The sequence below is a fragment of the Haliotis rubra genome, unplaced genomic scaffold (assembly GCF_003918875.1).
Source record: "Haliotis rubra isolate DU_JTF1 unplaced genomic scaffold, ASM391887v1 Scf489, whole genome shotgun sequence".
Lineage (NCBI taxonomy): Eukaryota > Metazoa > Mollusca > Gastropoda > Lepetellida > Haliotidae > Haliotis > Haliotis rubra.
Window position 1 is genome coordinate 573,895 of NW_025767178.1, and position 72,089 is coordinate 645,983.

The 72,089-nt window shown below is 43.6% G+C and overlaps 1 protein-coding gene across 1 annotated transcript; it reads left to right on the forward strand.

The window, feature by feature from the left end:
* The first annotated feature begins 7,415 nt into the window (after nucleotides 1-7,415).
* LOC124291279 lies at nucleotides 7,416-39,807 on the forward strand. Its single transcript, XM_046728251.1, has 11 exons — nucleotides 7,416-7,566; nucleotides 11,587-11,808; nucleotides 11,959-12,207; nucleotides 12,385-12,553; nucleotides 12,796-12,928; nucleotides 27,718-27,835; nucleotides 32,517-32,714; nucleotides 32,957-33,022; nucleotides 33,796-34,049; nucleotides 37,983-38,212; nucleotides 39,663-39,807. Exons 2-11 carry the CDS (start codon nucleotides 11,637-11,639, stop codon nucleotides 39,757-39,759), a joined length of 1,686 nt encoding a protein of 561 aa, XP_046584207.1. The 5' UTR covers nucleotides 7,416-7,566; nucleotides 11,587-11,636; the 3' UTR covers nucleotides 39,760-39,807.
* Nucleotides 39,808-72,089: the final 32,282 nt, after the last annotated feature.

Here is a 72,089-nt window from a genome sequence, read left to right on the forward strand (position 1 = left end):
ACAATGCAACTGTATACAAATGTTGTGACGCGGCGTTGCCATGACGTCACATTGGCGGCTTTATATTGACAGTACTAGTAGCACAATGAAAACAAGTATAATTCAGACACATTGCGTTACCTATTTAACGATGGACACAATTCTTTGATGAAAAAGTTTTCTTTAGCTTTACGCTGCATGGCGTCAGCAGTATTCATTTTATAGAAAGGGAATATTTTAAATTTTATTTCCTTTCCTGCTGCGCAATTGTCAATGTGAGCGCTTAAGGGGATGCACCTTGTTTTGGGGTCCTTAATCTGTTGTTTATGGACGCGCATTCTGTCCCTCAAGCACTCCGTTTGTCCAATGTATTCTTCATGACACCCTTGGCATATAATAACATAAATAATATGTTTTGCGGAGCAGTCCATGTTAGAGCGTACATGAAATAATTGTTTCCTGTTTTTGAACTTTATACATGAAGTTTCAAGTATATATTCACAAGTTCCACAATTTCCCCGTTTACATTTTGAGACACTGAATTCTGTAGGTTTAATACATGAGTCGAATGTGGCACGTGTCAATATGTGTTTTAAGTTACGGCTTTGGCGTTTACTCTTTATCATTGTTACATGAGCCATAATTCGATTCATTTTCATATCAGCATTTAAAATTGGAACATTTTGTCTTATGATATGAAAAAGTTCCGGATTCTTGGGGTTGTGCGTTGAAACATAGGCCAGATTGACAGTGTTATTTATTTGTTTATCACGAACTTTCAACAGTGTCCTTCTGTCTATGTTTATTGCTTTCTTTATTCCATCTTCCACAAGAAGAACTGGGTATCCACGGGACTGTAGATATGATTTTAGTTCTGCAAGTCGTATGTTCCTTGTCGGTATTTGTGACACAATCATGCAGATACGTCTTGCTAAGTTATAGGGAATGCTTCTCTTTATATGACTCGGGTGGCAAGATGAAAAATGAAGGTATTGTTTAGTATCTGTAGGTTTATAATATATATCTGTTTCTAGATTACGTCCACATAGTTTTACCATGATGTCCAAAAATGGAATTTCAGAATAATTTGAGTCCATGGTAAAATGTAAATGTTTGTTCAATTTATTTAGGATGTTATAAAACAGAGTTAATTTTTCATCTCCAAAGGGCCATAACATGAAGCAATCGTCAAGAAAACGTCGCCAATTTGTTCTAAAGTATTCAGCGACTTCAGGTCCTAACTGTTCTTTCACTTTGGTTTCCAGAGTTCGTTCCAAATACCCTAAAACTAACGTAGCATACGTGGGTGCCATTTTGGTTCCCATTGCTGTACCCTTCATTTGTCTATAATGTTCCCCATCAAAATTGAATGTATTATTATTCAATATGAATGTAACACTTTCTATGACGAATTCCTTGGAGAATCGTGTTGGGAGTAATGCTGGATATTCGTGTAACCAGAATGATATAGCTTCAATCCCTAAATTGTGTGGAATATTAGAGTATAAATTTTTTACATCAAACGTAACTAGTTTGGTTTTTTCTTGAGTTTGTTGAGGTAAATAGTTTAGGAAATCCATCGTATCTCTAGTATAACTGTGCACTTTGGTAATAAAAGGTTTAAGCACTATGTCAATAAAATTACTCAACCGATGTGTAGCACAACTAGGTCCTGCAATTATCGGCCTAAGTGTCAAATCATTAGGGTGTTCTGTTTCAATATAGCTATCAGTAGCATTTTCACATTTATCTTTAATATCCCGACACTTGTGCACTTTGGGTAATCCATAAAAGTTGCTTTCTTTGCAAACGAAATTTGTTAGGTAATCTAACTCCTTTTTAGTTGTTTCGTTTGAAAATGTAGTTAGAAAATCTGTAAGTTTTTTATGAACATTGGCATTGTTTATAACCTTGTAATTTTCCTGATCATTAATTATTTCCAAAGACATTTTCCTGTAATGTTTAACGTCCATAATGACAACAGCCCCACCTTTGTCGGCCTCTTTGATAATGATGTTTTATCATTAAGAATATCTTTAAGTGCAATCCGTTCTGAATTGGAAATGTTAGACTTATTTGAACATTTCTGTGGTAATAAAGGGACATTAGATATAGAATCAATGTATTTATCTAGATGTGAATTCCTACCTTTCTTTGGAATCCAATAACTTTTGTTTTTAACGAGTGATATATCCTCTCCTGTGTTAGAATCATCAAAATACTCAATATTCCTTAATTTCCGACAAAACTCATTGATATCACTTTGAAGTTCATTCACATTATTACTATTTGGAGTCGGTGTAAATTTAAGTCCTTTGTTCAAAATCCGCTTTTCAGTTTTGTTCAGTTTCCGTGATGACAAGTTGATTATTTTCACATCTACTTTTGGTTGCGTCGTGATGTTGCTATCCCTGTCTGTGTTGAGCTTCGGCCTGGTTCCAAAAAACGATCGTTATAAGATGTCTGTCCGTTTCAGAATTTAACATACATTCAGGTGATGTATTATTATGTCTTGAATTTGACTTTGATCTTGATGGGAGTCCGTTATGTTTGTTGTTTCTTCTGTTTGGTTTGGTTTGTTGTTGTCTCATGTTTTCTTGTCTTTGATTGGTTACACCTTTGTGGGGAATTATCTTGCCGTTAGCTGTTCTGCTCCCAATGAATGTAACATTTGTATTCAAATATGTTGTTGCCTGCTTATTTCCGAACTGTTTGTTAGCTGTTTGCTTCTTTCGTGCATCTCCTCTGTGTTTAAGCCATGGGCTTTCTTCGACTATGTTTTGATGGAAGTTCTCAGCATATTTGTTTAGCCAAGTTAAAGATTTCGCCCATCTATTATGCGACTTTTCCTCTTCGTTGCAGCATTGTGTTGACCATCTGTTTAGTAATACCTCTCGGGTTTGCCCCCGCGATATTCTTTCTATTTCTTCTTTCATTAGTGCATCAATACTCAAGTATTTATCCTCTTGAGATTGAGCACGCATTTTCAAAAGTTCAATTTCAATATCCATATCTTGTAATGCACGAAGTTCTCTCTTTCTGCGTTGGTCTAAAGGTTCACTTGGAATAAACGGGATCTTGAATTTTTCTGGTATTATTTTGTGGTCTTGATTCATCCATACTATTAATGTATCTGCATACCTGTTGTTTCAGATTGCTTGCCAAAACACTCTCTTGCGTTGCACCAGTCGTGTATTCCATGTTTGACTGAGGGAATTAAATATTTTGTCCGCTTCCTGTTCTATTTGAAACTCGGAGATATTGTCTGGCCTTGATGTCGCCAGTTCGTCTTTACTCCTCTGTATTCCCTTTACTGCCTGGTTTAATGCTTCCTTTATCAAGGACGCATCTGGCAAAGTTGATGATGAAGCTTTGGATTGGTCTTACGTTAGTTTTAGGGTATTTGGAACGTGGAAACCAAAGTGAAAGAACAGTTAGGACCTAGTCGAAACAGAATACTTATAGAACAAATTATAAACCTTTGGAGATGAAAAATTAAGATATCCTAAACAATACATTTACATTTTCATGGACTCAAATTTTCATCATTTTTGCATCATGGTAAAACTATGTGGACGAGTCAGATATAAACAATACCTTCATTTTTTTCATCTTGCCAAGTCATTAAAGAGAAGCCCTATAACTTAGCAAGACGTATCTGCATGATTGTGTCACAAATACCGACAAGGAACATACGACTTGCAGAACTAAAATCATATCTACAGTCCCGTGGATACCCAGTTCTTCTTGTGGAAGATGGAATAAAGAAAGCAATAAACATAGACAGAAGGACACTGTTGAAAGTTCGTGATAAACAAATAAATAACACTGTCAATCTGGCCTATGTTTCAACGCACAACCCCAAGAATCCGGAACTTTTTCATATCATAAGACAAAATGTTCCAATTTTAAATGCTGATATGAAAATGAATCGAATTATGGCTCATGTAACAATGATAAAGAGTAAACGCCAAAGCCGTAACTTAAAACACATATTGACACGTGCCACATTCGACTCATGTATTAAACCTACAGAATTCAGTGTCTCAAAATGTAAACGGGGAAATTGTGGAACTTGTGAATATATACTTGAAACTTCATGTATAAAGTTCAAAACAGGAAACAATTATTTCATGTACGCTCTAACATGGACTGCTCCGCAAAACATATTATTTATGTTATTATATGCCAAGGGTGTCATGAAGAATACATTGGACAAACGGAGTGCTTGAGGGACAGAATGCGCGTCCATAAACAACAGATTAAGGACCCCAAAACAAGGTGCATCCCCTTAAGCGCTCACATTGACAATTGCGCAGCAGGAAAGGAAATAAAATTTAAAATATTCCCTTTCTATAAAATGAATACTGCTGACGCCATGCAGCGTAAAGCTAAAGAAAACTTTTTCATCAAAGAATTGTGTCCATCGTTAAATAGGTAACGCAATGTGTCTGAATTATACTTGTTTTCATTGTGCTACTAGTACTGTCAATATAAAGCCGCCAATGTGACGTCATGGCAACGCCGCGTCACAACATTTGTATACAGTTGCATTGTGACGTCATGACAAATTGACGTCATAACATAATCCGTTTAACTGTAATCACTTCTCCCTGAAGATAAAAGTGAAACATGTTGGAGAAGATCCGTGTTGTGTAATTATTTCAGAAACTTCTTCTTATATATATGTACTACTGTACGCTCGGTATTCTCATCACTTTCTTTATATATATATATATATATATATTGTCATAAAAAAATTGCCTCAGATAGAAGAGAACTGGTTATATTTTAGATTGGCCAGAACCTATCACAGATATAGTCGAACTTCCTTAGAGTAGAACTCGTCTTAAATATAGTAGAACTGCCTTGTCATAGATGGACCTAACCTTGTCATAGCAAGAGTAGAACTTGTCATACACAGAACAGAATAGGTTATAGAAAGAGTCATAGTTAGACCTTGATAGAGATAGAGTAGAACTTGTCATACACAGAACAGAATAGGTTATAAAAAGAGTTTAACCGGTCATAGTTAGACCTTGATAGAGATAGAGTAGAACTTGTCATACACAGAACAGAATAGGTTATAGAAAGAGTTTAACCGGTCATAGTTAGACCTGGATAGAGATAGAGTAGAACTTGTCATACACAGAACGGAATAGGTTATAGAAAGAGTTTAACCGGTCATAGTTAGACCTGGATAGAGATAGAGAAGAACTTGGCATAGCTAGACTTTAACTGGCCATAGGTAAATTTGAACATGCCATGATATATCTTTGCAGAAAACGTTATCGTTTCCCCCTTCATTATCATCAACAAGTACTCAAACAAGAATTTTGAGTCAACTAAATTATGGTTATATAAATTATCTGGATAACTAAATTATGATACATGGTATTCATACAGTGTACCCTGGATAAGTTATATATTCTCGATCATGCCATAGTGGATTGTGAATCTCCTTGTTCCCCTACAGTGGGAGTTAATGTCAAATCAAGGGATTGAGTGATGAGCTTTATAGCTTAATCCTACAGATGGATATACCAAGACATGCACTGTCTTCCGAAACAAGAAAATAGTCTAACCTATTTCGTTTGATGGGGTTACCTTCCCTCTTTGTATGTTTATTTGTCTGCATTAGGTACTCGTTCAATTTCTCTCCAATATCTTTGTGAAAGACATTCTATAATCCCATGCCTCAACAACATCCAAATCTGTTCCCGATACATAATTGAAACTTTAATTCTAATGCCAGATCTTGGGAACATGGATACATCATTACAAGGACCATGGTTATTTCTGAATTGATAACTAATGACCCTCAATAATAACACCTAGAATTATAAAGCAGTCATAATAATTGAGAGATATGCCTTTGGTATTGAAAATAATTACTTATAATGAATATGACTCCTGCACTATGTGTGCTTCCATAAGAAAATGGCACCTGTATCTGCACTTTGCTTTTCAGGTATTTCATTATGTGGGTGTGATATAGCAGCATATACTAGAGATATGTTATCGTCCTAACTGAAATGACTCTTACTATTTAGAGCGCTCTATTCAAAGTGAAAATTAATATATGGAAACACATGGGACATTTCACAGTCGAAAATAGCTCCTGACCCATGTGGGTTACCGAGATTGTCACATGTTGAGACTGTTAATCCCTCACAGAACAAGACACACACATATAACGATTATCTATGGAAGGAATGGCGTGGGATGGGTAGCCCCAACCTGTCTGTGTGTGGAGATAGCAGGCGCAGGTGTATCAGGTGATCCCATTCACATCTTATCTGTGTCTGCCGCCAACGACGGCAGTATCAGAGGTCATTCAGGTGTCAACCTGTAAACTTCTGGAGAACGTCTTCAACCTTTAATCTCATTTGTTTCTAAACTGTTTCAGCTGGTATGTTATGGTCCTGTTATATATATAACAAACATCACATATATCTGATAACAGTTGCGATTTGTTAGAAACAGCTTAAGTCAAATACGCTCACTTTATTTAATTTAAATATAAACACCATAGGTTCAATTGACATGAAAACATTAACTATATATGTTAAGCCTACACGTTGATTGTATTAGAAGAACTGATATGGGTTGTCATAACGAGGCATTCCAAATATATACGACAGTTCTATAACACTCTGAAAGGATTATGTTGTGTAGATCTGAAACACATCGATAACTCAATACTTCAATACTTCAACGCAATCAATGGTGCTTGGCAAGAATGTCATTTAAGTCCGCCGACATTGTCAGAGTAGAATTGATAGTGATGCTACATACATCTGATCCGAGAGAGCTCTTTGCACCGATTTCCTGGAAATCATTTTATATCTCTTGGTTTCAACGACGGAATGATATACTTGCAAAGAAAATTGAATATTTTGAAGAAGGTTCTCATCCAATAGGGATGAAAAAGAATTTAGGATTGTGGTCATAGTGTGGATAGATGAACATGGATGTAATATTTGAAAGTTAATCATGGATTAAAGTTGACAACACAGTAAGACCAAGGGCCACAAAGCACTCTTTATTTTGAAACTCTACAAAGAACATACCATCGGATTGGCTGATTACAATATTAAACACAAATATATGATTTATTTTGTCAGATGAAACTCATTCAAGTATCTTTAAGAGAAACCTATCATGAAACGCTTTAACTGGTTATTGCTGACATTTCCTCAGTGATACCGTCGTATAATAGCTAACTCTAGTAACTGACTAAAGTAAGGTCAAATGTCATTTGAAATAAAGTCCAACGATTAGATACAATTGTCATTGTCTAATTTTCGAATGTAATTATCATAATGTTGACTATAAATAAATGAATTATCTATAATATGAAATGCATAATAGTTTCATGGGGTCTCGCAGAAGGTATATAATTGCTTTATGTATGTCAGTGGCGAAACTTCTCAACCCGATAATAAAGTAGCAAGTACATTAACTGGCTGATACTTATCTGTCATTATCTTATCAAAGACGTAAGTGCTCGCCGTGTGCCGAACTACTGGGGGCTGAACATATCCGAAAACCTCTTTCTAACGACTGCGTACTGTTATAGTAAAGGTAAGATGAGAAAACTCACACTACAATACATATTGCTTCATCTTCAAGGGGTGAGAAATTGAGTATGTTATGAATTGCTGAAGCTATTCTCAAAACGTGAACTTGCTGTTTCAGATATTAGAATTTTACTCATAAGTTGGTCATTTTCCATACTATTAGGTCAAACAAAACCTTCTTAGCGGACAGTGATCCAATTTTTTTTTCGTTTTGCATTCCTTAATTGTCATTCCTGACATACATCCGTCAGTGTGGATGTGTGACAGGCAGATACTCATTCTGCATCCACGTGGATGTGTGACAGACATATACTCATTCTCCATCAACGTGGACGTTTGACAGACAGATACTCACTCTCCATAAACATGGATGTGTGACAGACAGATACTCATTCTCCATCCACATGGATGTGATAGACAGATACTCATTCTCCATCCACGTGGATGTTTGACAGACATATACTCATTCTCCATCAACATGGATGTGTGACAGACAGATACTCATTCTCCATCCACGTGGATGCTTGACAAACATACATTCAATCTCCATCCACGTGGATGTGTGACAGACAGATACTCATTCTCCATCTACGTGGATGTGACAGACAGATGCTCATTCTCCATCTACGTGGATATGACAGACAGATACTCATTCTCCATCTACGTGGATGTTTGACAGACATATACTCAGTCTCCATCCACGTGGACGTTTGACAGACATATACTCACTCTCCATCCATGTGGATGCTTGACAGACATACATTCAATCTCCATCCACGTGGATGTATGACAGACAGATACTCATTCTCCATCTACGTGGATGTTTGACAGACAGATACTCAATCTCCATCCACGTGGACGTTTGACAGACAGATACACACTCTCCATCTAAGTGGATGCTTGACAGACATACATTCAATCTCCATCCACGTGGATGTGTGACAGACAGATACTCATTCTCCATCTACGTGGACGTTTGACAGACAGATACTCACTCTCCATCTAAATTGGATGCTTGACAGACATACATTCAATCTCCATCTCCACGTGGATGTATGACAGACAGATACTCATTCTCCATCTACGTGGATGTTTGACAGACAGATACTCAGTCTCCATCCACGTGGACGTTTCTCATTCTCCATCCACGTGGATGCTTGACAAACATACATTCAATCTCCATCCACGTGGATGTGTGACAGACAGATACTCATTCTCCATCTACGTGGATGTGACAGACAGATGCTCATTCTCCATCTACGTGGATGCTTGACAGACATACATTCAATCTCCATCCACGTGGATGTATGACAGACAGGTACTCATTCTCCATCTACGTAGATGTTTGACAGACATATACTCAGTCTCCATCCACGTGGACGTTTGACAGACATATACTCACTCTCCATCTACGTGGATGTGTGACAGACAGATACTCATTCTCCATCCACGTGGACGTTTGACAGACAGATACTCACTCTCCATCTAAGTGGATGCTTGACAGACATACATTCAATCTCCATCTACGTGGATGTATGACAGACAGATACTCATTCTCCATCTACGTGGATGTTTGACAGACAGATGCTCATTCTCCATCCACGTGGACGTTTAACAGACAGATACACACTCTCCATCTAAGTGGATGCTTGACAGACATACATTCAATCTCCATCTACGTGGATGTATGACAGACAGATACTCATTCTCCATCTACGTGGATGTTTGACAGACAGATGCTCATTCTCCATCCACGTGGACGTTTAACAGACAGATACACACTCTCCATCTAAGTGGATGCTTGACAGACATACATTCAATCTCCATCCACGTGGATGTGTGACAGACAGATACTCATTCTCCATCCACATGGATGTGACATACATTCAATCTCCATCAACGTGGATGTGTGACAGACAGATACTCATTCTCCATCTACGTGGATGTTTGACAGACAGATGCTCATTCTCCATTCACGTGGATGTGTCAGACACATATTCATTCTCCATCCACGTGGACGTTTGACAGACATATATTCATTTTCAATTCACGTGGATGTGACAGACAGATCTTCATTCTCAATTCACGTGGATGTTTGACAGACAGATGCTCATTCTCAATTCACGTGGATGTGACAGACAGATCAATTCACGTGGATGTGACAGACAGATACTAATTCTCCATCCACGTAGATGTGACAGACAGATATTCATTCTCCATCTACGTGGATGTTTGACAGACAGATGCTCATTCTCAATTCACGTGGATGTGTCAGACAGATATTCATTCTCCATCTACGTGGATGTTTCACAGACAGATACTCATTCTCCATCCACGTGCATGTTAACAGTTAGTTGTATGTTAACATTTTTGCATAGGTGAAGTTTTAGTGTTTCCTAATTTTGAAACAAACATACTGCTTATTGAAGCCTGTAATTTTCACAAATTAGATACAGATAAATGCCTCTAAAATTGATCTTGTGTATGTAGATCAATGTCCTGCGTTTGCCATGTTGGCCTGCAGATATACAATGATTTGAATAATTTGGTATAGCCTGCCAATCCTCCTGAAAAGCTACTCAAGCTGGAGAGCGTTGGCGAGTACTGGGTCTCTGCTTGGGATGCTGTTATTGGGACATGTGAAAGGACTGAGAGGGGCAATCATCTGTCCGTCTGCCTTTTCGTTGGAGATCAACGATCTCTTGCATTGTCTTCGTGCAGTTTCAGATTCCTGCCGATAATTCTAGCGAGTGCCAGGACGCATCATGCCACACACATATAGCTGAACTGTCATATTACCATTAAATGAATACAAATCAGTTCGCTTGCCATGTGCGATACCTGTTAATGTAACACTATCACAGGAAGCTTTATTTTAAGGCTGGATAAAACTGGTTTCTAACGGTAAATATTGAATTCTCCCTTCCTGTTATTGTACGGAATTCGTCATTGATATCAGGGGCAGATTTTCATTTACTGACTACTGCAATTAATGATTTCGTATTTCAGTTGATATATTGAAAAGAATCTCATGTACGTGTCTTGGTCTCGTGAGAAGCTCTCTTTGCAGCCTTAACTATACTCGTTTCACGGTACCTGCCGCACCGTCGAGAAAAGTACACTTTTTCATATGCCAAACTTTCAGGCAGTTTGTGGCATTGACATCCCCTCTCTATCGCCATTTTGTATGTTTCATCAGAAACTGTCTCTCAGGCATTTTGGAGCTTGTGAGTAATAGTGTTATTAGATTGGCCTCTGTGTGCACGTCCATCCATGCTGGTAATGTATGATGTGAAGTTCCATGGTGATTACATGTGGCTTTCTGATGCAACACCGAGCTGCGATAGGTACATCATTAGTTCCCTTATTTATTGTCGTTAGTATATATCTGATCATCAGATGACTTGTAAAACACATTCAAGTCGGCGGAAACGACCACCATGACGTCAATGCGTTACCTCTCACTCACGTTGAGTGTCCTGGTGGTTACACCACTCATTCAGCCTTCACACACAGACAGCTTTTACCAAAATTAAGTCTTTGTACCGTATGATGACATTTCTTTCATTCATTAATGTCCATTCAGCCTGTAAAATGCCTCCCGCCTTTCTAGGGACATATGTTATTCATAGTACACACAACTGTTTTAAGATTGTTCAACAGACAAGACGTGCAATCATTATGACTGACAGGTGTCACAGTACCATTCAGATCTAGAATAGAATCATAGGTTGAATTTGAATTTCCAAATTGACCATTGATCAGTTTTGAGAAAAGATACTATCGGCAAATATGGTAAATCGTGGTCTGATGTAGATTACCCTCAACGGACCATTCATGAAGAAGGAATATAGGTGGACATGGTAAAATGATTCTTATACAAGATAATCATTCATATTTCATACGTCATAGTTCCTTTCAAGCTGCTTTTTGCTTACTGAGGACATCGAGATGATTAAACGTCATGTCTTGGAACAATAAATATGAATCCTTCCCAGACATGCCATATTTTGCTTCCTCTCAGAGAACATCAACATTGTATCCCAGTGTGCACGGTCCAACTCCTGAGTAGCCATGTCATATGCTTTTGGTGTGTTGCTGTGTGCGACGCTATGTGGAGCTGTGCCTGTGCTTAGACTTCGAAGCTGGCTCCCCATTCCTGACGCCTCCAGCCGCCTCCTACCTTTCCTGGGAACCGCAGACAAAGTTGCATGGGACGACCAGGACAGCTACCTGTACGTTATAGGTAAGACAAAGTTATTGGCTACACAGGACTAGGCATGTCTACCAAATTGATAACGCTGGTGGCATTCATATATCATTAAATTCACAACTCCCAGTAATAAGCCTTACGTTATTCCAAGCTAGTCACTACAATTTATGCATTGTGTTTAAGGTACCCAAGCTGAGACTCTGCATATCGTGGACGTGGCGAATCACAGCGATCCCCAGATTGTGTTCACTCGTGTATTCAGTGAGATAGCAGATGGTATCCCACAAGCTATTGCCTTTTGTCGTAGTCCCATGCGTGAGGAGTTGGTCATAGCGTTCTCCGCCAGGGATAGGCTGAATGAGGGACATGTGGAGGTCTTCAAACCATTCCTTCGTTTCGACCAGACTCTTACACTCCTCGGAAGAGTAGCAAGTACAGTAACGTCAACTTTCACAAACCTGAAAACGAACAGGCTTTGCAAAAACGACTAAAAGTTTGTAATACTGAGATAATGACATTATAAACAAAAACATTTATGTATGTCCATTTACTATTCACTAGCATCTAGTATGCAGCGCCAAGTGATCATTATCTACTTATATTTGTCAGCTGAAGCCGACCCATCTGCTGTGAAGTTTGACAGTTCCTGTTTCCATTTTGTCGTGTCATGCGAGGGTCGACCTGGCAAGAGAAACAACGCATTTGAAGACCCTTTGAGTCACGTAGATGTGTTTGAACCCCAAGTGAATGGCTGGACCAAACTCACCATAAATTTCCAGTGAGATAAAGGCTGAAGTTACCGATTACTGTACACATGCACATAGAAGAACTATTTCAGATCCAAACATTGCTGCTGCGACTTTAGTAGACTTGTCAAGTTGGCATTCTTTGTAATCCTTCCTTATGTTCCCATGCCTACATGTAAACAATAGAACACTTGCAGCACGCAATTCATGTAAAGTGTTTATGCATGAGCAAACATGATTTCCCTTTCTGACGTGTCGCATGTTCTCCACACAGGGGTGCGAGAGGACTGGATCAAGCCAGATACGTTTATAAGGACGGCAACAATCCCCAACATTCGATACTCAACGACCTAGAGCCCAGTGACCTTGCAATAGACGATGACAACCGCGTCTACGTCATCTTCCATGTGCGATATATCGCAATTTTTTAGTTGCAACTTACAATTATACACCTGCCCCTTTGACCGCAAAGGCTACAGCAGTAACTATCATAATCTGAACACTGACATTGCACCCACTAACAGCAACAACCGAAATGTGAACACTAACATCGCCCAACCAACATTAACTACCATCATGTGAACACTGCCATCGCACCAACCAACAGTAACTACTATCATGTGAACACTGACATCGCACCCACCAACAGTAACTACCATCATGTGAACACTAACATCGCACAAACCGAACGCAACAACCATCATGTGAACACTGACATCGCACACACCAACATTATCTACCATCATGTGAACACTGACATCACACCAACCAACAGTAACAACCATCATGTGAACACTAACATCGCACCGACCAACAGTAATAACCATCATGTGAACACCGACATCGCACCCACCAACAGTAACAACCATCATGTGAACACTAATATCGCACCCACCAACAGTAACTACCATCATGTGAACACTAATATCGCACCCAACAACAGTAACTACCATCATGTGAACACTGACATCGCACCCACCAACAGTAACTACCATCATGTGAACACTGACATCGCACCCACCAACAGTAACTACCATCATGTGAATACTGACATCGCACCAACCAACAGTATCATGTTAACACTGACATCATGTAACTACCATCATGTGAACACTGACATCGCACCACCAACAGTAACTACCATCATGTGAACACTGACATCGCACCCACCAACAGTAACTACCATCATGTGAACACTGACATCGCACCCACCAACAGTAACTACCATCATGTGAACACTGACATCGCACCAACCAACAGTAACTACCATCATGTGAACACTGACATCGCACCCACCAACAGTAACTACCATCATGTGAACACTGACATCGCACCAACCAACAGTAACTACTATCATGTAAATACTGACATCGCGACCACCAACAGTAACAACCAGCATGTGAACACTGTCACGCAAACCAACTACCATCATGTGAACACTGACATCGCATTATGTGAACACCAACAGTAACTACCATCATGTGAACACTGACATCGCATAAACCAACAGTAACTACCATCATGTGAACACTGACATCGCACAAACCAACAGTAACTACCATCATGTGAACACTGACATCGCACATAAACCAACAGTAACTACCATCATGTGAACACTGACATCGCACCAACCAACAGTAACTACCATCATGTGAACACTGACATCGCATAAACCAACAGTAACTACCATCATGTGAACACTGACATCGCACCAACCAACAGTAACTACCATCATGTGAACACTGAACATCATCGCACCCACCAACAGTAACTACCATCATGTGAACACTGACATCGCACCAACCAACAGTAACTACCATCATGTGAACACTGACATCGCACCCACCAACAGTAACTACCATCATGTGAACACTGACATCGCACCCACCAACAGTAACTACCATCATGTGAACACTGACATCGCACCCACCAACAGTAACTACCATCATGTGAACACTGACATCGCACAAACCGACAGTAACTACCATCATGTGAACACTGACATCGCACCCACCAACAGTAACTACCATCATGTGAACACTGACATCGCACCCAAACCGACAGTAACTACCATCATGTGAACACTGACATCGCATAAACCAACGGTAACTACCATCATGTGAACACTGACATCGCGCCAAACCAACAGTAACTACCATCATGTGAACACTGACATCGCACCCACCAACAGTAACTACCATCATGTGAACACTGACATCGCACAAACCAACAGCAACTACCATCATGTGAACACTGACACCGCACAAACCGACAGTAACTACCAGCATGTGAACACTGACATCGCATAAACCGACAGTAACTACCATCATGTGAACACTGACATCGCACAAACCGACAGTAACTACCAGCATGTGAACACTGACATCGCACCAAACAACAGTAACTACCATCATGTGAACACTGACATCGCACCCACCAACAGTAACTACCATCATGTGAACACTGACATCGCACCAACCAACAGTAACTACTATCATGTGAACACTGACATCGCACAAACCAACAGTAACTACCATCATGTGAACACTGACATCGCACCCACCAACAGTAACTACCATCATGTGAACACTGACATCGCACCCACAAACAGTAACTACCATCATGTGAACACTGACATCGCACCCACCAACAGTAACTACCATCATGTGAACACTGACATCGTACCCACCAACAGTAACAACCATCATGTGAACACTGACATCGCACAAACCGACAGTAACTACCATCATGTGAACACTGACATCGTACCAACCAACAGTAACTACCATCATGTGAACACTGACATCGCACAAACCGACAGTAACTACCATCATGTGAACACTGACATCGCATAAACCGACAGTAACTACCATCATGTGAACACTGACATCGCGCCAAACAACAGTTACTACCATCATGTGAACACTAACATCGCACCAAGCAACAGTAACTTCGATCATGTGAACACTGACATCGCACCAACCAACAGTAACTACCATCATGTGAACACTGACATCGCACCAACCAACAGTAACAACCATCATGTGAACACTGACATCGCACCAACCAACAGTAACTACCATCATGTGAACACTGACATCGCACCAACCAACAGTAACTACCATCATGTGAACACTGACATCGCACCCACCAACAGTAACTACGATCATGTGAACACTGACATCGCACTCACCAACAGTAACTACCATCATGTGAACACTGACATCGCACAAACCGACATGCAACAACCATCATGTGAACACTGATATCGCACCCACCAACATTATTTACCATGATGTGAACACTGACATCGCACCCACCAACAGCAACAACCATCATGTGAACACTGACATCGCGACCACCAACATTAACTACCAGCATGTGAACACTGTCATCGCACAAACCAACAGTAACTACCATCATGTGAACACTGACATCGCACCCACCAACAGTAACTACCATCATGTGAACACTGACATCGCACAAACCGAACGCAACAACCATCATGTGAACACTGACACCACACAAACCGACAGTAACTACCAGCATGTGAACACTGACATCGCATAAACCGACAGTAACTACCATCATGTGAACACTGACACCGCACTGACACAAACCGACAGTAACTACCATCATGTGAACACTGACATCGCACCAAACAACAGTAACTACCATCATGTGAACACTGACATCGCACCCACCAACAGTAACTACCATCATGTGAACACTGACATCGCACCCACCAACAGTAACTACCATCATGTGAACACTGACATCGCACAAACCAACAGTAACTACCATCATGTGAACACTGACATCGCACCAACCAACAGTAACTACCATCATGTGAACACTGACATCGCACAAACCGACAGTAACTACCATCATGTGAACACTGACATCGCATAAACCAACAGTAACTACCATCATGTGAACACTGACATCGCACCAACCAACAGTTAACTACCATCATGTGAACACTAACATCGCACCAACCAACAGTAACTACCATCATGTGAACACTGACATCGCACCAACCAACAGTAACTACCATCATGTGAACACTGACATCGCACCAACCAACAGTAACTACCATCATGTGAACACTGACATCGCACCAACCAACAGTAACTACCATCATGTGAACACTGACATCGCACCCACCAACAGTAACTACCATCATGTGAACACTGACATCGCACCCACCAACAGTAACAACCATCATGTGAACACTGACATCGCACCCACCAACGGTAACTACCATCATGTGAACACTAACATCGCACAAACCGAATGCAACAACCATCATGTGAACACTGATATCGCACCCACCAACATTATCTACCATGATGTGAACACTGACATCACACCCACCAACAGTAACTACCATCATGTGAATACTGACATCGCACCCACCAACAGTAACAACCATCATGTGAACACTGACATCGCACCCACCAACGGTAACAACCATCATGTGAACACTGACATCGCACCCACCAACATTAACAACCATCATGTGAACACTGACATCGCGACCACCAACATTAACTACCATCATGTGAACACTGTCATCGCACAAACCAACAGTAACTACCATCATGTGAACACTGACATCGCACCCACCAACAGTAACTACCATCATGTGAACACTAACATCGCACAAACCGAACGCAACAACCATCATGTGAACACTGACACCACACAAACCGACAGTAACTACCATCATGTGAACACTGACATCGCATAAACCGACAGTAACTACCATTATGTGAACACTGACACCGCACAAACCGACAGTAACTACCAGCATGTGAACACTGACATCGCATAAACCAACAGTAACTACCATCATGTGAACACTGACATCGCACCAACCAACAGTAACAACCATCATGTGAACACTGACATCGCACCCACCAACAGTAACAACCATCATGTGAACACTGACATCGCACAAACCGACAGTAACTACCATCATGTGAACACTGACATCGTACCAACCAACAGTAACAACCATCATGTGAACACTGACATCGCACAAACCGACAGTAACTACCATCATGTGAACACTGACATCGCACCCAACCAACAGTAACTACCATCATGTGAACACTGACATCGCACCAACCAACAGTAACTACCATCATGTGAACACTGACATCGCACCCACCAACAGTAACAACCATCATGTGAACACTGACATCGCACCAACCAACAGTAACTACCATCATGTGAACACTGACATCGTACCCACCAACAGTAACAACCATCATGTGAACACTGACATCGCACCAACCAACAGTAACTACCATCATGTGAACACTGACATCGCACCAACCAACAGTAACTACCATCATGTGAACACTGACATCGCACCCACCAACAGTAACAACCATCATGTGAACACTGACATCGCACAAACCAACAGTAACTACCATCATGTGAACACTGACATCGCACAAACCAACAGTAACTACCATCATGTGAACACTGACATCGCACCCACCAACAGTAACTACCATCATGTGAACACTGACATCACACCCACCAACAGTAACAACCATCATGTGAACACCGACATCGCACCCACCAACAGTAATAACCATCATGTGAACACTGACATCGCGACCACATACATTAACTACCATCATGTGAACACTGACATCGTACCCACCAACAGTAACAACCATCAAGTGAACACTGACACCGCACAAACCGACAGTAACTACCATTATGTGAACCTGACATACCCACCAACAGTGACCATCATCTGAACACTGACATCACACAAACCGACAGTAACTACCATCATGTGAACACTGACATCGTACCAACCAACAGTAACTACCATCATGTGAACACTGACATCGCACAAACCGACAGTAACTACCATCATGTGAACACTGACATCGCATAAACCGACAGTAACTACCATCATGTGAACACTGACATCGCACCCACCAACAGTAACAACCATCATGTGAACACTGACATCGTACCCACCAACAGTAACAACCAACATGTGAATATTGGCATCGCACAAACCGACAGTAACTACCATCATGTGAACACTGACATCGCACCCACCAACAGTAACAACCATCATGTGAACACTGACATCGCACACAAACCGACAGTAACTACCATCATGTGAACACTGACATCGTACCCACCAACAGTAACTACCATCATGTGAACACTGACATCGCACAAACCGACAGTAACTACCATCATGTGAACACTGACATCGCATAAACCGACAGTAACTACCATCATGTGAACACTGACATCGCACCCACCAACAGTAACAACCATCATGTGAACACTGACATCGCACCCACCAACAGTAACAACCATCATGTGAACACTGACATCGCACAAACCGACAGTAACTACCATCATGTGAACACTGACATCGCACCCACCAACAGTAACAACCATCATGTGAACACTGACATCGCACCCACCAACAGTAACTACCATCATGTGAACACTGACATCGCACCACCGACAGTAACAACCATCATGTGAACACTGACATCGCACCCACCAACAGTAACTACCATCATGTGAACACTGACATCGCACCCACCAACAGTAACAACCATCATGTGAACACTGACATCGCACCCACCAACAGTAACTACCATCATGTGAACACTGACATCGCGACCACCAACATTAACTACCAGCATGTGAACACTGACATCGTACCCACCAACAGTAACAACCATCATGTGAACACTGACATCGCATAAACCGACAGTAACTACCATCATGTGAACACTGACATCGCACCCACCAACAGTAACAACCATCATGTGAACACTGACATCGCACAAACCGACAGTAACTACCATCATGTGAACACTGACATCGCACCAACCAACAGTAACTACCATCATGTGAACACTGACATCGCACAAACCGACAGTAACTACCATCATGTGAACACTGACATCGCACCAACCAACAGTAACTACCATCATGTGAACACTGACATCGCACCCACCAACAGTAACTACCATCATGTGAACACTGACATCGCACCCACCAACAGTAACAACCATCATGTGAACACTGACATCGCACAAACCAACAGTAACTACCATCATGTGAACACTGACATCGCACCCACCAACAGTAACAACCATCATGTGAACACTGACATCGCACAAACCGACAGTAACTACCATCATGTGAACACTGACATCGCATAAACCAACAGTAACTACCATCATGTGAACACTGACATCGCACCCACCAACAGTAACAACCATCATGTGAACACTGACATCGCACCCACCAACAGTAACAACCATCATGTGAACACTGACATCGCACAAACCAACAGTAACTACCATCATGTGAACACTGACATCGCACCAACCAACAGTAACTACCATCATGTGAACACTGACATCGCACCAACCAACAGTAACTACCATCATGTGAACACTGACATCGCACAAACCAACAGTAACTACCATCATGTGAACACTGACATCGCACCCACCAACAGTAACAACCATCATGTGAACACTGACATCGCACAAACCAACAGTAACTACCATCATGTGAACACTGACATCGCACCCACCAACAGTAACTACCATCATGTGAACACTGACATCGCACCCACCAACAGTAACAACCATCATGTGAACACTGACATCGCACCCACCAACAGTAACTACCATCATGTGAACACTGACATCGCACCCACCAACAGTAACAACCATCATGTGAACACTGACATCGCACCAACCAACAGTAACTACCATCATGTGAACACTGACATCGCACACACCAACAGTAACTACCATCATGTGAACACTGACATCGCACCCACCAACAGTAACTACCATCATGTGAACACTGACATTGCACCCACCAACAGTAACTACCAACATGTGAACACTGACATCGCACAAACCGACAGTAACAACCATCATGTGAACACTGACATCGCACCAACCAACAGTAACTAACCATCATGTGAACACTGACATCGCACCCACCAACAGTAACTACCATCATGTGAACACTGACATCGCACCCAACCAACAGTAACTACCATCATGTGAACACTGACATCGCACAAACCGACAGCAACAACCATCATGTGAACACTGACATCGCACCCACCAACAGTAACTACCATCATGTGAACACTGACATCGCACCCACCAACAGTAACTACCATCATGTGAACACTGACATCGCACCCACCAACAGTAACTACCATCATGTGAACACTGACATCGCACCAACCAACAGTAACTACCATCATGTGAACACTGACATCGCACCAACCAACAGTAACTACCATCATGTGAACACTGACATCGAACCCACCAACAGTAACTACCATCATGTGAACACTGACATCGAACCCACCAACAGTAACTACCATCATGTGAACACTGACATCGCACCCACCAACAGTAACTACCATCATGTGAACACTGACATCGCACCCACCAACAGTAACAACCATCATGTGAACACTGACATCGCACAAACCAACAGTAACTACCATCATGTGAACACTGACATCGCACCCACCAACAGTAACTACCATCATGTGAACACTGACATCGCACCCACCAACAGTAACTACCATCATGTGAACACTGACATCGCACCCACCAACAGTAACAACCATCATGTGAACACTGACATCGCACCCACCAACAGTAACTACCATCATGTGAACACTGACATCGCACCCACCAACAGTAACTACCATCATGTGAACACTGACATCGCACCCACCAACAGTAACTACCATCATGTGAACACTGACATCGCACCAACCAACAGTAACTACCATCATGTGAACACTGACATCGCACCAACCAACAGTAACTACCATCATGTGAACACTGACATCGCACCAACCAACAGTAACAACCATCATGTGAACACTGACATCGTACCCAGCAACAGTAACTACCATCATGTGAACACTAACATTGCACCCTCCAACAGTAACAACCAACATGTGAATATTGACATCGCACAAACCGACAGTAACTACCATCATGTGAACACTGACATCGCACCCACCAACAGTAACAACCATCATGTGAACACTGACATCGCACCCACCAACAGTAACTACCATCATGTGAACACTGACATCGCACCCACCAACAGTAACTACCATCATGTGAACACTGACATCGCACCAACCAACAGTAACAACCATCATGTGAACACTGACATCGCACCCACCAACAGTAACTACCATCATGTGAACACTGACATCGCACCCACCAACAGTAACTACCATCATGTGAACACTGACATCGCACCCACCAACAGTAACTACCATCATGTGAACACTGACATCGTACCCACCAACAGTAACTACCATCATGTGAACACTGACATCGCACCCACCAACAGTAACTACCATCATGTGAACACTGACATCGCACAAACCGACAGTAACAACCATCATGTGAACACTGACATCGCACCCACCAACAGTAACAACCATCATGTGAACACTGACATCGCACCCACCAACAGTAACTACCATCATGTGAACACTGACATCGCACCCACCAACAGTAACAACCATCATGTGAACACTGACATCGCACCAACCAACAGTAACTACCATCATGTGAACACTGACATCGCACCCACCAACAGTAACTACCATCATGTGAACACTGACATCGCACCCACCAACAGTAACTACCATCATGAGAACACTGACATTGCACCCTCCAACAGTAACTACCATCATGTGAACACTGACATCGCACAAACCGACAGTAACTACCATCATGTGAACACTGACATCGCACCCACCAACAGTAACTACCATCATGTGAACACTGACATCGCACCCACCAACAGTAACTACCATCATGTGAACACTGACATCGCACCCACCAACAGTAACAACCATCATGTGAACACTGACATCGTACCCACCAACAGTAACTACCATCATGTGAACACTGACATTGCACCCTCCAACAGTAACTACCAACATGTGAATATTGGCATCGCACAAACCGACAGTAACTACCATCATGTGAACACTGACATCGAACCCACCAACAGTAACTACCATCATGTGAACACTGACATCGCACCCACCAACAGTAACTACCATCATGTGAACACTGACATCGCACCAACCAACAGTAACAACCATCATGTGAACACTGACATCGCACAAACCAACAGTAACTACCATCATGTGAACACTGACATCGCACCCACCAACAGTAACAACCATCATGTGAACACTGACATCGTACAAACCGACAGCAACAACCATCATGTGAACACTGACATCGCACCCACCAACAGTAACAACCATCATGTGAACACTGACATCGCACCCACCAACAGTAGTAACTATCATGATGTGAACACTGACATCGCACCCACCAACAGTAACAACCATCATGTGAACACTGACATCGCACCAACCACCAACAGTGAACACGACGCGCAACAGTAGCTACCATCATGTGAACACTGACATCGCACCCACCAACAGTAACTACCATCATGTGAACACTGACATCGCACCCACCAACAGTAACTACCATCATGTGAACACTGACATCGCACAAACCGACAGTAACTACCATCATGTGAACACTGACATCGCACCCACCAACAGTAACTACCATCATGTGAACACTGACATCGCACCCACCAACAGTAACTACCATCATGTGAACACTGACATCGCACAAACCAACAGTAACTACCATCATGTGAACACTGACATCGCACCCACCAACAGTAACTACCATCATGTGAACACTGACATCGCACCCACCAACAGTAACAACCAACATGTGAATATTGACATCGCACAAACCGACAGCAACAACCATCATGTGAACACTGACATCGCACCCACCAACAGTAACAACCATCATGTGAACACTGACATCGCACCCACCAACAGTAACAACCATCATGTGAACACTGACATCGCACCCACCAACAGTAACTACCATCATGTGAACACTGACATCGCACCCACCAACAGTAACAACCATCATGTGAACACTGACATCGAACCAACCAACAGTAACTACCATCATGTGAACACTGACATCGCACCCACCAACAGTAACTACCATCATGTGAACACTGACATCGCACCCACCAACAGTAACTACCATCATGTGAACACTGACATCGCACCCACCAACAGTAACTACCATCATATGAACACTGACATCGCACCAACCAACAGTAACTACCATCATGTGAACACTGACATCGCACCCACCAACAGTAACTACCATCATGTGAACACTGACATCGCACCCACCAACAGTAACTACCATCATGTGAACACTGACATCGCACCCACCAACAGTAACTACCATCATGTGAACACTGACATCGCACCCACCAACAGTAACAACCATCATGTGAACACTGACATCGCACCCACCAACAGTAACTACCATCATGTGAACACTGACATCGCACCAAACCAACAGTAACTACCATCATGTGAACACTGACATCGAACCCACCAACAGTAGTAACTACCATCATGTGAACACTGACATCGCACCCACCAACAGTAACTACCATCATGTGAACACTGACATCGCACCCACCAACAGTAACTACCATCATGTGAACACTGACATCGCACCCACCAACAGTAACTACCATCATGTGAACACTGACATCGCACCCACCAACAGTAACTACCATCATGTGAACACTGACATCGCACCCACCAACAGTAACTACCATCATGTGAACACTGACATCGCACCCACCAACAGTAACTACCATCATGTGAACACTGACATCGAACACCAACCAACAGTAACTACCATCATGTGAACACTGACATCGCACCCACCAACAGTAACTACCATCATGTGAACACTGACATCGCACCCACCAACAGTAACTACCATCATGTGAACACTGACATCGCACCCACCAACAGTAACTACCATCATGAACACTGACATCGCACCCACCAACAGTAACTACCATCATGTGAACACTGACATCGCACCCACCAACAGTAACAACCATCATGTGAACACTGACATCGCACAAACCAACAGTAACTACCATCATGTGAACACTGACATCGCACCCACCAACAGTAACAACCATCATGTGAACACTGACATCGCACCCACCAACAGTAACTACCATCATGTGAACACTGACATCGCACCCACCAACAGTAACTACCATCATGTGAACACTGACATCGCACCCACCAACAGTAACAACCATCATGTGAACACTGACATCGCACCAACCAACAGTAACTACCATCATGTGAACACTGACATCGCACCCACCAACAGTAACTACCATCATGTGAACACTGACATCGCACCCACCAACAGTAACTACCATCATGTGAACACTGACATCGCACCCACCAACAGTAACAACCATCATGTGAACACTGACATCGCACCCACCAACAGTAACTACCATCATGTGAACACTGACATTGCACTGGCATCCAACCAACAGTAACTACCATCATGTGAACACTGACATCGCACCCACCAACAGTAACTACCATCATGTGAACACTGACATCGCACCCACCAACAGTAACTACCATCATGTGAACACTGACATCGCACCCACCAACAGTAACTACCATCATGTGAACACTGACATCGCACCCACCAACAGTAACTACCATCATGTGAACACTGACATCGCACCCACCAACAGTAACTACCATCATGTGAACACTGACATCGCACCCACCAACAGTAACAACCATCATGTGAACACTGACATCGCACCCACCAACAGTAACTACCATCATGTGAACACTGACATCGCACACCAACAGTAACTACCATCATGTGAACACTGACATCGCACCCACCAACAGTAACTACCATCATGTGAACACTGACATCGCACCAACCAACAGTAACTACCATCATGTGAACACTGACATCGCACCCACCAACAGTAACTACCATCATGTGAACACTGACATCGCACCCACCAACAGTAACTACCATCATGTGAACACTGACATCGCACCCACCAACAGTAACTACCATCATGTGAACACTGACATCGCACCCACCAACAGTAACTACCATCATGTGAACACTGACATCGCACCCACCAACAGTAACTACCATCATGTGAACACTGACATCGCACCCACCAACAGTAACAACCATCATGTGAACACTGACATCGCACCCACCAACAGTAACTACCATCATGTGAACACTGACATCGCACCCACCAACAGTAACTACCATCATGTGAACACTGACATCGCACCCACCAACAGTAACAACCATCATGTGAACACTGACATCGCACCAAACCAACAGTAACTACCATCATGTGAACACTGACATCGCACCCACCAACAGTAACTACCATCATGTGAACACTGACATCGCACCCACCAACAGTAACAACCATCATGTGAACACTGACATCGCACCCAACCAACAGTAACTACCATCATGTGAACACTGACATCGCACCCACCAACAGTAACTACCATCATGTGAACACTGACATCGCACCCACCAACAGTAACTACCATCATGTGAACACTGACATCGCACCCACCAACAGTAACAACCATCATGTGAACACTGACATCGCACCCACCAACAGTAACTACCATCATGTGAACACTGACATCGAACCCACCAACAGTAACTACCATCATGTGAACACTGACATCGCACCCACCAACAGTAACTACCATCATGTGAACACTGACATCGAACAACCGACAGTAACTACCATCATGTGAACACTGACATCGAACCAACCAACAGTAACTACCATCATGTGAACACTGACATCGAACCCACCAACAGTAACTACCATCATGTGAACACTGACATCGAACCCACCAACAGTAACTACCATCATGTGAACACTGACATCGCACCAAACCAACAGTAACTACCATCATGTGAACACTGACATCGAACCCACCAACAGTAACTACCATCATGAGAACACTGACATCGAACCCACCAACAGTAACTACCATCATGTGAACACTGACATCGCACCAAACAACAGTAACTACCATCATGTGAACACTGACATCGCACCCACCAACAGTAACTACCATCATGTGAACACTGACATCGCACCAACCAACAGTAACTACCATCATGTGAACACTGACATCGCACCCACCAAAAGTAACTACCATCATGTGAACACTGACATCGCACCCACCAAAAGTAACTACCATCATGTGAACACTGACATTGCATCCTCCAACATATCTTTCTTGTCAATTAGAGATGTCTGTGAACGGCATTTAGAAGTGATGCTCATAATTTCACGAATTTATTGATTTCAACTTTATTTTGAGGAACACGACACTTCGGAGTATATTCATACTCCTTCATCAGGTGAATGAAAAAACTAGGAAACAGATGTCTATATAACTTATGTGCATGTGAAACAACAGCAGTGATAAGATAACATCCTCCGCAACAAGCTCCAAACCAGAAGTGACGACCTTGACACCATACTCACCATAGAAAGAATCATCAACCTCGCCTCCAGGTGTCTTGACACAAGATCTACAGGCAAATACATGGACTGAATATGGGTTCTCCTCTGTCTCCAGTCATCACTGAAATATATATGACATCTTTCGGGGAATCAACAACAGTGATAAGAAAAGAAGAGACGCCAGTGGTTAATGGCAATAAACAAGTAGAGGCCAGGAATTAATCCAGGCATATATAGTCCTGAAAGTGATAAGCTCGATGACAGACATATTCCCTGGTCACGGTTGATTAACGTCTGGGATGCCTTGATGTCTATGGCCTCTTGCAGTTTCCTTTGAGGTGTAATGGATGTACTGGTGTGTGTGTGTGTGTGTGTGCGTGTGTGTGTGTTTGCTTGTGATAAACATATGTTCCTAGTTGAAAGGCGTTTTTCATAGATGTCATAAATATTTCATTGATAAGAGGAACCCATGGGCAATAGATCTTGTCGTTGAAGGTGGCGTTGTGTGAAAGACGCTGGAGGAGAGGTAGGTGATTCTATCTATTGAGAGTGTGGTGTCTAGATCGCCACTTCTTGGATCAGATTCAGAGGGCAATGAATTTAGTTATGTGAAAACAGCTCTGCTGGTAAATATACATTACATGACCATAACGTTTTTCATCACATGTCGCAGGAAAACAATGCTATAGCCAAGTTCGACCTGGACAATCTGGCGGGCGGTGTAGACATATACAGCCTTGGCACCAAAGACTGGAACAACTTTGACATCGACACCAGTGACAAAGACAATGGTAGGCAATACATGTATATCGCTTCCAGAATTCAGAGGATTGGCTAGCTAACTTAAACAATATAACTCCCTCTTGCACGCCCTGGTGTTGTCACATTGTAGCTACATGACAATGATCAGAGAAAAATGATAATGTTCTCACTAAGTGAAGGTGTGTTTTCTATCGTGTAAATACTTACACGTTCAGGTCATTCTAAATACGTGTGTCTTTCTTCCGGTAGTGTCAAATATGGTGTTGTGGCTGACGTAATGTATTCTGAAATCATATTTAGTGAGTAACATGGTGTGGAAATAAAGTGTAGTGGGTAACGTCATATACTGACAAGCGTGGTGTAAAGGGCAACAAAAGTAGTGGGTAACGTCATATACTAACAAACGTGGTATAAAGGGCAACAAAGTGTAGTGGGTAACGTCATATACTGACAAGCGTGGTGTAAAGGGCAACAAAGTGTAGTGGGTAACGTCATATACTGACAAACGTGGTGTAAAGGGCAACAAAGTGTAGTGGGTAACGTCATATACTGACAAACGTGGTGTAAAGGGCAACAAAGTGTAGTGGGTAACGTCATATCCTGACAAACGTGGTGTAAAGGGCAACACAGTGTAGTGGGTAACGTCATATACTGACAAACGTGGTGTAAAGGGCAACAAAGTGTAGTGGGTAACGTCATATACTGACAAGCGTGGTGTAAAGGGCAACAAAGTGTAGTGGGTAACGTCATATACTGACAAACGTTGTGTAAAGGGCAGCAAAGTGTAGCGGTGGGTAACGTCATATACTGACAAACGTGGTGTAAAGGGCAACAAAATGTAGTGGGTAACGTCATATACTGACAAACGTGGTGTAAAGGGCAACACAGTGTAGTGGGTAACGTCATATACTGACAAACGTGGTGTAAAGGGCAACAAAGTGTAGTGGGTAACGTCATATACTGACAAACGTGGTGTAAAGGGCAACAAATGTAGTGGGTAACGTCATATACTGACAAACGTGGTGTAAAGGGCAACAAAGTGTAGTGGGTAACGTCGCCATATACCGACAAACGAGGTGTAAGGGCAACAAAATGTAAGTGAGGTAACGTCATATACTCGACAAGCGTGGTGTAAAGGGCAACAAAGTGTAGTGGGTAACGTCATATACTGACAAGCGTGGTCAAAAGGGCAACAAAGTGTAGTGGGTAACGTCATATACTGACAAACGTTGTGTAAAGGGCAACACAGTGCAGTGGGTAACGTCATATACTGACAAACGTGGTGTAAAGGGCAACAAAATGTAGTGGGTAACGTCATATCCTGACAAACGTGGTGTAAAGGGCAACAAAATGTAGTGGGTAACGTCATATACTGACAAACGTGGTGTAAAGGGCAACACAGTGTAGTGGGTAACGTCATATACTGACAAGCGTGGTATAAAGGGCAACAAAGTGTAGTGGGTAACGTCATATAACTGTGTGCGTGTGTGTGTTTGCTTGTGATAAACACTTATGGTGTTCCCTAGTTGAAAGGCGTTTTTCATAGATGTCATAAATATTTCTGATAAGAGGAACCCATGGGCAATGAATCTTGTCGTTGAGAGGTGGCGTTGTAGTGAAAGACCTAGCTGCCGGAGGAGGTAGATTGATTCCTATCTAGCCGAGAGTTGTCTAGATCGCCACTTCTTGGATCAGATTCAGGAGGAATAGAATTTAGTTATGTAGAAAACAGCTCTGCTGGTAAATATACATTACGCGGAAGCCATAACGTTTTCATCACATGTCGCAGAAAAGGCTGTGCTTTACGTAAATTCTGAGCACGGACGATACTGGCGGGCGGTGTAGACATATACTCCCACAACCTTAGCACCGGAACTGGAACAACGACGACACCGGTGACAAAAGAGCAATGGTAGGCAATACATGTATATCGCTTCCAGAATTCAGAGAGGGTTAATTTATTCAGCTTAAACAATATAACTCCCTCTTGCACTTCCAGGTATTTGTCACATTGTCGCTACATGCCAATGATCGAGAGAAAAGCGATAATCTTCTCACTAAGTGAAGGTGTGTTTTCTATCGTTGTAAATGCATACCCGTTCGAAAAGGTCATTCTAAATACGTGTTAATCTTTCTTCCGGTAGTATCCAAATATAGTGTTGTGGCTGACGCTTGTATGTATTCACAAGTCGCCATTGAGTAGAAGTAACGCATGGTGTGGAAATAAAGTGTAGTGGGTAACGTCATATACTGACAAGCGTGGTGTAGAAGGGCAACAAAGAAGTAGTGGGTAACGTCATATACTAACAAACGTGGTATAAAAGGGCAACAGAAAAGTGTAGTAAGGTAACGTCATATACTGACAAACGTGGTGTAAGAGGGCAACAAAGTGTAGTGGGTAACGTCATATACTGACAAACGTGGTGTAAAGGGCAACAAAGTGTAGTGGGTAACGTCATATACTGACAAACGTGGTGTAAAGGGGCAACAAAGGGTGTAGTGGGGTAACGTCATATCGACAGCGGTATTGAGATTGGCAAGGGCAACACAGTGTGGTGGGTAACGTCATATACTGACAAACGTTGTGTAAAAGGGCAACAAAGTGTAGTGGGTAACGTCATATACTGTGAAAGCGTGGTGTAAAGACAACAAGAGTGTAAGTGGGTAGCGTCATATACTGACAAACGTTATGTAAAAGGGCAACACAGTGCAGTGGGTAACGTCATTATACTGACAAACGTGGTGTAAAGGGCAACAAAATGTAGTGGGTAACGTCATATGCTGACAAACGTGGTGTAAAGGGCAACGCACAGTGTAGTGGGTAACGTCATATACTGATGACAAACGTGGTGCCAAAGGGCAACAAAGTGTAGTGGGTAACGTCATATACTGACTGGCGTGGTGTAAAGGGCAACAAATGTAGTACGGCAACGTCACATACTGACAAAGCGTTGTGTAAAGGGCAACAAAGTGTAGTGGGTAACGTCATATACTGACAAACGAGGTGTAAAGGGCAACAAAATGTAGTGGGTAACGTCAGATACTGAAAAGCGTGGTGTAAAGGGCAACAAAGTGTAGTGGGTAACGTCATATACTGACAAGCGTGGTGTGAAGGACAACAAAGTGTAGTGGGTAACGTCATATACTGACAAGCGTGAATTGTAAGGGCAACAGTGTAGTGGGTAACGTCATATACTGACAAGAAAGCGTGGTGGTGAGAAGGGCAACAAAGTGTAGTGGGTAACGTCATATACTGACAAGCGTGGTATAAAGGGCAACAAAGTGTAGTGGGTAACGTCATATACTGACAAACGTGGTGTAAAGGGCAACAAAGTGTAGTGGGTAACGTCATATACTGGCAAACGTGGTGTAAAGGGCAACAAAGTGTAGTGGGTAACGTCATATACTGACAAACGTGGTGTAAAGGGCAACAAAGTGTAGTGGGTAACGTCATATACTGACAAACGTGGTGTAAAGGGCAACAAAGTGTAGTGGGTAACGTCATATACTGACAAACGTGGTGTAAAGGGCAACAAAGTGTAGTGGGTAACGTCATATACTGACAAACGTGGTGTAAAGGGCAACAAAGTGTAGTGGGTAACGTCATATACTGACAAACGTGGTGTAAAGGGCAACAAAGTGTAGTGGGTAACGCCATATACCGACAAACGTGGTGTAAAGGGCAACAAAGTGTAGTGGGTAACGTCATATACCGACAAACGTGGTGTAAGGGCAACAAAAGTGTAGTGTACGTCATATACTGACAAACGTGGTGTAAAGAGGGCAACAAAGTGTAGGTAACGTCATATACTGACAAACATGGTGTAAAGGGCAACAAAGTGTAGTGGGTAACGTCATATACTGACAAACGTGGTGTAAAGGGCAACAAAGTGTAATGAGTAACGTCATATACTGACAAGCGTGATGTAAAGGGCAACAAAGTGTAGTGGGTAACGTCATATAATGACAAGCGTGGTGTAAAGGGCAACAAAGTGTAGTGGGTAACGTCATATACTGACAAACGTTGTGTAAAGGGCAACAAAGTGTAGTGGGTAACGTCATATACTGACAAACGTGGTGTAAAGGGCAACAAAGTGTAGTAGGTAACGTCATATACTGACAAACGTGGTGTAAAGGGCAACAAAGTGTAGTGGGTAACGTCATATACTAACAAACGTGGTGTAAAGGGCAACAAAGTGTAGTGGGTAACGTCATATACTGACAAACGTGGTGTAAAGGGCAACAAAGTGTAGTGGGTAACGTCATATACTGACAAACGTGGTGTAAAGGGCAACAAAGTGTAGTGGGTAACGTCATATACTGACAAACGTGGTGTAAAGGGCAACAAAGTGTAGTGGGTAACGTCATATACTGACAAACATGGTGTAAAGGGCAACACAGTGTAGTGGGTAACGTCATATACTGACAAACGTGGTGTAAAGGGCAACAAAGTGTAATGAGTAACGTCATATACTGACAAGCGTGATGTAAAGGGCAACAAAGTGTAGTGGGTAACGTCATATAATGACAAGCGTGGTGTAAAGGGCAACAAAGTGTAGTGGGTAACGTCATATACTGACAAACGTGGTGTAAAGGGCAACAAAGTGTAGTGGGTAACTTTTTTTCGCCGTATTGCATCTTTGATGTCTTCTCAACCTTGGCAGCATGCCGTCGAAATTATAATTAATTTTGTATAATGCTGTGTTGTAGTTGTGAGTCCTGGGAACGACAATGTCAACCTTGTGCGTCGGAACATTCGGAGTTTCTATCAGGCAAAGAACGCTGACATACTCCACTTTAACAACAGCACCTTCCTTGTGACCGCCAACACCGGGGCATACAAGGCCTACACCACAGCTGTAGAGGGGGTAGCATTTAACGAGGCAGTCAGAGCACGCCTTATTGATGGTACGCAATACCTTTTGGAATCACAGAAGAAAAGCCAGACCACACTGAAACAGATATTTAAACAAAAGAGATTCTGCTTGTCCTGAATTTGATAATCGATACATTTGTACTTTTAATCAAAGACATCTTTAAATATCACAAAGTGGTTTTTCACATTAAATTCTGTACCCTCTTATGTACGTGTCGTGGCCGTATACCCAACTGTGTGTAGATTTGTGAAAGGAGTTACGTTTTCTGTGCAGATTCTTTGTTTGATCCGAATCTTGATGCAACTACAAAATCGGCCTTGAACGATGATGCTGAACTCGGTGAGTACGTTATTATCCTATCATGACCATTTTAGCAACATGAAAATAAAAATGTTGGCACTTTGGGGGCATAAATGTTTTAATTATTTGTTTATTTTTCTGTGCAATTTTCGTTTCTTTTCTCTATACTTTTATTGTACGAACGCCTAATGCTGCCACTTCTGTATCATGAAATATTCTTTCAGCAACATCTCTCGTTGTTTCGATTATATGGTCGGCGCTTGGGAGTATTTCCTCGTTATTTCCATAATTTTCTCGTTACTTGGATTATTCGTTGCTTTGAGTATTTTCTCGTTGCTTCAAGTTTCTGTCAAAAACTTCAGGTTTTGGACAGAAACTTGAAGTAACGAGAAAATTAGAGGAGAAAATAATCGAAACAACGAGAAAATAATCGAAACAACGTGAACTTTCGTTGAAAAACTATTTAATGCTACAAAAAGGGCAGCATTAGACTTTCGTTCTATTGGTCGTTACTTCAAATATACTCTATTCACAAAACTCGAAATTTCAAGAAGATAATAGAAACAAAGAGAAAAAACTCGAATTTCGAAAAAATAGACAAAGAATTTAAACAACGACAATTTATGTTTAAAAAAATAACCTGTGCTATCAAAGTGGTAGGATTAGGCTTTCGTAGTCATGACCCATAACTGGAGTAGGCGTTGGTAAACCCACAAGAAATCTCTAGACAATGAAGTTGAAACTCTGAGGTATATGGTGTCACTTGAGTGGCTTATACTATTAGCCTTTTAATAGTTGGAACATTTGATCAGGTCGCCTGTTTGTCAGCACTTTACAACAACCGTCAGATGGATGGGACCCCCTGTTTGGTTACTTCAAGCATGCATATGCCTACGGTGGTCGGAGCTGGTCGATGTGGAACGCCGACGGCGTGAACCAGGTGTATGACAGTGGAAGCGATTTAGAGTACGAAGTCAGCCAGTACAATAGATCTGTCTTCAATGGAGATTGTTTTTCGCAAAGCTTGTCGCCACCTCAGCATCTAGACACAAGGTCTGACGACATGGTGAGTACAAACCTCACAAACCAAGAAATAAACATGTTTTGCCAGTGCATGGAGTGTGATCCCAACACTGTCTAGGTCTAAGTATATAGAGTGTGATCCCAACACTGTCTAGGTCTAAGTATATGGAGTGTGATCCCAACACTGTCTAGGTCTAAGTACATGGAGTGTGATCCCAACACTGTCTAGGTCTAAGTACATGGGGTGTGATCCCAACACTGTCTAGGTCTAAGTATATGGAGTGTGATCCCAACACTGTCTAGGTCTAAGTACATGGAGTGTGATCCCAACACTGTCTAGGTCTAAGTACATGATCCTCAACACTCCCTCTAGGCTCCTAATGGGTGTGATCCCAACACTGTCTAGGTCTAAGTACATGGAGTGTGATCCCAACACTGTTTAGGTCTAAGTACATGGAGTGTGATCCCAACACTGTCTAGGTCTAAGTACAATGAGTGTGATCCCAACACTGTCTAGGTCTAAGTACATGGAGTGTGATCCCAACACTGTCTAGGTCTAAGTACATGGAGTGTGATCCCAACACTGTCTAGGTCTAAGTACATGGAGTGTGATCCCAACATGAATTCTGTCTAGGTCTAAGTACGTTGAGTGTGATCCCAACACTGTCTAGGTCTAAGTATATGGGTGTGATCCCAACACTGTCTAGGTCTAAGTACATGGAGTGTGATCCCAACACTGTCTAGGTCTAAGTACATGGAGTGTGATCCCAACACTGTCTAGGTCTAAGTATATGGAGTGTGATCCCAACACTGTCCAGGTCTAAGTACGTGGAGTGTGATCCCAACACTGTCTAGGTCTAAGTACATGGAGTGTGATCCCAACACTGTCTAGGTCTAAGTACATTGAGTGTGATCCCAACACTGTCTAGGTCTAAGTACATGGAGTGTGATCCCAACACTGTCTAGGTCTAAGTACATGGGGTGTGATCCCAACACTGTCTAGGTCTAAGTACATGGAGTGTGATCCCAACACTGTCTAGGTCTAAGTACATTGAGTGTGATCCCAACACTGTCTAGGTCTAAGTACATGGAGTGTGATCCCAACACTGTCTAGGTCTAAGTATATGGAGTGTGATCCCAACACTGTCTAGGTCTAAGTACATGGAGTGTGATCCCAACACTGTCTAGGTCTAAGTATATAGAGTGTGATCCCAACACTGTCTAGGTCTGGAGTGATCCCAACACTGTCTAGGAGTATGGGAGTGATCCCAACACTGTCTAGGTCTAAGTACATTGAGTGTGATCCCAACACTGTCTAGGTCTAAGTACAATGAGTATGATCCCAACACTGTCTAGGTCTAAGTACATGGAGTGTGATCCCAACACTGTCTAGGTCTAAGTATATAGAGTGTGATCCCAACACTGTCTAGGTCTAAGTATATGGGGTGTGATCCCAACACTGTCTAGGTCTAAGTACATGGAGTGTGATCCCAACACTGTCTAGGTCTAAGTATATGGAGTGTGATCCCAACACTGTCTAGGTCTAAGTACTAAGTATGTGAGTGTGATCCCAACACTGTCTAGGTCTCTAAGTGATCCTAACATGGAGTGTGATCCCTACACTGTCTAGGTCTAAGTACATGGAGTGTGATCCCAACACTGTCTAGGTCTCAGTATATAGAGTGTGATCCCAACACTGTCTAGGTCTATCTATATGGGGTGTGATCCCAATACTGTCTAGGTCTAAGTACATTGAGTGTGATCCCAACACTGTCTAGGTCTAAGTACATTGAGTGTGATCCCAACACTGTCTCTAGGTCTAAGTACTATTAAGAGTGTGATCCCACACACTGTCTAGGATCCTAACAGTCTAAGTACATGCATGGAGTGTGATCCCAACACTGTCTAGGTCTAAGTATATGGAGTGTGATCCCAACACTGTCTAGGTCTAAGTATATGGGGTGTGATCCCAACACTGTCTAGGTCTAAGTACATTGAGTGTGATCCCAACACTGTCTAGGTCTAAGTACATTGAGTGTGATCCCAACACTGTCTAGGTCTAAGTACATGGAGTGTGATCCCAACACTGTCTAGGTCTAAGTACATTGAGTGTGATCCCAACACTGTCTAGGTCTAAGTATATGGAGTGTGATCCCAACACTGTCTAGGTCTAAGTACATTGGGTGTGATTCTAACACTGTCTAGGTCTAAGTACATGGAGTGTGATCCCAACACTGTCTAGGTCTAAGTACTGTCTAGGTCTAAGTGGAGTGTGATCCCAACACTGTCTAGGTCTAAGTATGTGGAGTGTGATCCCAACACTGTCTAGGTCTAAGTACATGGAGTGTGATCCCAACACTGTCTAGGTCTAAGTATATGGAGTGTGATCCCAACACTGTCTAGGTCTATCTAAGTACATGGGGTGTGATCCCAACACTGTCTAGGTCTAAGTACATTGAGTGTGATCCCAACACTGTCTAGGTCTAAGTACATGGAGTGTGATCCCAACACTGTCTAGGTCTAAGTACATGGAGTGTGATCCCAACACTGTCTAGGTCTAAGTACATGGAGTGTGATCCCAACACTGTCTAGGTCTAAGTACATGGAGTGTGATCCCAACACTGTCTAGGTCTAAGTATATGGAGTGTGATCCCAACACTGTCTAGGTCTAAGTACATGGAGTGTGATCCCAACACTGTCCAACACTGTCTAGGTCTAAGTACATGGAGTGTGATCCCAACACTGTCTAGGTCTAAGTACATGGGAGTGTGATCCCAACACTGTCTAGGTCTAAGTATATGGAGTGTGATCCCAACACTGTCTAGGTCTAAGTATATGGAGTGTGATCCCAACACTGTCTAGGTCTAAGTACATGGAGTGTGATCCCAACACTGTCTAGGTCTAAGTACATGGGGTGTGATCCCAACACTGTCTAGGTCTAAGTACATGGAGTGTGATCCCAACACTGTCTAGGTCTAAGTATATGGAGTGTGATCCCAACACTGTCTAGGTCTAAGTACATGGAGCGTGATCCCAACACTGTCTAGGTCTAAGTATATGGAGTGTGATCCCAACACTGTCTAGGTCTAAGTATATGGAGCGTGATCCCAACACTGTCTAGGTCTAAGTACATGGAGTGTGATCCCAACACTGTCTAGGTCTAAGTACATGGGGTGTGATCCCAACACTGTCTAGGTCTAAGTACATTGAGTGTGATCCCAACACTGTCTAGGTCTAAGTACATGGAGTGTGATCCCAACACTGTCTAAGTCTAAGTATATAGAGTGTGATCCCAACACTGTCTGGGTCTAAGTACATGGAGTGTGATCCTAACACTGTCTAGGTCTAAGTACATGGAGTGTGATCCCAACACTGTCTAGGTCTAAGTACGTGGAGAGTGATCCCAACACTGTCTAGGTCTAAGTACATTGAGTGTGATCCCAACACTGTCTAGGTCTAAGTACATTGAGTGTGATCCCAACACTGTTTAGGTCTAAGTATATGGAGTGTGATCCCAACACTGTCTAGGTCTAAGTAGATGGAGCGTGATCCCAACACTGTCTAGGTCTAAGTACATTGAGTGTGATCCCAACACTGTCTAGGTCTGTGTATATGGAGTGTGATCCAAACACTGTCTAGGTCTAAGTACATGGAGCGTGATCCCAACACTGTCTAGGTCTAAGTATATAGAGTGTGATCCCAACACTGTCTAGGTCTAAGTATATGGAGTGTGATCCCAACACTGTCTAGGTCTAAGTATATAGAGTGTGATCCCAACACTGTCTAGGTCTAAGTATATGGAGTGTGATCCCAACACTGTGTAGGTCGAAGTACGTTACCTGTGACAATCCTTGATATAAACACAGGTTGCATGCACACAACGCTTTTATAAACACCGGACATGCTTCTAAGTCTAAGTATCGATAAGTACATTTGTGTCTATGAAATGCAATATGAGTAACTTCCTTTCGCCCAGGGCCCTGAACCGTCGGCGATAGCGACAGGGATGTTCCATGGGCAGCCTATTGTTGCGGTGGGCAGTGGTCGTATGGGAGGAATATGGCTGTACTCAGTGGCAGAAGGAGAGGGCGTGGGCTTGCCAACAGCAACCTTCCTCAGTTACATACGCCTGGGAGACATCAACGGCAACTGGCGTACCTTATATGACAACGATGCTGCTGGCGTACAGTACATCAGTGATTTACTGTAAGTAATTCCTTGTAACCATTCGTTGTGAGCAAGTAACCACATGAAGAAGAAGATGAACTATATCTTATTATAGGGCCACATGTCGCTTTACAACCACACATGAGACACTAGTTTTCGTTTAAACAATTCTTGTCTTAGAATAATATACACAGGAAAATTATTCATGTACAAACGTGACACACATACGCTAAGCAGGCGAATATACACAACTATACTGCCCATCAAAAGTTTAGACTCACTTAAAGCACTCACTATATGTTATGTATATGTATGAGGTTACTTCGAAGATGAATTTCTCCACTAAGATGGGGGAACCAACTGCACACCTCATGCAGATGAATTGCACGAGGATCAAGCATCAAATTGTTGAAAAGCATGTGCAAATATCGTGTATGTGAATAGCTGCGTGTTGGTGTAAAGGTTTGTTAAGAATTCACCAATTTTCACTGAGTTTCATCATTTATTGAACTCGTGACAATAATCTTTTCAGCGTTACGAATTTGTTTTATCATGTGACATGTGTAAACAGTATCTTTAAAGTGTATGGAATATTTTCCAAAATCTAGTTTAGAACAGTTGACTGAAGTAAGTGGCTTCATTTACACTAGTAAGTCTAAACTTTTGATGGGTAGTATATATTGAAGCACACGGACACTACAGACATCTGACACGATATGTGTCCCCCACACAATCCCCAATCACACAAGCAGATACGTGCAGAGTTTATAGAACATGTCAACCTTCCAACTCACACACATATGTATTGAAACAGGAACACACTGAGACACAAACCGCATACACCGCCGTAAGGGGATAAGACCTTCAGGAACAGGTAACTTGTATCCTCGCGGTTACATCAGCCTTTTTTAAAAAATGATTAGTTCGCCGTTTATAGCGATAACTGCCACATAGAAAGTACGTGTTTAAACTACGTTGGTGGTAGACGGTGACTTGCTGTGTCTATCAGACCTGGACCAGGGAAACACTTGTCCAGGATGTCAACGTTGAAGGTTAACCTTCGAGTGCCCCTGTACCTCTTCAACTCTGTTATAACTGTAGCGACACATACACCATCACCCCAGTTGAAGTCCCGTTCAATGATTGTTATTGTATATAGTTTTATGTTCCTAACTGTAGCGACACATACACCATCACCCCAGTTGAAGTCCCGTTCAATGATTGTTATTGTATATAGTTTTATGTTCCTAACTGTTGTGACACATACACCATCACCCCAGTTGAAGTCCCGTTGAATGATCGTTATTGTATATAGTTTTATGTTCCTAACTGTAGCGACACATACACCATCACCCAAGTTGAAGTCCCGTTCAATGATTGTTATTGTATATAGTTTTATGTTCCTAACTGTTGTGACACATACACCATCACCCCAGTTGAAGTCCCGTTCAGTGAATGTTATTGTATATAGTTTTATGTTTTGTTTCAGTTTCGTGAATCACCACGATCATGAGATGGTTATCGCCGTGGGCTCCCAGATGGGTGCCATTGCTTTCCTCGAGTTCGAGGAAGATTCTTTCCCTTAATCCTTGTATCGCAATGTATGATCAATGGCATTATCGACAGTATTGGTACTTCAGTCTTGTGTTTTATCTCAGTTACATCTTTACAAATCAATGGTTAAAGAACTTAGCGGCGGGCTATTTCAATGGGGCTAATGCCTGGAATAATAACTTCGTATAAATAATAACTCGGCCTTCATTTACCTGAAAACTAAAATGCAGTGGGTTAACGCCACTTTTAGAAGTATTCCAGCAATTTCACCGCAAGCGACACCAGAAATGGGCTTTACGTAATGTATCAATATACGGTAATCGAACCCGAAAGCTTTAATCATTCGGCTACCTCGCCGCCCATTAAACTATAGCTCCAAGGAAAATACTCAGTATGGCCGTCCTCATCAATAAAGAATATTTAGTGAGGAAAGCCAAACACCTGACACAAACATGAGCCTGAGAGACCGCTTGCCTGGTACCTACTCCTAGATGCATTTAGCGTCATTACCTCGCATTTAAATAAATCCAACCCAAGTATATACCTACATGTAAACAGCTGACACAAACATGAGCCTGAGAGACCGCTTGCCTGGTACCTACTCCTAGATGCATTTAGCGTCATTACCTCGCATTTAAATAAATACAACCCAAGAATATACCTACATGTAAACAGCTGACACAAACATGAGCCTGAGAGACCGCTTGCCTGGTACCTACTCCTAGATGCATTTAGTGTCATTACCTCGCATTTAAATAAATACAACCCAAGTATATACCTACATGTAAACAGCTTACACAAACATGAGCCTGAGAGACCGCTTGCCTGGTACCTACTCCTAGATGCATTTAGCGTCATTACCTCGCATTTAAATAAATCCAACCCAAGTATATACCTACATGTAAACAGCTTACACAATGGGAACTAACGTCAACTTGTTTTCACATAAAAAGGTCCAATGTCAAGGAAGAAACCTTCATTGTCAAATGAGGTATATTGACAAGTTCATTGCAAGTATGCCGTGAATTATGCGTTGTGTCCACAATTAAGATAATGAGGTCAGTTCTTCAGTAATCAATAAACCACAAAGACAAAAAACAAAAGGTCTTATTGGGCTTGCTGAAACAGGGTCCGGGTATTCGGTTGCGAGAACATTTGAACAACAGGATAGGAAGACTGGCCAGGGATTTTCCATCCAAAATCAATTGATTTTTCTTAACTACATGTGTCGCCCTCAAACCTTCAAATAGTCCGACATCCTGGACGTGACAACTGGCTTTTTTCGTTCCCTTCGTTGCGATAGACACGAACTTGTATTGGTTCCTTTGTGTATTATTACGGTTTACAGTTTACAAATAGTATGTAGCAGAGAGAGGTAGGGTGGTCCTGGCACAGTCAGGCTGGTAAGGCTCATCATCAGCTCAGGGCCCTTGCCCGCCTCCTCACGCAGCCCAGGCAGCGAATGGGACTTCTCCCAGGAAACGCTGCATAGTTGAACCCATCAAGAACTTTCCGAATAATATACTCCCCAACACCGCAGCCTTCTGCATTACCAAGAGTGTCAGAATGGTTGTGCAATACGATCTCAGAAAATGGCGCTTGCTAGTGAGGCGCTTTAGACAGCTTGAAAAATATCTCAGTCCAAATAGATGAAGAAAAATACATGACCCCCACTCACACTCACACCTGCACTGCCGCAGGCCCCCAAACACATATTCTCCCCCAGCCCCCACATATTAAATGGTAAAGACCTACAAGAGTTGGCTCTCAAGACGACACGGAATATAGCTGCCACCAGATACTTCACACATGCTCCAAAGTAATGGCCATACGACGATGACCATTTAGGCCGACCACACAGATAGTAACACGCCGTGCCATACAATCTCCCAAGTTAGGCCGACCACGCAGATAGTAACACGCCGTGCCATACAATCTCCCAATTTAGGCCGACCACGCAGATAGTAACACGCCGTGCCATACAATCTCCCAATTTAGGCCGACCACGCAGATAGTAACACGCCGTGCCATACAATCTCCCACTTTAGGCCGACCACACAGATAGTAACACGCCGTGCCATACAATCTCCCACTTTAGGCCGACCACGCAGATAGTAACACGCCGTGCCATACAATCTCCCAATTTAGGCCGACCACGCAGATAGTAACACGCCGTGCCATACAATCTCCCACTTTAGGCCGACCACGCAGATAGTAACACGCCGTGCCATACAATCTCCCACTTTAGGCCAACCACGCAGATAGTAACACGCCGTGCCATACAATCCACTTTAGGCCGACCACGCAGATAGTAACACGCCGTGCCATACAATCTCCCGCTGAGCTATACAAAATGATAGAATTCTACTTATTCTTGGGTCATAAATTCGGCAATTACTTTACTAAATGTGCATCGGAAACCTAACCGCAACTCACTTACCGTAGCACCCTACAATGATACAATATTAAGACATTGTCCAGGGATGGAAGAGCTATATATCAATTATAGCTGACGCGAAACCTCACTTTCAATATTATTACACTTTGATAGTGAGCGCGCATCTGTGTATATTCACACCTTTCGCATACAAGTGTACCGTCACACTTAAACATACATGTTGATGTGTGAAATCACTGTCTTCATTACCACAGAATTAAATAGACCATACATCAAGTGCGATAACTCGATGTGCATATGACCTATTCATTTCACGATTTACACACTGAACATTGGATCGTCACTGCAATATAATTATCAGTTACCACTTTATGGCATTATTATATTAAATAGTAACGGTTCCAGACCTAAGAGGCCATAGGAACGCGGGCGAGCTCGTCCAAACGCACCCCCGATCGCTAGGTCAATCGACAACATGTTTCTATCTCCACGTGGAAGATTTCTGGTATAAAGATTAAAGAAAACGATATAGCTGTTCTTGCATTTGTTAATAATCTGAATATTTTTCATCTGTCCGAACTATGGACTAGTGACGATTATTCTCACCTGTTCCCAATCTCAAGTGTTTCGCTGTTCCAGGAACACGGATATCAACAACCGGAAGGATATTAGGTGTCATTATGGTATTCACAAGAATCTGTCTATTTAAGTTTGTAAAGGAATATTCATGAAAGTACTAACTGCATATTTCTGTTATTCAATAAATGTTTGTTTTTACATGGAAAGATGTATTGTTCACGTTTGTATACATTCAACCGGAAGGTTCCAACTGGTACAAAGATAAGACTTGTAAATACGGCATATTGTTACTGTTGGATGATTACAATGATTTCACGTCCACCTTATCTGGTTATGAAAGTATCAAATGTGGAGGCATTAATGGAAGAACCGGCAAATAGATGACTGCATTGATGATAGTATATTTCACCTGATTTTGAAGGTATGAATGATTACATATTTGATCATTATAAGGAACGATGGTTCTCTTGTGACAATAGTGTAAATGTACCTGGCAAATACCTGATTCATCTATGTAAACCTTTTAACTTGGACATATTCAATGGCGACAAAGGTGTTGGTGACTTTTGCTTACTTTTATTCGTAATAACGGTTGTAGCGTTATTGAGTATGTCATTGGATCAGAACCCATTTATAGAGAAATATTATCTTTTGACATCCTTTCAAAACCTGATTCTTAACACCTGCCAATTATATTTTCATTACTGAACAACACAGGTGTGTTGCACAACACATATAGCTGTTACTCAGATTCATGCTTCAACAGATACTCGTGGAAGTACGATTTCGAAGATACATGTACTTATGTGTCAATGCTCGAAAGCTCATTCGACACTTTATAAGATGCAACGTATATTTCCACATTTGATGTTGAAATAGGGTTAAATTGTTTACTGACGTACTATTGTGGTCAGTTGATTGTATGAAGCGGGTTGCTACATCAGGTGTCCCCTCATTTATCGGACACGAAACACAAAATTGTATGATTGGGTGAACACAAAAGCAAATACTGTTACCCATGACGATAAGGACAATAAACTGAAAGAATAAGGTGAAATTTATAGTGTGGCATAGGTGTATTATAGTTACATGTTTACATAACAAAGCACATATTTTAATAGGAAATAAAGCACTGAATCAGAGATATTTTACTAATTATTTTATGAAATATTGTATTAACAGCACTGAAAGTCAATGCATGATGATGTACATTGATCTTGTCAATTTAACCCCACAGCATCCAGGTGTTGGATGTGAGTCTTCATCCCTCCCTCTAGCTGTTCCTGCAACCTGTCCAGTCGGTTGTGTATTTCTCTATACGCTCTCTTCCATGCTGGAGGAGCGGCACTCAAGTCCAACTGGGCAATCTTCAGGCGGTCTGCCTTCTCGATTGTCTTCAAAATATCGGTCATACGAAACAGGTTCTGGTTTTCCAGACCTTTATGGTGTTCCTGGCTTGATAGGCAGGCACTTGAACACTTCCAGGAATTTGTTCGTTCTTGGACCGTTCTTGTACTTTTCTGTACATGTCTTAACAGTGTACCTCCAGTGAACACAATTCTTCCTTGTTATAGGGGTGCTACTCAAAAAGCACCTGCGTTGTTCCTCTCTGTGATGTGACATACTCTACTTTCTGCAAACCTGACTTAGTTGTAATATTTCCAACTATTGTGAAGCATACATATATATACATATATACATATATATATACATTGCTTAGTCCAAACACCCGCAATCTCAGTTGAGAAGTCATTGAGAAGAATCTTTTAAAAGAATAACGATTCCACAGACTTATGATTTACTCAATACAAAGGGTAATCATACAGACTCACTGCTAGTACATATTAGTTTAAATTCGAGCAGATCATTTAAAAGGATTATGTTATTATTCAAAGCAAACACTGTGTTTTGCTAGTCACTTGATCCTAAAGAACAGGGGACTATCTAATTAGGGGAGTGGTGACCAGGGTTTAGGCTAATTCGGACTGATCGGACTGATCTATTATAACTGTAGGGGTGAGCCTTCTCCACCCTCGCTCAAGTGTCTGACAACTGTCAACAGACAAATACTTTGGTATTTATTAAAAAAGAACGGACTTGATTAGAAAATGGATAAAGTGTTGCGGTCTGTGTACGAAAACGTAAAAGCCTGTGTGCGTACATCGAATAATGTAAACAGAGAGTTTTTTAATGTCCTTTATGGGTACGGCAAGGTTATGTTCTTAGTCCGTTCCTGTTCTCATTTTTCATGAATGAATTGGTTCACTTGTAGAAATGGCTTCAGTTGATCCCTGGCTTACTGGAGCTGTTCCTTCTTTTATTTGCTGATGATGTTCTGTTTTCTGATTCTGTAATTGGACACCAAAGGCAAAATGATATTTTAGAGAATAATGCGAAACAATGAGTCTTCAAGTAAATTTAAACAAGGCAAGTATTGCTGTATTTCAACAAAATCTCTCTTATCAACTTCTACGCTCGTATATATATCTTTGACAATAAAATCCTACCAATTCTATTGTATGGTTCTGAGGTATGGCGTATTCAAAAGGTTAAATGAATTGAAAAAATACAGTTGCAAGCATGTACACGTTTTCTGAGCATCTGCACATCAACAACTAGTGACATTGAACTATGTGAATGCTGAAGATACCCAATCTATATTTTGGCACTGAAACGTTCTATCTTATATTGGTGGAAACTCATCCCCGCTATCCATCAAAAGCCTGTAAGATGTTATTGTATTTGATTGAAAATGCAAGTGATGCTAGAAATAGACATAATTGGGCTATCTTAATGAAGAATACGTATACACTGCTTCAACTGAGTCTTGGATATGCATGGATTGGGCAGGGAGTTGGGTGAGGTTACATTTTTTCATGATTGTTCAATAAAAATGTAAAGATTGCTTTCAGCAAAAATGGACTAGGAATATTCAAACTGGAAAACTGTTCATGTTCGTATTCTCTGTCTAAACAACATTTGATGTGTGAAAAGTATTTAACAGTTGTAAATGTTAGGAAATTAAGAGTATCATTATGGCAGTTTCGATGTGCACGTGGTTATTATGATCTAATGTATTTAAAAAAAATATGTCATGCTACTGAGAAACAGGGATAATATTGAATATGAATATCACGTTCTTCTCATCTATCCACAGTATGAAGATCTCAGGAACCATTATTTCGCGTCTAAGTATACGTCCGGTCCCACATTTTACAAATTCTGTGTACTAATGTCAATGAAAATGTACAGCTTCTACAGATTGTTGCTACGATTATACACCATGCTCTGTATAAACGTAAACGCGCTTGTACCTCTCACCCATTAAAACTGTTTTTACTTGTACTATGGGGATCTGGCCTACAGTTCAGAAATAGAATCGTATCTCTGTATATTAATTAAAGTAAATGATATTTACTAGTCATAATACACGATTTACAATATATACAGAGGAAGATAACATGACTGAAATTATATCCTGTGGGTGACACTGGGGTGTTGACTCTGTTAATGCAACCTCAAATGTCTTCTTGTCCACAGCTGTGAGTAGGAACACTCAGTATATACAAATATATTAAGCATTATATACATCCCACTGGCGGAATACAACTTCCTCACACTTGAATCTAGGCCTCTATATCCATAGTACAGGTGGACGAGTGTGTAGTGATACTAGCCTAGGTGTTCCTGGTATACAGGTGGACGTGGGTGTAGGGACACTAGCCTAGGTATTCCTGGTATTCAGGTGGACGAGTGTGTAGTGTTACTAGTCTAGGTGTTCTTGGTATACAGGTGGACGTGGGTGTAGGGATACTAGCCTAGGTGTTCCTGGTATTTAGGTGGACGAGTGTGTAGGGATACTAGCCTAGGTGTTCCTGGTATTCAGGTGGACGAGTGTGTAGTGTTACTAGTCTAGGTGTTCTTGGTATACAGGTGGACGAGTGTGTAGTGATACAAGCCTAGGTGTTCCTGGTATTCAGGTGGACGAGTGTGTAGTAATACACAAAATCTCTCTTATCAACTTCTACGCCTGTATATATATCTTTGACAATAAAATCCCACCAATTCTATTGTATAGTTCTGAGGTATGGCGTATCTAAAAGGTTAAATAAATCTGAAAAATACAGTCAGGTAAGCATGTACATCGTTTTCTGAGCATCCGCAGATCAACAACTAGTGACATTGAACTATGTGAATGCTGAAGATACCCAACCCATATTTTGGCACTGGAAACGTCTCTATATCTTATATTATTGGTGGAAACTCATCCCCGCCATCCATCAAAAGCCTGTAGACAAGTTATTGCATTTGGATTGAAAAATGCAAGTGACGCAGGAAATAGGACATAATTGGGCTATCTTAATGAAGAATACGTATACACTAAGCTTCAACTGAGTCTTGATATGCATGGATTGGGCAGGAGTTGGTGAGGTACATTTTTCATGATTGTTCAATAAAATGTAAAGATTGCTTTCAGCAAAAATGGACTAGGAAATATTCAAACGAAAACTGTTCATGTTCGTATTCCTCTGTCTAAACAACATTTGATGTGTGTGAAAAGCATTTAACAGTTGTAAAATGTTAGGAAATTAAGAGTATCATTATGGCAGTTTCTGATGTGCACGTGGTTATTATGATCTAATGCATTTAAAAAAAATATGTCATGCTACTGAGAAACAGGATAATATTGAATATGAATATCACGTTCTTCCCATCTATCCACAGTATGAAGATCTCAGGAACCATTATTTCGCGTCTAAGTATACGTCCCACATTTTACAAATTCTGTGTAATTAATGTCAATGAAAAATGTACAGCTTCTACAGATTGTTGCTACACATTATACACCATGTCTGTATAAACGTAAACGCGCTTGTAATTCCTCTCACCCATTAAAACTGTTTTTACTTGTACCATGGGGATCTGGCCTACAGTTCAGAAATAGAATCGTATCTCTGTATATTAATTAAAGTAAATGATATTTACTAGTCATAATACACGATTTACAATATATACAGAGGAAGATAACATGACTGAAATTATATCCTGTGGGTGACACTGGGGTGTTGACTCTGTTAATGCAACCTCAAATGTCTTCTCTTGTCCACAGCTGTGAGTAGGAACACTCAGTACATACAAATATATTAAGCATTATATACATCCCACTGGCGGAATACAACTTCCTCACACTTTGAATCTAGGCCTCTATATCCATAGTACAGGTGGACGAGCGTGTGTAGTGATACTAGCCTAGGTGTTCCTGGTATACAGGTGGACGTGGGGTGTAGGGACACCTAGCCTAGGTATTCCTGGTATTCAGGTGGACGAGTGTGTAGTGTTACTAGTCTAGGTGTTCTTGGTATACAGGTGGACGTGGGTGTAGGGATACTAGCCTAGGTGTTCCTGGTATTTAGGTGGACGAGTGTGTAGGGATACTAGCCTAGGTGTTCCTGGTATTCAGGTGGACGAGTGTGAAGTGTTACTAGTCTAGGTGTTCTTGGTATACAGGTGGACGAGTGTGTAGTGATACAAGCCTAGGTGTTCCTGGTATTCAGGTGGACGAGTGTGTAGTGATACAAGTCTAGGTGTTCCTGGTATACAGGTGGACGAGTGTGTAGTGATACAAGTCTAGGTGTTCCTGGTATTCAGGTGGACGAGTGTGTAGTAATACTAGTCTAGGTGTTCCTGGTATACAGGTGGACGAGTGTGTAGTGATACAAGTCTAGGTGTTCCTGGTATACAGGTGGACGAGTGTGTAGTGATACAAGTCTAGGTGTTCCTGGTATTCAGGTGGACGTGTGTGTAGTGATACAAGTCTAGGTGTTCCTGGTATCCAGGTGGACGAGTGTGTAGTGATACAAGTCTAGGTGTTCCTGGTATTCAGGTGGACGAGTGTGTAGTGATACAAGTCTAGGTGTTCCTGGTATTCAGGTGGACGAGTGTGTAGTGATACAAGTCTAGGTGTTCCTGGTATACAGGTGGACGAGTGTGTAGTGATACAAGTCTAGGTGTTCCTTGTATTCAGGTGGACGAAGTGTGTAGAGATACAAGTCTAGGTGTTCCTGGTATACACGCTGGACGAGTTTGTAGTGATACTAGTCTTGGTGTTCCTGGTATACAGATGGACGAGTGTGTAGTGATACTAGTCTAGGTGTTCCTGGTATACAGATGGACGAGTGTGTAGTGATACTAGTCTAGGTGTTCCTGGTATACAGATGGACGAGTGTGTAGTGATATTAGACATGGTGTTCCTGGTACAGGTGGACGGGTGTGTAGTGATACAAGTCTAGGTGTTCCTGGAGTACAGGTGGACGAGCGTGTAGTGATACTAGTCTAGGTGTTCCTGGTATTCAGGTGGACGAGTGTGTAGTGATACAAGTCTAGGTGTTCCTGGAGTACAGGTGGACGAGTGTGTACTGATACTAGTCTAGGTGTTCCTGGTATTCAGGTGGACGAGTGTGTAGTGATACTAGTCTAGGTGTTCCTGGTATCCAGGTGGACGAGTGTGTAGTGATACAAGTCTAGGTGTTCCTGGTATTCAGGTGGACGAGTGTGTAGTGATACTAGTCTAGGTGATCCTGGTATTCAGGTGGACGAGTGTGTAGTGATACAAGTCTAAGGTGTTCCTGGTATTCAGGTGGACGAGTGTAGTGATACAAGTCTAGGTGTTCCTGGTATTCAGGTGGACGAGTGTGTAGTGATACAAGTCTAGGTGTTCCTGGTATTCAGGTGGACGAGTGTGTAGTGATACAAGTCTAGGTGTTCCTGGTATTCAGGTGGACGAGTGTGTAGTGATACTAGTCTAGGTGTTCCTGGTATTCAGGTGGACGAGTGTGTAGTGATACAAGTCTAGGTGTTCCTGGTATCCAGGTGGACGAGTGTGTAGTGATACAAGTCTATGTGTTCCTGGTATCCAGGTGGACGACAGGTGGTGTGTAGTGATACAAGTCTAGGTGATCCTGGTATTCCAGGTGGACGAGTGTGTAGTGATACTAGTCTAGGTGTTCCTGGTATTCAGGTGGACGAGTGTGTAGTGATACAAGTCTAGGTGTTCCTGGTATTCAGGTGGACGAGTGTGTAGTGATACAAGTCTAGGTGTTCCTGGTATCCAGGTGGACGAGTGTGTAGTGATACAAGTCTAGGTGTTCCTGGTATCTCAGGTGGGGACGAGTGACACGACACAGCCCAGACGAGTGGACACTGACGAGAGACCCAGGACCCAAGGACGAGGACCCAGGACACAAGGACCCAGACCAGTGGACACGAGTGACAAGGACCCCAGGCCCAGGACACACAGGACCCCAGGAGTGACAAGGACGAATGGACACACCCAGGCCCAGGATGGACGAGGATGGACGAGTGGACACAAGGAGGACCGACCCCAGCCCAGGATGGATAACAGGAGGACAGGACGGAGGAAAATGGACACACACACGAGACCAGGGACGAGTGACACGAACAGGAACGAGTGGACATGGACACAAGGAGGTCTGAATGGACAACGGAAAAGAATGGATGGACAGTGGATACAGAAATGGAAGGATGTGTAGTGATACAAGTCTAGGTGGATCCTGGTACTCAATGGTGGACGATATTATTAATAGTGACAACTAGTCGAAGGAAGTTCCTGGTATTCAGGTGGACGAATGTGTAGTGATACGGAAGTCTAGGGACATGGAGTTCCTGGATGTACAGGAACTGGACGGAAGTGTTGACTGGAGTACTATGCCTAGGTGTTCCAGTGGAAGGTATTCCAGGTGGACAGGAAGTGGTAGTGGATAAATGAATGGATACTAGTCTAGGAAGGATTCCAGGAGTGGATCCAATGAAGCGGATGAATGTGGATATTAAGTGAAATATCTTAGTGGATCTAAAGAAATGGAATGGTTCTGGAGTATTCAGGGTGGACGAAATGGTGTATACTAGGATGGACTAAGTGGATAATGGATGGATGTTCCTGGAAATGAAGGAAATGGAGAGTGGAGGGAAATGAAACAGTGTATGTGGAGTCTATGGAAATGGAGTGGATGACCTGGATGACATGGAAATGGATGTGGACAGAGTGGAATGGGAGGGAAGAAAGAAATGGAAATGGAGGGATATAAATGGAATGGATGGTAGTGGATAAATGGAATGGAGGAATGGATGGATAAATGGAAATGGAAATGGATTGGATAAAGAATGGACTAATGGAAATCCTAGGTGTTCCTGGGTATTCAGGTGGACAGGTGTGTAGTGATACAAGTCTAGGTGTTCCTGGTATTCAGGTGGACGAGTGTGTAGTGATACAAAGTCTAGGTGTTCCTGGTATCCAGGTGGACAGGTGTGTGTAGTGATACAAGTCTGGGTGTTCCTGGTATTCAGGTGGACGAGTGTGTAGTGATACAAGTCTAGGTGTTCCTGGTATTGGACAGTGTGGACGTCCTAGTGTGTAGGTGTGATACAAGTCTAGGTGTTCCTGGTATTCAGGTGGACGAGAGTGTGTAGTGATACAAGTCTAGGTGTTCCTGGTATTCAGGTGGACGAGTGTGTAGTGATACTAGAGTCTAGGTGTTCCTGGTATTCAGGTGGACGAGTGTGTAGTGATACAAGTCTAGGTGTTCCTGGTATCCAGGTGGACAGAGTGTGTAGTGATACTAGTCTAGGTGTTCCTGGTATTCAGGTGGACGAGGTGTGTAGTGATACTAGTCTAGGTGTTCCTGGTATTCAGGTGGACGAGTGTGTAGTGATACAAGTCTAGGTGTTCCTGGTATTCAGGTGGACGAGTGTGTAGTGATACAAGTCTAGGTGTTCCTGGTATTCAGGTGGACGGTGTGTAGTGATACAAGTCTAGGTGTTCCTGGTATTCAGGTGGACGAGTGTGTAGTGATACAAGTCTAGGTGTTCCTGGTATTCAGGTGGACTGTAGTGATACTGAGGTTCAGGGTGTGCAGGTGGAGTGAGTACCTTAGTCTAGGTGTTCCTGGTATTCAGGTGGACGTGTGTAGTGATACTAGTCTAGGTGTTCCTGGTATTCAGGTGGACGAGTGTGTAGTGATACTAGTATCCAGGGTGTTCCTGGTAGTCTAGGTGGACAGGTGTGTAGTGATACAAGTCTAGGTGTTCCTGGTATTCAGGTGGACGAGTGTGTAGTGATACAAGTCTAGGTGTTCCTGGTATTCCAGGTGGACGAGTGTGTAGTGATACAAGTCTAGGTGTTCCTGGTATTCAGGTGGACGAGTGTGTAGTGATACAAGTCTAGGTGTTCCTGGTATTCAGGTGGACGTGTGTAGTGATACTAGTCTAGGTGTTCCTGGTATTCAGGTGGACGAGTGTGTAGTGATACAAGTCTAGGTGTTCCTGGTATTCAGGTGGACGAGTGTGTAGTGATACTAGTCTAGGTGTTCCTGGTATCCAGGTGGACGAGGTGTGTAGTGATACAAGTCTAGGTGTTCCTGGTATTCAGGTGGACGGGTGGAGTGTGTAGTGATACTAGTCTAGGTGTTCCTGGTATTCAGGTGGACGAGTGTGTAGTGATACAAGTCTAGGTGTTCCTGGTATTCAGGTGGACGAGTGTGTAGTGATACAAGTCTAGGTGTTCCTGGAGTACAGGTGGACGAGAGTGTGTACTGATACTAGTCTAGGTGTTCCTGGTATTCAGGTGGACGAGTGTGTAGTGATACTAGTCTAGGTGTTCCTGGTATTCAGGTGGACGAGTGTGTAGTGATACAAGTCTAGGTGTTCCTGGTATTCAGGTGGACGAAGTCTGTGTTCCTGATTCAGGTAGTGTGTGTAGTGACAAGTCTAGGTGTTCCTGGTATTCCAGTGTGGTACAGGTGGACGTGTGTAGTGATACAAGTCTAGGTGTTCCTGGTATCCAGGTGGACGAGTGTGTAGTGATACAAGTCTATGTGTTCCTGGTATCCAGGTGGACGAGTGTGTAGTGATACAAGTCTAGGTGTTCCTGGTATTCAGGTGGACGAGTGTGTAGTGATACTAGTCTAGGTGTTCCTGGTATACAGGTGGACGGGTGTGTAGTGATACAAGTCTAGGTGTTCCTGGTATTCAGATGGACGAGTGTTTAGTGATACTAGCCTAGGTGTTCCTGGTATTCAGGTGGACGAGTGTGTAGTGATACTAGTCTAGGTGTTCCTGGTATTCAGGTGGACGAGTGTGTAGTGATACAAGTCTAGGTGTTCCTGGTATTCAGGTGGACGAGTGTGTAGTGATACAAGTCTAGGTGTTCCTGGTATTCCAGGTGGACAGAGTGTGTAGTGATACTAGTCTAGGTGTTCCTGGTATTCAGGTGGACGAGTGTGTAGTGATACAAGTCTAGGTGTTCCTGGTATTCAGGTGGACGAGTGTGTAGTGATACTAGTCTAGGTGTTCCTGGTATTCAGGTGGACGAGTGTGTAGTGATACTAGTCTAGGTGTTCCTGGTATTCAGGTGGACGAAGTGTGTAGTGATACAAGTCTAGGTGTTCCTGGTATTCAGGTGGACGAGTGTGTAGTGATACAAGTCTAGGTGTTCCTGGTATTCAGGTGGACGAGTGTGTAGTGATACAAGTCTAGGTGTTCCTGGTATTCAGGTGGACGAGTGTGTGTAGTGATACTAGTCTAGGTGTTCCTGGTATTCAGGTGGACGAGTGTGTAGTGATACAAGTCTAGGTGTTCCTGGTATACAGGTGGACAGGTGTGTAGTGATACTAGTCTAGGTGTTCCTGGTATTCAGGTGGACGAAGTGTGTAGTGATACAAGTCTAGGTGTTCCTGGTATTCAGGTGGACGAGTGTGTAGTGATACAAGTCTAGGTGTTCCTGGTATTCAGGTGGACGAGTGTGTAGTGATACAAGTCTAGGTGTTCCTGGTATTCAGGTGGACGAGTGTGTAGTGATACAAGTCTAGAGTGTTCCTGGTATTCAGGTGGACGAGTGTGTAGTGATACAAGTCTAGGTGTTCCTGGTATCCAGGTGGACGAGTGTGTAGTGATACAAGTCTAGGTGTTCCTGGTATTCAGGTGGACGAGTGTGTAGTGATACAAGTCTAGGTGTTCCTGGTATTCAGGTGGACGAAGTGTGTGTAGTGATACTAGTCTAGGTGTTCCTGGTATTCAGGTGGACGAGTGTGTAGTGATACAAGTCTAGGTGTTCCTGGTATTCAGGTGGACGAGTGTGTAGTGATACAAGTCTAGGTGTTCCTGGTATTCAGGTGGACAGAGTGTGTAGTGATGATACCAAGTCTAGGTGTTCCTGGTATTCAGGTGGACGAGTGTGTAGTGATACTAGTCTAGGTGTTCCTGGTATTCAGGTGGACGAGTGTGTAGTGATACTAGTCTAGGTGTTCCTGGTATTCAGGTGGACGAGTGTGTAGTGATACAAGTCTAGGTGTTCCTGGTATTCAGGTGGACGAGAGTGTGTAGTGATACAAGTCTAGGTGTTCCTGGTATTCAGGTGGACGGTGTGTAGTGATACAAGTCTAGGTGTTCCTGGTATTCAGGTGGACGAGTGTGTAGTGATACAAGTCTAGGTGTTCCTGGTATTCCAGGTGGACGAGGTGTGTAGTGATACTAGCCCTAGGTGTTCCTGGTATTCAGGTGGACGAGTGTGTAGTGATACAAGTCTAGGTGTTCCTGGTATTCAGGTGGACGAGTGTGTAGTGATACAAGTCTAGGTGTTCCTGGTATTCAGGTGGACGAGTGTGTAGTGATACAAGTCTAGGTGTTCCTGGTATTCAGGTGGACGAGAGTGTGTAGTGATACTAGTCTAGGTGTTCCTGGTATTCAGGTGGACGAGTGTGTAGTGATACAAGTCCTAGGTGTTCCTGGTATTCAGGTGGACGTGGTGTGTAGTGATACTAGTCTAGGTGTTCCTGGTATTCAGGTGGACGAGTGTGTAGTGATACAAGTCTAGGTGTTCCTGGTACAGGTGGACGAGTGTGTAGTGATACTAGCCTAGGTGTTCCTGGTATTCAGGTGGACGAGTGTGTAGTGATACAAGTCTAGGTGTTCCTGGTATTCAGGTGGACGAGTGTGTAGTGATACTAGTCTAGGTGTTCCTGGTATTCAGGTGGACGAGTGTGTAGTGATACAAGTCTAGGTGTTCCTGGTATTCAGGTGGACGAGTGTGTAGTGATACTAGTCTAGGTGTTCCTGGTATTCAGGTGGACGAGTGTGTAGTGATACAAGTCTAGGTGTTCCTGGTATTCAGGTGGACGAGTGTGTAGTGATACAAGTCTAGGTGTTCCTGGTATACAGGTGGACGAGTGTGTAGTGATACTAGTCTAGGTGTTCCTGGTATTCAGGTGGACGAGTGTGTAGTGATACAAGTCTAGGTGTTCCTGGTATTCAGGTGGACGAGTGTGTAGTGATACTAGTCTAGGTGTTCCTGGTATCCAGGTGGACGAGTGTGTAGTGATACTAGTCTAGGTGTTCCTGGTATTCAGGTGGACGAGTGTGTAGTGATACAAGTCTAGGTGTTCCTGGTATTCAGGTGGACGAGTGTGTAGTGATACTAGTCTAGGTGTTCCTGGTATTCAGGTGGACGAGTGTGTAGTGATACAAGTCTAGGTATCCTGGTATTCCAGGTGGACGAGTGTGTAGTGATACAAGTCTAGGTGTTCCTGGTATTCAGGTGGACGAGTGTGTAGTGATACTAGTCTAGGTGTTCCTGGTATTCAGGTGGACGAGTGTGTAGTGATACTAGTCTAGGTGTTCCTGGTATTCAGGTGGACGAGTGTGTAGTGATACAAGTCTAGGTGTTCCTGGTATTCAGGTGGACGAGTGTGTAGTGATACAAGTCTAGGTGTTCCTGGTATTCAGGTGGACGAGTGTGTAGTGATACAAGTCTAGGTGTTCCTGGTATCCAGGTGGACGAGTGTGTAGTGATACAAGTCTAGGTGTTCCTGGTATTCAGGTGGACGAGTGTGTAGTGATACAAGTCTAGGTGTTCCTGGTATTCAGGTGGACGAGTGTGTAGTGATACAAGTCTAGGTGTTCCTGGTATTCAGGTGGACGAGTGTGTAGTGATACAAGTCTAGGTGTTCCTGGTATTCAGGTGGACGAGTGTGTAGTGATACAAGTCTAGGTGTTCCTGGTATTCAGGTGGACGTGTGTGTAGTGATACAAGTCTAGGTGTTCCTGGTATTCAGGTGGACGAGTGTGTAGTGATACTAGTCTAGGTGTTCCTGGTATTCAGGTGGACGAGTGTGTAGTGATACAAGTCTAGGTGTTCCTGGTATTCAGGTGGACGAGTGTGTAGTGATACAAGTCTAGGTGTTCCTGGTATTCAGGTGGACGAGTGTGTAGTGATACAAGTCTAGGTGTTCCTGGTACAGGTGGACAGGTGGACGAGTGTGTAGTGATACTAGTCTAGGTGTTCCTGGTATTCAGGTGGACGAGTGTGTAGTGATACTAGTCTAGGTGTTCCTGGTATTCAGGTGGACGAGTGTGTAGTGATACAAGTCTAGGTGTTCCTGGTATTCAGGTGGACGAGTGTGTGTAGTGATACAAGTCTAGGTGTTCCTGGTATTCAGGTGGACGAGTGTGTAGTGATACAAGTCTAGGTGTTCCTGGTATTCCAGGTGGACGAGTGTGTAGTGATACAAGTCTAGGTGTTCCTGGTATTCAGGTGGACGAGTGTGTAGTGATACAAGTCTAGGTGTTCCTGGAGTACAGGTGGACGAGTGTGTAGTGATACTAGTCTAGGTGTTCCTGGTATTCAGGTGGACGAGTGTGTAGTGATACTAGTCTAGGTGTTCCTGGTATTCAGGTGGACGAGTGTGTAGTGATACTAGTCTAGGTGTTCCTGGTATTCAGGTGGACGAGTGTGTAGTGATACAAGTCTAGGTGTTCCTGGAGTACAGATGGACGAGTGTGTAGTGATACTAGCCTAGGTGTTCCTGGTATTCAGGTGGACGAGTGTGTAGTGATACAAGTCTAGGTGTTCCTGGTATTCAGGTGGACGAGTGTTTAGTGATACTAGTCTAGGTGTTCCTGGTATCCAGGTGGACGAGTGTGTAGTGATACAGGTGGACGAGCCTAGGTGTTCCTGGTATTCAGGTGGACGAGTGTGTAGTGATACAAGTCTAGGTGTTCCTGGTATTCAGGTGGACGAGTGTGTAGTGATACTAGTCTAGGTGTTCCTGGTATTCAGGTGGACGAGTGTGTAGTGATACAAGTCTAGGTGTTCCTGGTATTCAGGTGGACGAGTGTGTAGTGATACAAGTCTAGGTGTTCCTGGTATTCAGGTGGACGAGTGTGTAGTGATACTAGTCTAGGTGTTCCTGGTATTCAGGTGGACGAGAGTGTGTAGTGATACTAGTCTAGGTGTTCCTGGTATTCAGGTGGACGAGTGTGTAGTGATACAAGTCTAGGTGTTCCTGGTATTCAGGTGGACGAGTGTGTAGTGATACAAGTCTAGGTGTTCCTGGTATTCAGGTGGACGAGGTGTGTGTAGTGATACAAGTCTAGGTGTTCCTGGTATTCAGGTGGACGAGTGTGTAGTGATACAAGTCTAGGTGTTCCTGGTATTCAGGTGGACGAGTGTGTAGTGATACAAGTCTAGGTGTTCCTGGTATTCAGGTGGACGAGTGTGTAGTGATACAAGTCTAGGTGTTCCTGGTATCCAGGTGGACGAGTGTGTAGTGATACTATACAAGTCTAGGTGTTCCTGGTATTCCAGGTGGACGAGTGTGTAGTGATACAAGTCTAGGTGTTCCTGGTATTCAGGTGGACGAGTGTGTAGTGATACTAGTCTAGGTGTTCCTGGTATTCAGGTGGACGAGTGTGTAGTGATACAAGTCTAGGTGTTCCTGGTATACAGGTGGACGAGTGTGTAGTGATACAAGTCTAGGTGTTCCTGGTATTCAGGTGGACGAGTGTGTAGTGATACAAGTCTAGGTGTTCCTGGTACAGGTGGACGGGTGTGTAGTGATACTAGTCTAGGTGTTCCTGGTATTCAGGTGGACGAGTGTGTAGTGATACTAGTCTAGGTGTTCCTGGTATTCAGGTGGACGAGTGTGTAGTGATACAAGTCTAGGTGTTCCTGGTATTCAGGTGGACGAGTGTGTAGTGATACAAGTCCAGGTGTTCCTGGTATTACAGGTGGACGAGTGTGTAGTGATACAAGTCTAGGTGTTCCTGGTATTCAGGTGGACGAGTGTGTAGTGATACTAGTCTAGGTGTTCCTGGTATTCAGGTGGACGAGTGTGTAGTGATACAAGTCTAGGTGTTCCTGGTATTCAGGTGGACGAGTGTGTAGTGATACAAGTCTAGGTGTTCCTGGTATTCAGGTGGACGAGTGTGTAGTGATACAAGTCTAGGTGTTCCTGGTATACAGGTGGACGAGTGTGTAGTGATACTAGTCTAGGTGTTCCTGGTATTCAGGTGGACGAGTGTGTAGTGATACAAGTCTAGGTGTTCCTGGTATTCAGGTGGACGAGTGTGTAGTGATACAAGTCTAGGTGTTCCTGGTACAGGTGGACGAGTGTGTAGTGATACTAGTCTAGGTGTTCCTGGTATTCAGGTGGACGAGTGTGTAGTGATACAAGTCTAGGTGTTCCTGGTATTCAGGTGGACGAGTGTAGTGATACAAGTCTAGGTGTTCCTGGTATTCAGGTGGACGAGTGTGTAGTGATACTAGTCTAGGTGTTCCTGGTATTCAGGTGGACGAGTGTGTAGTGATACAAGTCTAGGTGTTCCTGGTATTCAGGTGGACGAGTGTGTAGTGATACAAGTCTAGGTGTTCCTGGTATTCAGGTGGACGAGTGTGTAGTGATACTAGTCTAGGTGTTCCTGGTATTCAGGTGGACGAGTGTGTGTAGTGATACAAGTCTAGGTGTTCCTGGTATCCAGGTGGACGAGTGTGTAGTGATACAAGTCTAGGTGTTCCTGGTATTCAGGTGGACGAGTGTGTAGTGATACAAAGTCTAGGTGTTCCTGGTATTCAGGTGGACGAGTGTGTAGTGATACAAGTCTAGGTGTTCCTGGTATTCAGGTGGACGGAGTGTGTAGTGATACTAGTCTAGGTGTTCCTGGTATTCAGGTGGACGAGTGTGTAGTAGTGATACAAGTCTAGGTGTTCCTGGTATTCAGGTGGACGAGTGTGTAGTGATACAAGTCTAGGTGTTCCTGGTATTCAGGTGGACGAGTGTGTAGTGATACAAGTCTAGGTGTTCCTGGTATTCAGGTGGACGAGTGTGTAGTGATACAAGTCTAGGTGTTCCTGGTATTCAGGTGGACGAGTGTGTAGTGATACTAGTCTAGGTGTTCCTGGTATTCAGGTGGACGAGTGTGTAGTGATACAAGTCTAGGTGTTCCTGGTATTCAGGTGGACAGAGTGTGTAGTGATACAAGTCTAGGTGTTCCTGGTCCTGGTTCCAGGTGGACGAGTGTGTAGTGATACAAGTCTAGGTGTTCCTGGTATTCAGGTGGACGAGTGTGTAGTGATACAAGTCTAGGTGTTCCTGGTATTCAGGTGGACGAGTGTGTAGTGATACTCAGTGTTCCTGGACAGGTGGACGAGTGTGTAGTGATACTAGTCTAGGTGTTCCTGGTATTCAGGTGGACGAGTGTGTAGTGATACAAGTCTAGGTGTTCCTGGTATTCAGGTGGACGAGTGTGTAAGTGATACAAGTCTAGGTGTTCCTGGTATTCAGGTGGACGAGTGTGTAGTGATACTAGTCTAGGTGTTCCTGGTATTCAGGTGGACGAGTGTGTAGTGATACTAGTCTAGGTGTTCCTGGTATTCAGGTGGACGAGTGTGTAGTGATACAAGTCTAGGTGTTCCTGGTATTCAGGTGGACGAGTGTGTAGTGATACAAGTCTAGGTGTTCCTGGTATTCAGGTGGACGAGTGTGTAGTGATACAAGTCTAGGTGTTCCTGGTATACAGGTGGACGAGTGTGTAGTGATACTAGTCTAGGTGTTCCTGGTATTCAGGTGGACGAGTGTGTAGTGATACAAGTCTAGGTGTTCCTGGTATTCAGGTGGACGAGTGTGTAGTGATACTAGTCTAGGTGTTCCTGGTATTCAGGTGGACGAGTGTGTGTAGTGATACTAGCCTAGGTGTTCCTGGTATTCAGGTGGACGAGTGTGTAGTGATACAAGTCTAGGTGTTCCTGGTATTCAGGTGGACGAGTGTGTAGTGATACAAGTCTAGGTGTTCCTGGTATTACAGGTGGACGAGTGTGTAGTGATACTAGTCTAGGTGTTCCTGGTATTCAGGTGGACGAGTGTAGTGATACAAGTCTAGGTGTTCCTGGTATTCAGGTGGACGAGTGTGTAGTGATACTAGTCTAGGTGTTCCTGGTATTCAGGTGGACGAGTGTGTAGTGATACTAGTCTAGGTGTTCCTGGTATTCAGGTGGACGAGTGTGTAGTGATACAAGTCTAGGTGTTCCTGGTATTCAGGTGGACGAGTGTGTAGTGATACTAGTCTAGGTGTTCCTGGTATTCAGGTGGACGAGTGTGTAGTGATACAAGTCTAGGTGTTCCTGGTATTCAGGTGGACGAGTGTGTAGTGATACAAGTCTAGGTGTTCCTGGTACAGGTGGACGGGTGTGTAGTGATACTAGTCTAGGTGTTCCTGGTATTCAGGTGGACGTGTGTGTAGTGATACAAGTCTAGGTGTTCCTGGTATTCAGGTGGACGAGTGTGTAGTGATACTAGTCTAGGTGTTCCTGGTATTCAGGTGGACGAGTGTGTAGTGATACAAGTCTAGGTGTTCCTGGTATCCAGGTGGACAGGTGTGTAGTGATACAAGTCTAGGTGTTCCTGGTATTCAGGTGGACGAGTGTGTAGTGATACTAGTCTAGGTGTTCCTGGTATTCAGGTGGACGAGTGTGTAGTGATACAAGTCTAGGTGTTCCTGGTATTCAGGTGGACGAGTGTGTAGTGATACAAGTCTAGGTGTTCCTGGTATTCAGGTGGACGAGTGTGTAGTGATACAAGTCTAGGTGTTCCTGGTATTCAGGTGGACGAGTGTGTAGTGATACAAGTCTAGGTGTTCCTGGTATTCAGGTGGACGAGTGTGTAGTGATACAAGTCTAGGTGTTCCTGGTATTCCAGGTGGACGAGTGTGTAGTGATACAAGTCTAGGTGTTCCTGGTATTCAGGTGGACGGTGTGTAGTGATACAAGTCTAGGTGTTCCTGGTATTCAGGTGGACGAGTGTGTAGTGATACAAGTCTAGGTGTTCCTGGTATTCAGGTGGACGAGTGTGTAGTGATACAAGTCTAGGTGTTCCTGGTATTCAGGTGGACGAGTGTGTAGTGATACAAGTCTAGGTGTTCCTGGTATTCAGGTGGACGGGTGTGTAGTGATACAAGTCTAGGTGTTCCTGGTATTCAGGTGGACGAGTGTGTAGTGATACAAGTCTAGGTGTTCCTGGTATTCAGGTGGACGAGTGTGTAGTGATACAAGTCTAGGTGTTCCTGGTATTCAGGTGGACGAGTGTGTAGTGATACTAGTCTAGGTGTTCCTGGTATTCAGGTGGACGAGTGTGTAGTGATACAAGTCTAGGTGTTCCTGGTATTCAGGTGGACGAGTGTGTAGTGATACAAGTCTAGGTGTTCCTGGTATTCCAGGTGGACGAGTGTGTAGTGATACTAGTCTAGGTGTTCCTGGTATTCAGGTGGACGAGTGTGTAGTGATACAAGTCTAGGTGTTCCTGGTATTCAGGTGGACGAGTGTGTAGTGATACTAGTCTAGGTGTTCCTGGTATTCAGGTGGACGAGTGTGTAGTGATACAAGTCTAGGTGTTCCTGGTATTCAGGTGGACGAGTGTGTAGTGATACAAGTCTAGGTGTTCCTGGTATCCAGGTGGACGAGTGTGTAGTGATACAAGTCTAGGTGTTCCTGGTATCCAGGTGGACGAGTGTGTAGTGATACAAGTCTAGGTGTTCCTGGTATTCAGGTGGACGAGTGTGTAGTGATACTAGTCTAGGTGTTCCTGGTATTCAGGTGGACGAGTGTGTAGTGATACAAGTCTAGGTGTTCCTGGTATACAGGTGGACGAGTGTGTAGTGATACTAGCCTAGGTGTTCCTGGTATTCAGGTGGACGAGTGTGTAGTGATACAAGTCTAGGTGTTCCTGGTATTCAGGTGGACGAGTGTGTAGTGATACTAGTCTAGGTGTTCCTGGTATTCAGGTGGACGAGTGTGTAGTGATACAAGTCTAGGTGTTCCTGGTATTCAGGTGGACGAGTGTGTAGTGATACTAGTCTAGGTGTTCCTGGTATTCAGGTGGACGAGTGTGTAGTGATACAAGTCTAGGTGTTCCTGGTATTCAGGTGGACGAGTGTGTGTAGTGATACAAGTCTAGGTGTTCCTGGTATTCAGGTGGACGAGTGTGTAGTGATACTAGTCTAGGTGTTCCTGGTATTCCAGGTGGACGAGTGTGTAGTGATACAAGTCTAGGTGTTCCTGGTATTCAGGTGGACGAGTGTGTAGTGATACAAGTCTAGGTGTTCCTGGTATACAGGTGGACGGTGTGTAGTGATACTAGTCTAGGTGTTCCTGGTATTCAGGTGGACGAGTGTGTAGTGATACAAGTCTAGGTGTTCCTGGTATTCAGGTGGACGAGGTGTAGTGATACAAGTCTAGGTGTTCCTGGTATTCAGGTGGACGAGTGTGTAGTGATACAAGTCTAGGTGTTCCTGGTATTCAGGTGGACGAGTGTGTAGTGATACAAGTCTAGGTGTTCCTGGTATTCAGGTGGACGAGTGTGTAGTGATACTAGTCTAGGTGTTCCTGGTATTCAGGTGGACGAGTGTGTAGTGATACAAGTCTAGGTGTTCCTGGTATTCAGGTGGACGAGTGTGTAGTGATACAAGTCTAGGTGTTCCTGGTATCCAGGTGGACGAGTGTGTAGTGATACAAGTCTAGGTGTTCCTGGTATTCAGGTGGACGAGAGTGTGTAGTGATACAAGTCTAGGTGTTCCTGGTATTCAGGTGGACGAGTGTGTAGTGATACAAGTCTAGGTGTTCCTGGTATTCAGGTGGACGAGTGTGTAGTGATACAAGTCTAGGTGTTCCTGGTATTCAGGTGGACGAGTGTGTAGTGATACAAGTCTAGGTGTTCCTGGTATTCAGGTGGACGAGTGTGTAGTGATACAAGTCTAGGTGTTCCTGGTATTCAGGTGGACGAGTGTGTAGTGATACTAGTCTAGGTGTTCCTGGTATTCAGGTGGACGAGTGTGTAGTGATACAAGTCTAGGTGTTCCTGGTATTCAGGTGGACGAGTGTGTAGTGATACAAGTCTAGGTGTTCCTGGTATTCAGGTGGACGAGTGTGTAGTGATACTAGTCTAGGTGTTCCTGGTATTCAGGTGGACGAGTGTGTAGTGATACAAGTCTAGGTGTTCCTGGTATTCAGGTGGACGAGTGTGTAGTGATACTAGTCTAGGTGTTCCTGGTATTCAGGTGGACGAGTGTGTAGTGATACAAGTCTAGGTGTTCCTGGTATTCAGGTGGACGAGTGTGTAGTGATACAAGTCTAGGTGTTCCTGGTATTCAGGTGGACGAGTGTGTAGTGATACTAGTCTAGGTGTTCCTGGTATTCAGGTGGACGAGTGTGTAGTGATACAAGTCTAGGTGTTCCTGGTATACAGGTGGACGAGTGTGTAGTGATACTAGTCTAGGTGTTCCTGGTATTCAGGTGGACGAGTGTGTAGTGATACTAGTCTAGGTGTTCCTGGTATTCAGGTGGACGAGTGTGTAGTGATACAAGTCTAGGTGTTCCTGGTATTCAGGTGGACGAGTGTGTAGTGATACAAGTCTAGGTGTTCCTGGTATTCAGGTGGACGAGTGTGTAGTGATACAAGTCTAGGTGTTCCTGGTATTCAGGTGGACGAGTGTGTAGTGATACAAGTCTAGGTGTTCCTGGTATTCAGGTGGACGAGTGTGTAGTGATACAAGTCTAGGTGTTCCTGGTATTCAGGTGGACGAGTGTGTAGTGATACAAGTCTAGGTGTTCCTGGTATTCAGGTGGACGAGTGTGTAGTGATACAAGTCTAGGTGTTCCTGGTATTCAGGTGGACGAGTGTGTAGTGATACTAGTCTAGGTGTTCCTGGTATTCAGGTGGACGAGTGTGTAGTGATACAAGTCTAGGTGTTCCTGGTATTCCAGGTGGACGAGTGTGTAGTGATACAAGTCTAGGTGTTCCTGGTCAGGTGGAGGTGTTCCTAGGTGTTCCTGGTATTCAGGTGGACGAGTGTGTAGTGATACAAGTCTAGGTGTTCCTGGTATTCAGGTGGACGAGTGTGTAGTGATACAAGTCTAGGTGTTCCTGGTATTCAGGTGGACGAGTGTGTAGTGATACAAGTCTAGGTGTTCCTGGTATTCAGGTGGACGAGTGTGTAGTGATACTAGCCTAGGTGTTCCTGGTATTCAGGTGGACGAGTGTGTAGTGATACAAGTCTAGGTGTTCCTGGTATTCAGGTGGACGAGTGTGTAGTGATACAAGTCTAGGTGTTCCTGGTATTCAGGTGGACGAGTGTGTAGTGTAGGTGTGATACAAGTCTAGGTGTTCCTGGTATTCCAGGTGGACGAGTGTGTAGTGATACAAGTCTAGGTGTTCCTGGTATTCAGGTGGACGAGTGTGTGTAGTGATACAAGTCTAGGTGTTCCTGGTATTCAGGTGGACGAGTGTGTAGTGATACAAGTCTAGGTGTTCCTGGTATTCAGGTGGACGAGTGTGTAGTGATACAAGTCTAGGTGTTCCTGGTATTCAGGTGGACGGAGTGTGTAGTGATACAAGTCTAGGTGTTCCTGGTATTCAGGTGGACGAGTGTGTAGTGATACAAGTCTAGGGTATTCAGGTGGACGAGTGTGTAGTGATACTAGTCAGGTGTTCCTGGTACAGGTGGACGAGTGTGTAGTGATACAAGTCTAGGTGTTCCTGGTATTACAGGTGGACGAGTGTGTGTAGTGATACAAGTCTAGGTGTTCCTGGTATTCAGGTGGACGAGTGTTTAGTGATACTAGCCTAGGTGTTCCTGGTATTCAGGTGGACAGAGTGTAGTGATACAAGTCTAGGTGTTCCTGGAGTACAGGTGGACGAGTGTGTAGTGATACAAGTCTAGGTGTTCCTGGTATTCAGGTGGACGAGTGTGTAGTGATACAAGTCTAGGTGTTCCTGGTATTCAGGTGGACGAGTGTGTAGTGATACAAGTCTAGGTGTTCCTGGTATACAGGTGGACAGTGTGTAGTGATACAAGTCTAGGTGTTCCTGGTATTCAGGTGGACGAGTGTGTAGTGATACAAGTCTAGGTGTTCCTGGTATTCAGGTGGACGAGTGTGTAGTGATACAAGTCTAGGTGTTCCTGGTATTCAGGTGGACGAGTGTGTAGTGATACTAGTCTAGGTGTTCCTGGTATTCAGGTGGACGAGTGTGTAGTGATACAAGTCTAGGTGTTCCTGGTATTCAGGTGGACGAGTGTGTAGTGATACAAGTCTAGGTGTTCCTGGTATTCAGGTGGACGGAGGTGTGTGTAGTGATACAAGTCTAGGTGTTCCTGGTATTCAGGTGGACGAGTGTGTAGTGATACAAGTCTAGGTGTTCCTGGTATTCAGGTGGACGAGTGTGTAGTGATACAAGTCTAGGTGTTCCTGGTATTCAGGTGGACGAGTGTGTAGTGATACAAGTCTAGGTGTTCCTGGTATTCAGGTGGACGAGTGTGTAGTGATACAAGTCTAGGTGTTCCTGGTATTCAGGTGGACGAGTGTGTAGTGATACAAGTCTAGGTGTTCCTGGTATCCAGGTGGACAGGTGTGTAGTGATACAAGTCTAGGTGTTCCTGGTATTCAGGTGGACGAGTGTGTAGTGATACAAGTCTAGGTGTTCCTGGTATTCAGGTGGACGAGTGTGTAGTGATACAAGTCTAGGTGTTCCTGGTATTCAGGTGGACGAGTGTGTAGTGATACAAGTCTAGGTGTTCCTGGTATTCAGGTGGACGAGTGTGTAGTGATACAAGTCTAGTCTAGGTGTTCCTGGTATACAAGTCTAGGTGGACGAGTGTGTAGTGATACAAGTCTAGGTGTTCCTGGTATTCAGGTGGACGAGTGTGTAGTGATACTAGTCTAGGTGTTCCTGGTATTCAGGTGGACGAGTGTGTAGTGATACTAGTCTAGGTGTTCCTGGTATTCAGGTGGACGAGTGTGTGTAGTGATACAAGTCTAGGTGTTCCTGGTATTCAGGTGGACGAGTGTGTAGTGATACAAGTCTAGGTGTTCCTGGTATTCAGGTGGACGAGTGTGTAGTGATACAAGTCTAGGTGTTCCTGGTATTCAGGTGGACGAGTGTGTAGTGATACAAGTCTAGGTGTTCCTGGTATTCAGGTGGACGAGAGTGTGTAGTGATACTAAGTCTAGGTGTTCCTGGTATTCAGGTGGACGGTGTGTAGTGATACAAGTCTAGGTGTTCCTGGTATTCAGGTGGACGAGTGTGTAGTGATACAAGTCTAGGTGTTCCTGGTATTCAGGTGGACGAGTGTGTAGTGATACAAGTCTAGGTGTTCCTGGTATTCAGGTGGACGAGTGTGTAGTGATACAAGTCTAGGTGTTCCTGGTATTCAGGTGGACGAGTGTGTGTAGTGATACAAGTCTAGGTGTTCCTGGTATTCAGGTGGACGAGTGTGTAGTGATACTAGTCTAGGTGTTCCTGGTATTCAGGTGGACGAGTGTGTAGTGATATACAAGTCTAGGTGTTCCTGGTATTCAGGTGGACGAGTGTGTAGTGATACAAGTCTAGGTGTTCCTGGTATTCAGGTGGACGAGGTGTGTAGTGATACAAGTCTAGGTGTTCCTGGTATTCAGGTGGACGAGTGTGTAGTGATACAAGTCTAGGTGTTCCTGGTATTCAGGTGGACGAGTGTGTAGTGATACAAGTCTAGGTGTTCCTGGTATTCAGGTGGACGAGTGTGTAGTGATACTAGTCTAGGTGTTCCTGGTATTCAGGTGGACGAGTGTGTAGTGATACAAGTCTAGGTGTTCCTGGTATTCAGGTGGACGAGTGTGTAGTGATACAAGTCTAGGTGTTCCTGGTATTCAGGTGGACGAGTGTGTAGTGATACAAGTCTAGGTGTTCCTGGTATTCAGGTGGACGAGTGTGTAGTGATACAAGTCTAGGTGTTCCTGGTATTCAGGTGGACGAGTGTGTGTAGATACTAGTCTAGGTGTTCCTGGTATTCAGGTGGACGAGTGTGTAGTGATACTAGTCTAGGTGTTCCTGGTATTCAGGTGGACGAGTGTGTAGTGATACTAGTCTAGGTGTTCCTGGTATTCAGGTGGACGAGTGTGTAGTGATACAAGTCTAGGTGTTCCTGGTATTCAGGTGGACGAGTGTGTAGTGATACAAGTCTAGGTGTTCCTGGTATTCAGGTGGACGAGTGTGTAGTGATACAAGTCTAGGTGTTCCTGGTATTCAGGTGGACGAGTGTGTAGTGATACTAGTCTAGGTGTTCCTGGTATTCAGGTGGACGAGTGTGTAGTGATACAAGTCTAGGTAGTTCCTGGTATTCAGGTGGACGAGTGTGTAGTGATACTAGTCTAGGTGTTCCTGGTATTCAGGTGGACGAGTGTGTAGTGATACAAGTCTAGGTGTTCCTGGTATTCAGGTGGACGAGTGTGTAGTGATACAAGTCTAGGTGTTCCTGGTATTCAGGTGGACGAGTGTGTAGTGATACAAGTCTAGGTGTTCCTGGTATTCAGGTGGACGAGTGTGTAGTGATACAAGTCTAGGTGTTCCTGGTATTCAGGTGGACGAGGTGTGTAGTGATACAAGTCTAGGTGTTCCTGGTATTCAGGTGGACGAGTGTGTAGTGATACAAGTCTAGGTGTTCCTGGTATTCAGGTGGACGAGTGTGTAGTGATACTAGTCTAGGTGTTCCTGGTATTCAGGTGGACGAGTGTGTAGTGATACAAGTCTAGGTGTTCCTGGTATTCAGGTGGACGAGTGTGTAGTGATACAAGTCTAGGTGTTCCTGGTATTCAGGTGGACGAGTGTGTAGTGATACAAGTCTAGGTGTTCCTGGTATTCAGGTGGACGAGTGTGTAGTGATACTAGTCTAGGTGTTCCTGGTATTCAGGTGGACGAGTGTGTAGTGATACAAGTCTAGGTGTTCCTGGTATTCAGGTGGACGAGTGTGTAGTGATACAAGTCTAGGTGTTCCTGGTATTCAGGTGGACGAGTGTGTAGTGATACAAGTCTAGGTGTTCCTGGTATTCAGGTGGACGAGTGTGTAGTGATACAAGTCTAGGTGTTCCTGGTATTCAGGTGGACGAGTGTGTAGTGATACAAGTCTAGGTGTTCCTGGTGTTCAGGTGGACGAGTGTGTGTAGTGATACTAGTCTAGGTGTTCCTGGTATTCAGGTGGACGAGTGTGTAGTGATACAAGTCTAGGTGTTCCTGGTATTCAGGTGGACGAGAGTGTGTAGTGATACTAGTCTAGGTGTTCCTGGTATTCAGGTGGACGAGTGTGTAGTGATACAAGTCTAGGTGTTCCTGGTATTCAGGTGGACGAGTGTGTAGTGATACAAGTCTAGGTGTTCCTGGTATTCAGGTGGACGAGTGTGTAGTGATACAAGTCTAGGTGTTCCTGGTATTCAGGTGGACGAGTGTGTAGTGATACTAGTCTAGGTGTTCCTGGTATTCAGGTGGACGAGTGTGTAGTGATACAAGTCTAGGTGTTCCTGGTATTCAGGTGGACGAGTGTGTAGTGATACAAGTCTAGGTGTTCCTGGTATTCAGGTGGACGAGTGTGTAGTGATACTAGTCTAGGTGTTCCTGGTATTCAGGTGGACGAGTGTGTAGTGATACAAGTCTAGGTGTTCCTGGTATTCAGGTGGACGAGTGTGTAGTGATACAAGTCTAGGTGTTCCTGGTATTCAGGTGGACGAGTGTGTAGTGATACAAGTCTAGGTGTTCCTGGTATTCAGGTGGACGAGTGTGTAGTGATACAAGTCTAGGTGTTCCTGGTATTCAGGTGGACGGGTGTGTAGTGATACAAGTCTAGGTGTTCCTGGTATTCAGGTGGACGAGTGTGTAGTGATACTAGTCTAGGTGTTCCTGGTATTCAGGTGGACGAGTGTGTAGTGATACAAGTCTAGGTGTTCCTGGTATTCAGGTGGACGAGTGTGTAGTGATACTAGTCTAGGTGTTCCTGGTATTCAGGTGGACGAGTGTGTAGTGATACAAGTCTAGGTGTTCCTGGTATTCAGGTGGACGAGTGTGTAGTGATACAAGTCTAGGTGTTCCTGGTATTCAGGTGGACGAGTGTGTAGTGATACAAGTCTAGGTGTTCCTGGTATTCAGGTGGACGAGTGTGTAGTGATACAAGTCTAGGTGTTCCTGGTATTCAGGTGGACGAGGTGTGTAGTGATACAAGCCCTAGGTGTTCCTGGTATTCAGGTGGACGAGTGTGTAGTGATACAAGTCTAGGTGTTCCTGGTATTCAGGTGGACGAGTGTGTAGTGATACTAGTCTAGGTGTTCCTGGTATTCAGGTGGACGGGTGTGTAGTGATACAAGTCTAGGTGTTCCTGGTATTCAGGTGGACGAGTGTGTAGTGATACTAGTCTAGGTGTTCCTGGTATTCAGGTGGACGAGTGTGTAGTGATACAAGTCTAGGTGTTCCTGGTATTCAGGTGGACGAGTGTGTAGTGATACAAGTCTAGGTGTTCCTGGTATTCAGGTGGACGAGTGTGTAGTGATACAAGTCTAGGTGTTCCTGGTATTCAGGTGGACGAGTGTGTAGTGATACAAGTCTAGGTGTTCCTGGTATTCAGGTGGACGGGTGTGTAGTGATACAAGTCTAGGTGATCCTGGTATTCAGGTGGACGAGTGTGTAGTGATACAAGTCTAGGTGTTCCTGGTATTCAGGTGGACGAGAGTGTGTAGTGATACAAGTCTAGGTGTTCCTGGTATTCAGGTGGACGAGTGTGTAGTGATACAAGTCTAGGTGTTCCTGGTATTCAGGTGGACGAGTGTGTAGTGATACAAGTCTAGGTGTTCCTGGTATTCAGGTGGACAGTGTGTAGTGATACAAGTCTAGGTGTTCCTGGTATTCAGGTGGACGAGTGTGTAGTGATACAAGTCTAGGTGTTCCTGGTATTCAGGTGGACGAGTGTGTAGTGATACAAGTCTAGGTGTTCCTGGTATTCAGGTGGACGAGTGTGTAGTGATACAAGTCTAGGTGTTCCTGGTATTCAGGTGGACGAGTGTGTAGTGATACAAGTCTAGGTGTTCCTGGTATTCAGGTGGACGAGTGTGTAGTGATACTAGTCTAGGTGTTCCTGGTATTCAGGTGGACGTGTGTGTAGTGATACAAGTCTAGGTGTTCCTGGTATTCAGGTGGACGAGTGTGTAGTGATACAAGTCTAGGTGTTCCTGGTATTCAGGTGGACGGGTGTGTAGTGATACAAGTCTAGGTGTTCCTGGTATTCAGGTGGACGAGTGTGTAGTGATACAAGTCTAGGTGTTCCTGGTATTCAGGTGGACGAGTGTGTAGTGATACAAGTCTAGGTGTTCCTGGTATTCAGGTGGACGAGTGTGTAGTGATACAAGTCTAGGTGTTCCTGGTATTCAGGTGGACGAGTGTGTAGTGATACAAGTCTAGGTGTTCCTGGTATTCAGGTGGACGAGTGTGTAGTGATACTAGCCTAGGTGTTCCTGGTATTCAGGTGGACGAGTGTGTAGTGATACAAGTCTAGGTGTTCCTGGTATTCAGGTGGACGAGTGTGTAGTGATACTAGTCTAGGTGTTCCTGGTATTCAGGTGGACGAGTGTGTAGTGATACAAGTCTAGGTGTTCCTGGTATTCAGGTGGACGAGTGTGTAGTGATACAAGTCTAGGTGTTCCTGGTACAGGTGGACGAGTGTGTAGTGATACAAGTCTAGGTGTTCCTGGTATTCAGGTGGACGAGTGTGTAGTGATACAAGTCTAGGTGTTCCTGGTATTCAGGTGGACGAGTGTGTAGTGATACAAGTCTAGGTGTTCCTGGTATTCAGGTGGACGAGTGTGTAGTGATACAAGTCTAGGTGTTCCTGGTATTCAGGTGGACGAGTGTGTAGTGATACAAGTCTAGGTGTTCCTGGTATTCAGGTGGACGAGTGTGTAGTGATACAAGTCTAGGTGTTCCTGGTATTCAGGTGGACGAGTGTGTAGTGATACAAGTCTAGGTGTTCCTGGTATTCAGGTGGACAGAGTGTGTAGTGATACTAGTCTAGGTGTTCCTGGTATTCAGGTGGACGAGTGTGTGTAGTGATACAAGTCTAGGTGTTCCTGGTATTCAGGTGGACGAGTGTGTAGTGATACTAGCCTAGGTGTTCCTGGTATTCAGGTGGACGAGTGTGTAGTGATACAAGTCTAGGTGTTCCTGGTATTCAGGTGGACGAGTGTGTAGTGATACAAGTCTAGGTGTTCCTGGTATTCAGGTGGACGAGTGTGTAGTGATACAAGTCTAGGTGTTCCTGGTATTCAGGTGGACGAGTGTGTAGTGATACAAGTCTAGGTGTTCCTGGTATTCAGGTGGACGAGTGTGTAGTGATACAAGTCTAGGTGTTCCTGGTATTCAGGTGGACGAGTGTGTAGTGATACAAGTCTAGGTGTTCCTGGTATTCAGGTGGACGAGTGTGTGTAGTGATACTAGCCCTAGGTGTTCCTGGTATTCAGGTGGACGAGTGTGTAGTGATACAAGTCTAGGTGTTCCTGGTATTCAGGTGGACGAGTGTGTAGTGATACAAGTCTAGGTGTTCCTGGTATTCAGGTGGACGAGTGTGTAGTGATACAAGTCTAGGTGTTCCTGGTATTCAGGTGGACGAGTGTGTAGTGATACAAGTCTAGGTGTTCCTGGTATTCAGGTGGACGAGGTGTGTAGTGATACAAGTCTAGGTGTTCCTGGTATTCAGGTGGACGAGTGTGTAGTGATACAAGTCTAGGTGTTCCTGGTATTCAGGTGGACGAGTGTGTAGTGATACAAGTCTAGGTGTTCCTGGTATTCAGGTGGACGAGTGTGTAGTGATACAAGTCTAGGTGTTCCTGGTATTCAGGTGGACGAGTGTGTAGTGATACAAGTCTAGGTGTTCCTGGTATTCAGGTGGACGAGTGTGTAGTGATACAAGTCTAGGTGTTCCTGGTATTCAGGTGGACGAGTGTGTAGTGATACAAGTCTAGGTGTTCCTGGTATTCAGGTGGACGAGTGTGTAGTGATACTAAGTCTAGGTGTTCCTGGTATTCAGGTGGACGAGTGTGTAGTGATACAAGTCTAGGTGTTCCTGGTATTCAGGTGGACGAGTGTGTAGTGATACTAGTCTAGGTGTTCCTGGTATTCAGGTGGACGAGTGTGTAGTGATACAAGTCTAGGTGTTCCTGGTATTCAGGTGGACGAGTGTGTAGTAGTGATACAAGTCTAGGTG

What these genes read in the sequence shown, in the direction of transcription:
- LOC124291279 (XM_046728251.1), top strand. Translation starts at nt 11,637, where the DNA reads ATGTCATATGCTTTTGGTGTGTTGCTGTGTGCGACGCTATGTGGAGCT. An exon ending in GCGTCTACGTCATCTTCCAT is followed by an intron (nt 12,929 to 27,717) that starts GTGCGATATATC and finishes CACATGTCGCAG; the next exon opens with GAAAACAATGCTATAGCCAA. An exon ending in GAACGATGATGCTGAACTCG is followed by an intron (nt 33,023 to 33,795) that starts GTGAGTACGTTA and finishes ACATTTGATCAG; the next exon opens with GTCGCCTGTTTGTCAGCACT.